General features: G+C 56.9%; 2 protein-coding genes across 4 annotated transcripts; both read left to right on the plus strand.

Moving 5' to 3' along the window:
• The first annotated feature begins 4,144 nt into the window (after window positions 1–4,144).
• Window positions 4,145–26,513, plus strand: HMGXB4 (HMG-box containing 4). Its single transcript, XM_056137517.1, is given in 11 exon segments — window positions 4,145–4,242; window positions 4,895–5,043; window positions 5,689–5,770; window positions 6,488–7,415; window positions 7,417–7,525; window positions 17,732–17,813; window positions 18,962–19,026; window positions 20,033–20,138; window positions 20,949–21,118; window positions 25,653–25,775; window positions 26,422–26,513. Coding segments are annotated over 11 exon segments (1,890 nt in total). The 5' UTR covers window positions 4,145–4,211; the 3' UTR covers window positions 26,467–26,513.
• A 7,494-nt stretch (window positions 26,514–34,007) lies between these two features.
• On the plus strand, window positions 34,008–58,500 carry TOM1 (target of myb1 membrane trafficking protein). Of its 3 annotated transcripts, XM_056137482.1 has the most exons (15): window positions 34,008–34,144; window positions 44,129–44,213; window positions 45,322–45,400; window positions 45,772–45,921; window positions 46,843–46,977; window positions 47,104–47,241; window positions 49,652–49,768; window positions 51,785–51,918; window positions 53,018–53,051; window positions 53,271–53,364; window positions 54,463–54,583; window positions 56,381–56,456; window positions 57,050–57,109; window positions 57,756–57,795; window positions 57,944–58,498. In XM_056137482.1, the coding sequence occupies exons 1-15, from the start codon at window positions 34,093–34,095 to the stop codon at window positions 58,096–58,098; spliced, it is 1,470 nt and encodes a 489-aa protein (XP_055993457.1). In that variant the 5' UTR covers window positions 34,008–34,092; the 3' UTR covers window positions 58,099–58,498. The 3 variants fall into 3 exon arrangements, with proteins under 3 accessions (XP_055993457.1, XP_055993458.1, XP_055993459.1); XM_056137483.1 differs by lacking the exon at window positions 47,104–47,241; XM_056137484.1 differs by lacking the exons at window positions 46,843–46,977; window positions 47,104–47,241 and having other exon boundaries at window positions 57,944–58,500.
• The last annotated feature ends 10,840 nt before the right edge of the window (window positions 58,501–69,340 follow it).

The raw sequence follows: 69,340 nt of genomic DNA on the forward strand, positions 1-69,340 counted from the left end.
GCAAGTGGAAGAGCCTGACTTTTTTTTTTTAATATCCTCAAGAAAAAGTCTAAAAGAACCGTTTAGCGATTCACACGCTCCCTGAGTGCTCTCCCACAGTTGACAGTTCCTCCCCGGGAACACTGTTCAGCCATGCCCTCTTCGTTCAGTCATCTTTTCTTGGTACACCACGCTGAGCCCCTTGGGGTCAAATTCCTACCTCTTGAAACTGACAACACTGAATTCCATCTCCCCCCCCCAAAAAAAATCGCAGGCCTCAGAATGGATTGTAGCACCTGCTTTTCATTGCCCAACACTCAGTGCAGTCACGGCCCCTCTTTCCTACTGTGCAGATCAAACCTATTTTCATCCTCGTTATCCTTGAACTTTGCTGCCTGCCTCGGATTCTGTGTTTATCGAGAGTGATAGTCAAGACCTGGAAGGAAGGGATATCCAGGGCCTTGTGTGGGGGAGGCTCATCTGATCTTTGCTCTCCCATGTTGCGCTGCCTTCTGCTTTTCTTCTGCACTTTGCTGGAGATTTCTTTATCCGGTTTAATCTCTTCTACTCAAACCAGCAACCACAACTAACCCCGAGCTCCGGTAGTAGCCTGATTTGAAAAGTCCCAAGAATTCTGGGTTTGCCCAAGCAAGAGTGATGTCTTCCATTGTATTTCATTTTGATTTGGGGGGAGAGGGTCACACCCAGTGGTACTTGGGGAACTGGGCAGCATTGAGATGGAACCCAGATCACTTGCATACCCATTGATCTGGGCTGGAGTGCTAGCACAGCGGGTTGGGCATTTGCCTTGCACGCGGCCAGGTTAGCTGACCCGGGTTCAATTCCTTCACCCCTCTCGGAGAGGCCGGGAAGCTACCAAGGGTATCTCACCCGCATGGCAAACCTTGGCAAGCTATCCGTGACGTGTTCGATATGCCAAACACGGTAACAGCAAGCTCACAATGGAGATGTTACTGGGCCCGCTTGAGCAAATCGATGAACAATGGGAGGACAGTGACAGTGACCTATTGAGCTATCTCTTTGGCTCCTGATTTTAGGGGTTTTTTTTGGGGGGGGGGGCATACATGGCTGTGCTCAGGACTTACTCCTGGCTCTGCACTCAGGGACCACTCCTAGCAAGCTCAGAGGACCAAATGGGGTACCAGAGATAAAAATTGGGTCTGCCATGTGCAAGGTAGTACCATGGTCTACCCATGGTACTTACCTCTCTGGCCCCTGGTTTTAGTTTTATAACCTCTTAACTATCTTAATTTCCTGAGTGATTTGGATTCATCCTTTAAATCCTGTTGTTGGTTTTTTATTTCTTTAACTAGAGATTATTTAATTCTTTAAAAATGAATGAAAAAATAAAATAGAAAAAAATTTTTTAAATGAATCACTAAACATTGGAGGCCTAATTTTTGCCTTGCATGCAGCCGACATGGTCAACCCGAGTTCGATTCCTCCGCCCGATTCCTCCGCCCCTCTCGGAGAGCCCGGCAAGCTACCGAGAGTATCTCGCCTGCATGGCAAAGCCTGGCAAGCTACCCATGATGTATTCGATATGCCTAACACAGTAACAACAAAGTCTCCAATGGAGACGTTACTGGGCCCGCTCGAGCAAATCGATGAACAACGGGAGGACAGTGACAGTGACAATGCTAATACAAGCACATGTTTTCTGTGTTGGCTTGTTTAATTTTCTTTTCCTTTTCATAACCTGTAATTCTCTGGTGAATTGTTTTGGGAAGTCATATCATTGTTGTATTATCTTTAAAGAGGGTATTTCTTTGGGAACTGGAGAGATAGTACAACAGGTAGGGCACTTGCCTTATACACAGCCGACCTGGGTTCAATGCCTGGCACCCCATACGATTGATTCCCTGAGCCCCACCACGAATGATTCATGAATGCAGAGCCAGGGGTAAGCCCTGAGCAACGCCGGGTGTGGCCCCAAAACAAAACAAAAAAAACTTTAAAAATTTTTTAATTTGAGGGGGTGTCACATCCAGTTGTGCTCAGGGCTTCCTCCTTCCTAATGGGTCCCTGGGGCCCATCTGGGGTGCTGAGAATCGAACCCAGGTTGGCCCCTCCCCACTATACTATCTCTCCAGCCTCAAGGAGAGAATATTCTGTTTTCAAGTGACCAAATGTAGTTCCCTCTGCCTCTCCTGTTCTTATCTCTTTTGAAGTCAATGCATGTGGGTGGAAGGGGAAAGACAGTAATTTCCATCTGAGGCTGAACTTGCCTCTTCATAGTTCTCTGTGAGACCAAAAGGCTCTTTGAGCAAGCAGTTCTGTTTAGCTTTTAAGTAATCCAGTCCATGGGCTGGAGGGAGAGTATAGTAGGTAAGGCATTATTTACCTTGCATGCAACTCACCCAGGTTCAATCTCCAGCATTTTACATATGGTCCCATGAGCATCGCACCAGGAGTGCTTTTAAAGGAGTGATCCCTGAGTGTAACCCCAGGCATCACCACGTGTGGCCCAGAAACCAAAGAAAACTAAAAAATTAATAACCCAGTCAATTTCTTTTCCTTCATTCTGCTGCTTTTCCTTGTTCTCAACTTGGTGTATCTGGGCGTTGTATTTTATCTATGCAATTAAGTCTCCCGCCCCCCCCCCCCCCCGCTTTAAAATGTAATTTATGACTGTTCCTCTTGTTAATCAAATTCACTTTTTCTGAAAGTGATATGTCTATGTAAAAGGGTTGGCAGTATCTTATTGAAGAAGTAGCTTTTTAAAATTCCATTATAGTAGTAAAGGGAAAACAACACTTAAATAACTAGCCAAACATATCTGACTTTATGAATTTCAGTAGCTGGTGGAGGCACTTTTAATATCATTAGTTTGTAATTTCTACATTCCTTGGCGAGACTTTTCTGTACAGTGGTTGACAGTTCCTGGTCTCAGTATTTGCAGAGCTTGACCTGACTGTGCATCCTCAAAGTTTTCTTTTTCTAATGGACATATAAATTGATGCTAACAGACGAATAGTAACAAAGTCAAAACAAGAATTAGACCGTGTAAATTGGAGTAATTCTTCAGTTTAGTGAAAAATCTTAACTGTTTCAAAGATTTCAACACCAGCAGGCAAAGAATAATTTTTCCCTCATTTTGCCTAGCCTTTAATACCTTCTGTTTTGGAACACACCCCTAGATGCTCAGGCCATCCTCCTGACTTTGTGCTTGGGGATCGGTCCGGGCAGTGCTCAGAGGACGGACCCTCTGGAATGACAGGGATTGGACCCGGTTTGACTGTACACGGCCAGCACCCTGCCTGCTCCTCTCTTCAGCCCTTGCCAGGCTTGAAAATGGACTTAACCGTACACATGGCCATCCAATAAAAAGAACCGTGGGTCTGCACCCTCCTGTAATTCTGAGCAGACCCACAGCCAAACACATACCAGGACTCAGGCACTAATCTTTGTAGCCAATAACTTCATCATTCTGCTGAAATCTCAGTATTCTGGATTTCACTTGGTGTTCAGTTCAGGTGGTAGGATTGTGTAGTCTCAAATGTGAGGTATGACCTGCCCCTCTTTGCAACCTGCTCGCGCTCTCTCTCTCTCTCTCTCTCTCTCTCTCTCTCTCTGTCGGCAACCTTGGTTAAATGTATTCCTCTGATGCTGTGTCTATTTTTGGTTTTTTGGTGTTTGGGGTTTTTTTGTTCTTCTTGTTGTTTTTTGCTTTTGGGTTTACACCCGGTGATGCACAGGGGTCACTCCTGGCTCTGCGCTCAGGAATCACTCCTGGCGGTGCTAGGGGGACCAAGTGGGATGCTGAGGATCGAACCCAGGTCGACTGAGTGCAAGGCAAACACGCTGCCCGCTGTGCTATCGTTCCAGCCCCAGTTGTCTGTTTTCACCCTGTCTTGGTGTCAGTTCTATTGGCACTTCAGAAATACTCATTAATTTTGAACTGGCTCTTTTTTTTTTTTTTTTAGGGTGGGGGGGAGGAGATATTTCTGTTCTCCAAACACCAACTTGGATTCCTGAATCCATTCACATCAAACCTAAGTGCAGTTCCTACAGGTTTGAGATCCCTGCAGGGTCTTTCAAGACAGAGTAGAGAGCTAGCAAGAACGCTCCTTTTTATTCTTTATGGCACTTCCTGGACGGTATGATTTCACGTGACAGGAAGGTTTTTCCTTCTTTGTTTCTCAGACCCGGGCCCGTGGACGGGAGGAGCCGGCGTGCAGTGACCCTCTCCAAGGCCCTGCAGGACCGCCATGGCTTATGATGACTCCGTGAAGAAAGAAGGTATGGCCCCTGAGCCCAAAAAGCCTTCCCCAGAGGGTGTCCTCTGCGGCCCTTGGTGGCCTGTGGAGATTCGAGCCCAGGACTGGCCGCCCCGGCCTGCACTCCCAGACGATGACGGTCCAGAGTGTCCCCCTGACATTCAGCCTCCACCCCGCCCCCCCCACCCCCCCCACCCCCCCACCCCCGCACCAGGCCTGTGGACACCTAGACCAGAACAGGGTCCCGACCGACACGAGAGTCCTCAGTTTAAGTCTGTAGCGTCTGGGGGCGATTCCCCCACACACACACACACACCGCAGAGCAGCCCAGCGCGCCCACCCTTATTCTTTGCAGCCCTCCCTCTGCGAGCCTGTGCCCTCCACCCGCCAAATCACAGCTAAGAAACCAAGTCCGAGGACGCACCCGGGGCCTTTGCATAGCCTGGAAGCATTGCAGGTTCCAGGTTTGAGCCTTCTCTTTGCAGCTACATCTTGCAGAAAATGCCCCTGTCCCCTCGGACCTATGTAGCCTGTATTGCAATGGACTCTGAGTGAAACCAGCGCTTTAAATTCGGAAGTGGAGGGGGCTGCCGCTTGGCCGGGGGTGGGTGCTGGACCTCTCGGCTTATGGGGCTCTCTCCTTCCCTTTCCCCTCGGCACCTCACGCCACCCAGACTGCTTCGATGGGGATCACAGCCTCGAGGACATAGGGCTTGCGGCCGGCCGGAGCCAGCGCGAGAAGAAGCGCTCTTACAAAGATTTCCTCAGGGAAGAGGAAGAAATCGCTGCTCAGGTCAGGAACTCTTCCAAGAAGAAGTTAAAGGTAAATTCTGAACATTCGAGTAGGGAAAGTTAATTTTTTTTTGCTTTTTGGGTCACACCCTGCGATGCACAAGGGTCATTCCTGTCTCTGCCCTCAGGAATGATTCCTGCCGGTGCTCGGGTGACCCAGTGGGATGCTGGGAATCGAACCCGGGTCGGCCCTGTGCAAGGCAAACGCCCTCCCCACTGTGCTATCGCTCCAGCCCCCAATTTCTAATATTTGAAGAAAGTTGGTTTTTTTTTTCCTTTTTTTGGCTTTTTGGGTCACTCCAGTGATGCACAGTGGTTACTCCTGGCTCATGCACTCAGGAATTACCCCTGGCAGTGCTCAGGGGACCATATGGGATGCTGGGAATCAAACCTGGGTCGGCCCCATGCAAGGCAAACGCCCTCCCCGCTGTGCTATCGCTCCAGCCCCCAATTTTTAATATTTGAAGAAAGTTTTTCTTTTTTTTCAAATAGTATGTTAAGAAAAACATTCCTTTGTTTGTGTCTTTTTTTTATTATTATTATTATTATCTCCTGTGTTTTTGCCCCATTTTTCCCCCGAGTCAGAAAAGAAAAAGAAAAGCGTTAAGATGGGTTTCCAGGCTGCCTCTGTCCCGGCGCCCCGCTCACGGCCCTTGTCCTCTGTCCTTGGTTCCAGGAGAGCGAGCTCTACTTCCTGGGGACGGACGCGTACAAGAAGAAGCGAAAGCACTGCTCGGACGACGACTACTACTATGGAGGTACGGGCGGGGCGGACGCAGCTCGGCCCCGGTTCTTGGAGTCGGGTAGGGGAAAGGGATGCAGATGTTGCTGACGCAGTGGCCTATTTAACAGGACAGTGGTTCTGGTTCTGAGTGCCGGTAAACCAGAGTGGAGGAGGAGAGAGGTGGAGGGCTGGTAATTTGGAGGATTCAGCATACGAGCACAGTCTTCATTTGTGATACACCAGGTACCAGGTTCCTTCTCCCCCTCCGATCATCCACTTATCTCGCTGCCCGTTGTTATCTAGCTCCCCCCCTTCTGCCGTGTGTGGGCTTGGGCCCGGTGGCCCCCACCCCCCCGGGGGTCACTCCTCGGGAGAGCAGGTTAAGCCGTGACCGGAGAGGCGGACCCCCGCCGCCCCGCGCAGAGAACCGGGTCTGCCCTGCGCTGCTCCACCTGCACTGTGGTCGGGACCCGCCGCAGTCCGTGCTGCCGGGTTGGTTGGTTCTCTCGGGTCGCCTGTGAAGACGCGGCGAAGAGGACACGGCTGCAGTGGCCGGACGGCTCTTCGGAGGCAGAGGGACAGGGCCTGGCCTCCCCCCGGCCTCCCCTCAGATCATTCCTCCGAGGCTCTTCCTCACGTTAGTTGGGTGCTTTCGGTGAGAGAGAGAGAGAGAAAGAGAAAGAGAGAGAAAGCGGGTTGGCCGGAAGTGGCCTTCTGTCACATGGACGTCACCTCTTCCGGTTGTCTCTAGATCTTTCGCCTTTGGAATCATCACAGAAGAAAAAGAAAAGGTCCAGCCCACCCTCCTCCTCCTCCTCCTCCTCTGCTGCCACCGCCGCCACCGACACGGCCATGGACCTGTTGAAAGCCATCACGTCCCCGCTGGCCCCAGGCGCCAAGCCGCTGGCCAGGAAGGTGGGGGAGAAGCCCCCCAGCACCCCCGGCCACTCGGACAGTCGGCGGGAGCACCACCGGAAGAAGAGCAGCGGCGGGGAGCCGCCCCCCGACGACGGGGCTGCCCACCGGTCCAAGAAGATGAAGCCCCTCTACGTGAACACCGAGACCCTGACGCTGCGGGAGCCCGACGGGCTCAAGATGAAGCTGATCCTTTCGCCACAGGAGAAGGGCGGCGGCCCCGGGGACGAGGACCCTTTTCCCTACCCGACGGCGCCCCAGGCCGCCGCTGCCACCGCCGCCAAGAAGCCCCCCAAGAAGGCAGCCCGGGACGAGCCCGGGGGGCCGCTGCTCCTGGCACCGGAGCTGTCCAGCTTCCTGAAGGCGGCCCGCAGGAAGCACCGCTCGCCCTCGGACCCACACGCCTCGCCCGGCCCCGACGGCGGCGGCGGCTCCTCCTCGGCCTCCGATGCCCCGCCGTTCCCCGATGCCCACCGGGCCGACCTGGACCTCCCGGGGCTCGACCCCGGCCTGGCTGAGTCGGCGTCCTCCTCGGGCGCCGAGCTGGAGGCCGGCGAGCTGGTCATCGACGACTCGTACCGGGAGATCAAGAAGAAGAAGAAGTCCAAGAAGAGCAAAAAGAAAAAGGACAAGGACAAGGACAGGCACCGCGAGAGGCGGCACGCCAAGGCCAAGAGGAGCTTGGGACTTGCGACAGCAGGCGCCGCCGTACCCGCCCCTGTCAGCGAGGCCGCGCTGACCCCCGGGCCCCCTCCCAGCGCCCCGCCGCCACCCCCCGCCGCCACCCCCGCCCCCTGGCCTCCACACAGATGGACACAGCGAGAAGAAAAAGAAGAAGGAGGACAGAGATCGAGACCGGGAGAGAGGAGAAAAGGTAAAAGGGTGTGCGTTTGTTGCTTTGTTTTTTGGTGAAGCAGCTTTTTAAAAAATAATAATAAGAGGAGCCAGAGCAATAATCCAGCGGGGAGAGCATTTGCCTTGCACGCAGCCAACCCAGGTTCGATTCCCAGCATCCCATAGGGTCCCCCGAGCACCGCCAGGAGTAATTCCTGAGTACAGAGCCAGGAGGAACCCCTGAGCATCGCTGGGTGTGAACCAAGAAAGCACGTAGCACTGTAGCACTGTCCTGTAGCCACTGTCCTCCCTCCGATGAAGATGTTGTTCATCGATTTGCTCAAGCGGGCACCAGTAACATCTCACAACAAATTGTGAAACTTGTTGTTACTGTTTTTTGGCATATTGAAGACGTCTCGGGGAGCTTGCCAGGCTCTGCCGTGCGGGCGAGATACTCTCGGTAGCTTGCCAGGCTCTCCGAGAGGGGCAAAGGAATCGAACCCAGGTCGGCCGCATGCAAGGCAAACGCCCTACCCGCTGTGCTATCGCTCCAGCCCAAGAAAGCAAGTAATAATAATAATACAGGGGGGTCAGGGCTGAAGCAGGTTTTGCCTTGACAGTAGTGCCCTGAGTTTTTGAGCCATAGAAACGCGCCCTTGAGAACCAAAGCCGGGTGAGAGGGACGTGTGGGAGGGATTTCAGCTATTCCATGTTGCCAGGGGCCGAGTCTAATGGACACAGGCACGATCTTCGTTATTTAGGCGTTCCCTTCATAGAACTGTGCTCTGCTTGTGCCAGGGGGAGGGGTGGGGTGCCAGGAGTTTGTTTTCACTGGGGCCTTGAATTCCTAGAAGGATCCATGCCCACTTCCTTCCACTCAGCAGCCGTTTCTTCCCTGGGCAGTTCTGAGGCACCAAGGAAGGTTTGGGAGAGGGCAGACCTTTCAAATTAGGAGGCTGAGCTCAGCGAACGGCTCAAGCTGCTGGCCGCTTTCTGGGACGTTTTTCACGTCCTTCGCCTGGTCCTTCATCATTCCGGTGCTCCCGTCGATGCTCAGGGCCGCCAGGCATCATTCCAGATCTTCGGGGGCTCCCCACTCCCGGGGGGGAAGGTGGGAATGAGACATCAGCTGCCTTGGTTTGATTTGTTTGCGAATCGTCTGGGGCAGCTGTTGCTTTCTGCGGTGGTGACTGTGTCCGTTCCGACAGAAACGTCTCCCCTGCTGTCGAAGTGACTTAACTGTTTTTGGAAATTCAGAAGGGTAGGAAGGGGTTGGGGGAGGAGAAATCATAACTTGGTCACCTAGGCTCAGCTGTTCTGAACTGGGATTATAGTTCTAGGAAATGAGGTGACACTCTCCAAAAGAAAACGCTTCCAGAGAGTCCAGTGGGTAGAGTGCTTCTTTCACATGTAGCCGACCCGGGTTTGATTCCCAGTGGTCCCCTGAGCAACACAAGTAGTGACCCCTGAGCACAGAGCCAGGAGTGACCCCTGCGCATTTCCGGTTGTGTCCCAGAACCTCCCCCTCGTGCCCCGCACAAAGAAAACCTCCCAAAGAAAGAGAACATCCACTGTATTTAGAATTGGGGAATGACAGTTTTGTCTAATTGAGGTACAAATTATATTTCCCCTAATAGGGAGCCTTTCAAGAGAATATTTGTATATAAATATCTAAACACAAACTTTTAGATCACCTGAGAAAAAAGGTCTGAATCTACCTGCTGAGTTCAAGAACTCTGTGAACATAAAGAACTGGATGGGGGCCGGAGAGATCGTTCAGGGGTTAAAGTTCTTCCTTTGCACAAAGCCGACCTGGGTTTAATCCCCGGTCCCTCCTGTGGTCCGTCCCTGAGCCCCTCCAGGAGTGGTCTCTGAGCAAAACAAAACAGAAAAGAACTGGATAGGCATAAACTAAGTTTGGGGGCTTTGGTTTGTTTAATTTCTTTCCTTGAAAATTGCTAGGGCCCGAGTGATAGTACAGCAGGTAGGGCGCATGCCTAACATGTGGCCGACCTGGGTTCGATTCCCGGCACCCCGTGTGATTCCCCCCACCCCCACCCCAGCAGTAGTGATCCCTGAGCACAGAGCCAGGAGGAAGCCCTGCACACCGCCAGGTGTTGTGAACAGGGAATGCTACGTACCCTCAGATCCTGCTTGTCCTAGCACGTCCACTCTAGGAATCCATGGTCAGTGGGGCGGGCAGCCTCATCAGCGAGAGCCTGAGGGAAGGTTCCAGTGAAACCCGCCGACTCTGAGGGGCTCCGATGCACCACTTGCTGTTCCGGTGTGGTGCAGAGTTGACCAGCTTGACGGAGCCTCCTCCCGTGGGAAGCTCCTGGCACCATCCCCCAGGACCCCCTTCTGCCCTTCCTGGCCAGTGCCCGCCCCTGGGGCCAGCAGCTCTGGTTTCTTTCTGGCCCTCTCCCTCCCCCTTCCCTGCTTACGTCCAGCTCTGCTCCCTGCACCAGGGAGCCTTTGAACCTTCTGTGCTTCCTCCTCAGGAGCTCAGGCGCCTGTGCCCACCTCTGCCCCCACGGCCGTCTGGGGCCGCATCACTTCCTGTGCGCCCTGCTTCTTCCCTGCAGTTCCTCTTTCTCCGTCTGGTAGAGTGACTTTTTTCTTCTTTTTTTTTCCTTTTTTTTTTTTTTTTTTTGGTTTTTGGTTTTTGGGTCTCACCTGGCAGGGGTTCCTCCTGGCTTTGCACTCAGGAATTACTCCTGGTGGTGTTCAGGGGACCCTATGGGATGCTGGGAATCGAACCCAGGTAGGCCGCGTGCAGGGCAAACACCCTCCCTGCTGTACTATCGCTGCAGCCCCTGGTAGAATGACCTTAACTGAAGTCAGGACAGTCCTTTGTAGTTCTCATCGGTAGAGGGGGCTCCCTGCGCTAGCCTCGACCCACGTGCGACGAGGACAGCAGGGCGCCCCCCCCCCCACGTCCGGGTTCCCTCCCCAACCCCACCCTGAAACTGCCAGGAGTGATCCTGAGTCTCACCATGTGTGGCCCCCCAGAATTCAACAAGCCCAAGAGGCGGCATGCTGGTGTTGAGAGCAGGTCCTGCGGACACACATGTTCAGGTCCTGTAAGTCCTGGGCCCCAACCGGATAGGGACGTTGCAGGGGGCAGCGGTCTCCCTGCAGGGCTATGGAGCATCAGCCGAGGCGACCACCCACATTTGGGGTCCCCGTGAGTGGAGTATTTACCTCTGCCTGCCTTGAGCACGTGTGCTGACATTGTGGGGAGACCCGACTCCATGCGTGTCCGCGGCGCCTCAGGAAGTCAGCCTGGAGCGCATCAGACCGAGACCCACGCCCTGTGGCAGATCCAGGGCCACCTGGAGACTCCAGTCGCGCCCACGGACCCAGGACACCTGGGAACTGGGGCTTTGCAGGCTGCTTGGCTGAGCATGCAGTTCCATTTCCGTTTCTGTGATCACTCAGGGATGCCTCAGGGAGCGTGGAAAAAGCCACACCAAGAATTCAGTAGCACAGTTGAAATGGGGCCTAGGCACTGAGTGTGTGCGTTAATCAGATGAGTGTGTGAGAGGGAGCAGGAACCCAGAACAGAACTGGCGAACATTCGCCCTCGGCTGCTGCAAAAGGAACCACGAACATAGGGGGACAGACAGATTTTTTTTTTAAGTATGGTTTTGGGTTTGGGGGCCACACCCAGCGGTGCTCAGAGCTTGCACCTGGCTCTGAACTCAGAGGTCACTCCTATTGGCACTTGGGGGAACGCTATGGGCTCGTGGGGATAAAACCCAGGTGGGTCACGTGCAAGGCAAACACCCTCCTGACAGTTTAAAGCTGAGGTGGGTCACACGCTTGAGAGACCAACAGCCCCACATGTAAAACATAGGTGCCGACAATTCCTTAACCCTTATTTTTTAATACGTTCTAAGCTCTGCACTGTTTTTCCCATGAAATACATGGTGAATTTTCACAAGCGTCCATGAGGAATATTTCTCATCAGTGTGTCCCATGAAGATGTTCAGGGAAGGGAGAAGAAGACTTCTCCCCGGACGCAGAGGCGTGTGAAGTGACTGACAGATGTTGGAACGCTGGCTTTTCTGATTCTAGAATACCTGCTCTTAGAACATTATCGAAAGCGGAGCTGGAGCGGTAGCACAGCAGGGAGGGCGTTCGCCTTGCACGCGGCCGACCCGGGTTCGATTCCCAGCATCCCATAGGGACCCCTGAGCACCGCCAGGAGTAATTCCTGAGTGCAGAGCCAGGAGTAAGCCCTGTGCTCTGCCAGGTGTGACCCAAAAAGGAAAAAAAAAAAGAACATTATCAAAAGCGTTTCAACCCTAGTCGCCACTGTTTCAAGAGAAAGCAAAGCATAAGGAACGTTTTAGAGAGATTTCCGAGTAAGGTTCTAAAGCGAGATAGAACGTCAGGTATGTGATCCCAGCCCCATGATCCCTGAGCACAGGGCCAGGAGTAAACGCCGAGTACAGCCCAGCCGCAGTGAAAAGATTTCCGCTTCGAATTATTAAAATTTGAAAGCTTTGGGGCCAGAGCCATAGTAGACCAGGAGGGCGCTTGCCTTGCACGGGACCAACCCAGGTTCAACCTCCGGCACCCCGGGTGGTTCCCCCGAGCATCTCCAGGAGTGATCTCGGAACACAGAACCAGGAGTGAACCTATACCGCCGCAGGTGGGGCCCAAAACGCCAAGGAAATAAAACAAGGTCTTGGGTCCGAGTCACAGGGAGAGGGGAAGCTCACCTCCTGCGGATTCTCGGGGGGGGGGGAGGGGGGGGGGCCTCGAGAGAAGTTCAAGCACTCTGGGTGTGGCTGATCCTGATCCTGCAGCTTTAAGGGGAAGGCAGGGGCCCTAAAGCAACATGTTACATTGTAACTGGCAGCTCCTTCACTTGTTGCAAATTGTTGAAAGAGTAGCTTTTTGTGAAGAGTTCGATTGTTACCGGTGAGATTGACTTGTAATACTGTTTTCTTTTTCCTTCTTTTTTTTTGGAGGAGGGGGAGGGGTGTCTGCTCCCAGTGCCGCTAGGGGACCATATGACACTGGGGGCCCATTCTGGGTCAGCTGTGCCAGGCAGACACCCCTGTGCTATCTCTCCCGTGCATAAGTACTTTCCTCTCTCTTTTCCTCACCACTTTGCCTGTTCACTTCTTGCTCCCCTCCACCCCCGCAGCGGCTCTGAATGTCAACCACCTGTGACCATAAAGCCATAGGTAATAAGGATGTAAAAGGGGTTTTGAGATACGGGGGTCTTGGGACTGGAGATATGGTACAGCGGGTAGGATACTTGCCTTGCTTGCATGCAGATGATCCGTGCTCTATTCCCAGCACCAGATAGGGTCTCCTGAGCACTGTGAGGAGTGAGCCCTGAGTGCCGTCAGATTGTAAAAAAAAGAAAGAAAGAAAAGGAAGAGAGGGGCTGGAGTGATAGTACAGCAACTAGGATGCTTGCCATGAACCCGGTTGATCTGGCTTCAATTTTTGCCACCCGCACATGGTCCCCTGAGCCCTGCCAGGAGTGATCCCTGAGCAGAGCCAGGAGTAAGCCCTGAGCACCAGTGGGTGTAACCTTTTGGAAAATAAAAAAAGAAGGGGATGGAGCGATAGCACAGCGGGTAGGGCATTTGCCTTGCATGCAGCCGACCCGGGTTTGATTCCCAGCATCCCATATCGTCCCCCGAGCACCTCCAGGAGTAACTCCTGAGTGAAGAGCCAGGAGTAACCCCGGTGCATCACTGGGTGTGACCCAAAAAGCAAAAAAAAAAAAAAGAAGAAGAAGAAGAAGAAGATACTTAGTTAAAAACACTAGAGCATTTGGTGCCTGAAGTTGCTACTAAGTTACTAAAAAGACTGTCCAGCACTGGGCACTCACTTTTGTGATGTGTCTGAAAGCGGCCTCCTACAAGCAGGACCTACTTCTGTGGGCAGCTGCGATCCAGGGCCTGGATCAGCATTAGAGCAGAAGATCTCCTCTTACCCTTCACCAAAAGTCTCTGTTTTTGGAAAACTCACCTTGGCTTTTAACAGGTGCTACGTCTGTCTTGCCAAGTACAGAGTGAGTAGGAAAGAGCTCCTAGTGTTCTCACAGTGGCGTGATAGCTGCCCTCGAAGCAGTGGCCACTCCTCCCCTGTGGCCCCGTAGCCCGGAAACCCCCTAAGGGTGCCCCACAGATCCTCCGTTCTGTGGCTCACCAGACCCAGCCGTGGGGTCTGCCCGGCTTTGAACCTGAGGGTTAAGGTCTTCCAGCCAGTTACTGGAAACTCATTTGAGCTCTGAGCCTGTTCGTTCCTCGAAAGTTGTCAATGGGACTGGAGCTATAATCCAGCAGGGAGGGCGTTTGCCTTGCACACCGCCAGCCCAGGTTCGATCCCCAGCATCCCATAGGGTCCCCTGAGCACCGCCAGGAGTAACTCCTGAGTGCAGAGCCAGGAGGAACCCCTGTGCATTGCCGGGTGTGACCCAAAAAGAAAGAAAAAAGTTGTCAAACTCATTGCAGCTTGTTTTTATCCAAATTCAGCAGCATGACAGAGTTGGCCTGTTGTTGCCTCATGTCCCTCTTAAGGACTTAGCTGTAAGGTCCGGTCTGCTCAGGATAATCTCCCCTTTGGGGGCCTGAGGCGTGGGGTGGGGACCACACCCAGCAATGCTCGGGGCTTACTCATATCTCTGCTCTCAGGAATCACTCCCGGAAATGCTCAGAACCAATGTCGTCAGTATTAAGAGGGCGTTGGAAGGAGTGTGTGTCGAGAGCTTTCACAGTTCACCAGCCACACCCTAAACCTGCAAGGAGTTGCAGTGTTTTCCTCAAGCTTGCCCTTCAGTACTGCAAAAGGTTACGGATCTCCATCCCACAAGGCTCTCGATAGCTTGAACTCAAAATCCAAACTGCCTTTACACCATAACCAGAAGGCCCTTCCATTTATTCATCACACAAAATTTATTAAAAAATAAAATTTTTCTTTAGGATAGATGAGAGAGAAAGTGGAAAGCCCACAGCCAAAGGAGTCACACAGCCCAATCCGACACGGAACGTCTAATTACAACCTTGTCAAACGGTCAAATATTCAACCCAAACCCGCCTGCTGACCCCTCTCAACTACTCTCACCAAGGACTTGAATTACTAGGGAATAATAAGTCCCTAATTATAAAGATGTACTGCACGTGGGATCATCTATTTACTGGGTAACAGTGCAGCTCTAGATACATAATGAAGAGAATGACATCCAGCGCCTTTTTTTTTTTTTTTTGCCAAGGCTATGTGTGTGTATATTTATTCCTGTTTCAGTTTCCCACTAAGTAAAATGTGGATTAGTGTTTCACTCAGTGGTGGACACTGGTCATCGGTGGTGGAGAGAATTGCAGAATGGCGCCCACTCCCCACCTCACACTCCACAAGTCCATGTCCACACTCCAGCATTAGGCTGCCACGGCCACTCTCACGGAACGTGACAAAGCAAAGTGACTTCACAGGGGTAATCAAGGTCCGAGGTATGGGGAATCTGAATTAAAAGGGGAGATTAGGGGCCAGAGTGATAGTACAGTGGGTAGGACACTCACCTTGCACGTGGACGGCCTGGGTTCAATCCCCATCATCCCATATGGTCCCCAGAGCACTGCCAGGAGTGATTCCTGAGTGCAGAGCCGAGAGCAGTCCCTGAGTGTTGTCAAGTATGACAACCAAAAGAAGAGTCAAACACACCAAAGAAGAGTCTAAAATTTCTGAAGGCGTGTTCATTCTCATTCATAGTTGTTCCGTTTGAAAGGTATTCCAAAAGTATTTTCATTCCTCACCGTGACATTTCCTTTGTAAATTGAACTCGGGTCCTACCACACGGGTGTTTTTATCATCATCACTCTTGGCAGGTCTTTGGCTTTTGAGGGTCGTTAATTCATGAAAGCAACAGTGCAGACCGCGTTGGCTGAATAAAGTGTTTGAGGGCACTTAGGCAAATGCAAACCATGGTGCCACTCGGAATCCCCCAGGCAGGACTCTGTTGGTTCATTTTTGGCCCAAAACGCCCACTTTTTAAAAAGGCCAGCAGATATTCCCAGTAGATTTTCAACACTAATTGTTCGTGTCGTTACAGTAACTGCAGGACCAGAGGGAACGCAGTTCGGTGGAGATGGAGAACTGATTCTTATACTTGGATATTTTCAGATGAAGTTGTTTTGATTTTTTTTCTTTTTTTTCTTTTTTTTTTTTGGTTTTGGACCACACCCAACATTACTTAGGGAATACTTTCCTCTGTGCTCAGGGATCACTCCTGGCAGTGCTCGGGGGACCATCTGGGGTGCCGGGGATTGAACCTGGACCTGGGTCAGCTGCATGCAAGGCAAGCACCCTCCCTGATGTACATATCACCCCAGCTCCTCAAATGAAGTTTTCAGGAAGCCTTACTGAAAACATCTCAGTTCATTAGATAAAGGTTTGTTCTGGGGTGGGTTGGTTGATTGGATAGTTCTTAGGCCACACCTGGCAACGTTTAGGGTTTCTCCTGGCTCTGCCTAACTCCTGACAGTGCTCAGGGACCCTGTGGGATGCCAGGCATCAAACCCAGGTCAGGCACGTACAAGACAAATGCCCTACCCGCGGTACCATCCCTCCAGCTGTAGATAGATATTTTACGAGGATTGTTTTCCTTTTCCTATAGTAATTCTCTCTAGAAGGAAGCAGTATTTTTTTCCTCCTCTCTCTGGCCCATGAGCCCTGGAAGTCAGGCTGTCTATTCCGGTCTCTGTGGTTACTGTGGTTATTCTGATGTTCTGCATAGCTTAGTTGTTGGACAAAAGTCATCTGCAGTTTTTCAGAGTTCCTGCCTTCTCAAACAGAGATACTTAACAGATGATGCTTTCTCACGTGAGTTTTGTTATAAAGCCTGTGGCAAATTTGGCTCTAAGAGAGCCCTTTGTTTTATATGTTCTTCACTGAACTCCCCTTCACATGCAAGTCTGTCCTGTGGTCGCTGAAAATCACGTCTCGTTTTGTAGTTGATGTTTTACAGTGAAGCATCACCATGCTTCAAGGGGTGCAGAGCCCGGTGTCAATGTGAAAGAGATTTCACTCACATCAGCTCTCAGAGAACTGTCTTCAGTTATGTGTTTGCTTACCACATAGAACCAAAAGACTGAGTAGCAAGATAACAACGAACTCTAAGTAATAGTGAATGCCGGATCCGGAAAATGTCCACATTAGAAAGCAAAAAAAAAAAGAAAAGAAAAGAAAAGAAATGAGCAGAACAAACAGAATGTAGATTTGGCCTCTCGCCCCAAGGTTTCAGAGGAAATTATGCGGTTCCTGTTTAATTGTTATTGTTTGGTGGGGGGGGGGGCCACCAGTGGTGCTCAGGGCTTACCCCTGACTCTGCGCTCAGGGATCACCCCTGGTGGTGCTCGGAGGATTTTATGGGATGCCAGGAATTGAATCCAGATAGGATGCAAGGCAAGGCCCTACCTGCTGGACGATTGCTCCAGCCCAACGTTCTTAATTTTAAAGCATTTAAATGGGCATTCGCACCCTCGCCCTGCCCCCCAAAGTCCAGCCCTAGGAGAGAGAAACGGTATGTAACTTGCTCGAGGTAAAGGTAAAGGCCCTCCCGTTGATCGTCGATTTGCTCGAGCGGGCCCAGTAACGTCTCCATTGGAGACTTTGTTGTTACTGTGTCTGGCATATCGAATACTCTCGGTAGCTTGCCGGGCTCTCCGAGAGGGGCGGAGGAATCCAACTCGGGTCGGCCATGTTGGCCGCTTGTAAGGCGAACGCCCTACCCGCTGTGCTATCGCTCCAACCTATGTAACTTAGACCTATCTAAAACCTAAAAGACTGATCTACACTTAGGGATTGTGTGTAGGAAGGAAGCGCTTTACAAATCACTGTCATGTAGCTGCACTTTTGCTTTCGGGGTGGGAGTGATGGGTCAGTGGGTGTCCACGAGCTCGTCTGTGGGAGCTGAGGTTAAATCCTCCACATGACATGTTCCCCAGAGCATTGGGGCTGCCCCCCCCCACACACACACACCCCCCATCACTGCCAGATATGGCCCAGAGCCTGGCCCACCTAGGACTAGGGATGTTCCTCAGTGGTAGAGCCATGGCCCTTCCATTCCCAGCACTGCAGAGAGTGATCTTGTGTCAGAATTCTGGCGGCTGCCTTGGGAGAAAGTCGCTCTCTGCCCTCTCGACCACCAGCTCGGGGTGCCCCAGCCGGTGCGCGGTGCGCGTGGACCCTTACCCTGTTCTTCTTTCTCCTGTGCGACCAGCCCAAAAAGAAGAACATGTCCGCCTACCAGGTGTTCTGCAAGGAGTACCGCGTGAGCATCGTGGCCGACCACCCGGGCATCGGTAAGAGCACACACGTGTCCACCCAGCTCCTCCTCCTCCCACTTCGTTCCTGCCCGCAGCACTGCAGGGCCCGTTCCCTTCCCCACCCCCAGTGCCACTGGCTGTCAGGGAGGAAACAGGCTTTCCCAGCCCTGTCTCTCAGCCCTGAGGAGTTGGGAAACTGAGTCCAACATGGTCAAACAGCACCAGGTAGTCCGGCTGCCCTCAGGGATGGTGTCACAGCGAGAGCGCTGTCACAGGCCAGTTTGTCCCTCCCAGGGAGCAGGTGGGAGGAACGAGCCCGTCTCTGTTGTGACTCTCGGCGGTCAGCCTTCCGGGCCGGGCCCCCTCCTGACCTCCCCACCAGGGCTGTTGAAGGCCCCTGGCAGGCACCAAAAAGACCAGAGCGTACCCTGGGGAGCCTGACCCTGCTGAATAAATGCAGGTTCTGCATCATGGCACCTGGAGGGTGGTTTCTGGGGTGCTCTGGGCAAAGCCTTTGGTTCTGAGCCCCACAAAGTTCCACAGTGGTCACAGATCTATTTTTTTTTCTTTTTGGGTCACACCCAGCGAGGCTCAGGGGTTCCTCCTGACTCTGCACTCAGGAATCTCTCCTGGCGGTGCTTGGGAAACCAAATGCGATAGTGGGGATCAAACCCGGGTCAGCCGTGTGCAAGGCAAACACTCTCCCTGCTCTGCTATCACTCCGGCCCCCGGTCGCAGATCTTTTGTCAGCGTTATTCCTGACATGCTTTCTGGAACCCACATTGATACACTCTATTGAAGGGTCCCCTCTCCCCATAGGAAAGAACAACAGTGAGAGGCTCCAGTTCAGTTTTCTAATAAATAGCATTTTGTGCTTTTATTTATTGGGGGATGCGGAGGTCGGGGGGGCACTCCTGTCGACGCTCAGAGCTTACTCCTGGCCCTGCACTCAGGGATCACTGCTGGCAGTGCTTGGGGGGCTATGGGATGCCATATGGAATGCCGGGGATCGAACCCAGGTCGACTGAATGCAAGGCAAGCGGTCTCCTCCAGCCCCATGATTCTGTGCTTTTAAAATCCAGTCTGCAGAACCCTTTCCCCGGTTTCATTCTCCTGGAGCTCCTGTTTCGTTCATGGTTTCAGTTTTTCCTGAATTGACTTTTTTTTTTTTTTTTAACTCTCAGATTTTGGGGAGCTGAGTAAAAAATTGGCTGAGGTGTGGAAGCAGCTACCAGAAAAGGACAAACTGGTAAGTACACCTTCGAAAACAAACACTTTTTATTTTATGGCTGTGTGCCTTTCCAGTTATGGTCTCCTACAGACTCCCAGCCAAACCACACTGCACAGTGGGGCCCTGGGGAGTGGCTTAGCCGGGCACGGAAGGCACTGGCCGGTGCCAGCCTCCACCCTCGGGGAAGATCTGGCTACAGAGGAGCTTGGCTTTCCTCTCCCTGTTCTTTCCCCCACTAATATTACCGTGGAGCCAAAAGACTTGGGCTGCGGTCAGAATCTTTTCCTGGGGACTCCTTGGTCAGCCTCTTCCTAGTTACTGCAGGTGCTGACCAGGGCGGGCAGGTGGCCGTCCTCAGCCGTCGCTGCCAAGCTTGTCACACGGTGCGGCCGCCCTCGTGTCAGTGGTCACTGGCAGTGGCAGATCTCCACATCGTCCATCTCACTCGACGGCAGGAAGGGAGATGGCCTTGCGATCGCAGTGACCGTCTTTCCTAGGGGGGTCTCCTCACCCAGATAAAGCAGTTCCAGTAATTTTTTTTTTTTTTTGCCCCAGTCTTGAGTCTCTGGTCAATCGCCCTCTGACCCTACTAGCCAGTGATGAGAAAAACACTCTTGAAACCACACAGACATTTATTTCGTCGGTCCAGTTTTTCAGAACACTCTAAACTAATCAATTCCACTGTCTTTTTTCTGCCCGGGGGTCCCTTCTGACCTGACCTGGTTTTCTTCCTGTACCCTTCACCTCCCCCACCCCCCCAACTCTTGAGCCCTCTGGTCTCGGTTTTCACCTAACACACAACGCCCCCCCGCCCTTGGAATATTCTGGGAGCCAGCAGGCCAGGAGCCCTGAGGACTGTCCTGTGTCCTAGGCTGAGCCGCTGCTGTGATCACAGCAGGCCCCGATCCAGTTCGCCCTCTGCCTGCCCCTCCCCCCCCATGCTCTTCTTACCTGTCTTTCCTCTTGACAGTTCCGTCCTTTTCAAGTTTCTTTTCCTTCCCTCCCACCTGGCCTGATACCGCAGATCTGGAAGCAGAAAGCTCAGTATCTCCAGCACAAGCAGAACAAAGCCGAAGCCACCACTGTGAAGAGGAAAGCGTCCGGCTCCGAGGGCGCGCTGCGCGGGAAAGGTAATGGCCCCATCCCTGCCCCTCCTCTCCCCCTGTCCCTTGAGCTCTCGACTGGCCTCCTTCCCCGGATTCCCAGAGAGCAGCCCCAGGTAGAAGCAGATCTTCTGCTCAGGTCTTGTTCTCTGACTATTAGAGGAATTTTAAAAGTGGACGGCAGGGGCTGGAGCGATAGCATAATGGGGAGGGCGTTTGCCTCGCACGCGGCCGACCCGGGTTCGATTCCCAGCATCCCATAGGGTCACCCGAGCACCGCCAGGGGTCATTCCTGAGTGCAGAGCCAGAAGTCATTCTTGCGCATCACCAGGTGTGACCCAAAAAGAAAAAAAAAAGAATAAAAATAAAAATGGAAGGCAGAAGTCAGTCGGCATTCTCTGTAAAGAGCTTGTGAAGGGCCAGAGTCATGGGACAATGGGGGTGGGGGGTTTGCCTTTATACGCAACCGACTCGAGTTCAGTCCCTGGCGTCCCAAGGGTTCCCCAAGCACCACCAGGTGTAATTTCCTGAGTGCAGAGCCAGGACTAAGCCCTGAGCATTGCCAGGTGTGAACAAAAAAACAAAAACTGATAAAAAAAAAAAAGAAAGAAAGAAAAGCTAGTGAGTGTTTCAGGCCTGTCCTATATTCTGTGTCGTTTCTACCACCTTTTTACAAATGTTAAAAATAGGTCATGGGCCAGTTGCGGCCCTCAGGCCATCATCGTGCTAGCGCCTGAGACAGTTCACGGGAAGGGAGAATGCGGAAAGATGTCGTTTGAGTGCTCCGAGCTATAGACCAGTTCGATTTCGCTCCCTTTCCCCCTCTCCTGGTCGCAGCCTCTTCCGCAGGAGTGCTCTCGCCCCAGAAGAAATCCCCGCCCACCACCATGCTGTTACCTGCCTCACCCGCCAAAGCCCCTGAGACTGAGCCCATTGATGTCGCTGCTCACCTCCAGCTGTTGGGAGAATCTCTGAGCCTCATTGGCCACCGCCTGCAGGAAACGGAGGTGAGTACCAACCGGCTGCGGTTTCGGCTTCTGATAGGCTGTGAGTTCTGTCACTCACTCTGTAGGCCATCCTCCCGCAGAGAGTTGGTGCTGGTGTATTCCGGCTTCTGATAGGCTACAAGTCCTGTCACTCACTCTGCAGGCCATCCTCCCGCAGAGAGTTGGTGCTGGAGTACTCTGGCTTCTCATGGACTGCGAGTCCTGTCACTCTATAGGCCATCCTCCCACAGAGTGTCAATGCTGGACTACTCTAGACGCAGTGTTAGAGAGGATTCCTGCTAGTTGAAGTATCTAGAGGCTTCGAATCCATCTGCTGGCTTTCAGGGTTTATACTGATTCCATCTGGTTGAAAGAGTAGCTCATAAAGAGTTGAAAACGACTTCGACTCTTTTTTTCGGAGGAAGGGGCCATGCCCATCAACGTTGGCTCAGGGCTTATTCCTGGATCTGTACTCAGGGATCGCTCCTGACGGGGCTCAGGAGAACATCGGGGGTACAAGAGATCGAACTCGGGTCGGTTCCATGCCAGGCAAGTGCTCTACCCACTGCACTAGCTCTCTGGCCCCTCCAAGTTTTATTAGAACATAATTGACATGGAACCCTAGACTGTCTTTCCCGAAGTGCAAGAGGAAAGATAAGTGAAGACCCCGTGAAAGTTTTGATAGTTTTTTCCTTAGAAGAGTTTGGCGTCTCGGACCTGTGCATTTCTAATCAGGTCTTAAATAGGCAGGTTCAGTTGTAGAGGGGATTAAGAGTTCTCAGCTTGAAAAATAAGTCGCAAATAGGGAGATCACGCTTCATTATTCTGCACTTGAATCTTACGTTGCCGGGTGCCCGAGGGAGAGCGTTGTTCTTTCAAGCTTCAGTTTCAGAACCTCTGAATCTCCAGAGGCGTCGTGTTCCATTTCAGATTTAGTTTCCCTCCTTGGCTAACTCCGTGTTGTAGTGTTTCCATATTTCACTGGATCTTAAGAGTATTTCATTTCAGCAGAGAAATCATACTACGCTACCAAAGTGTTTTTGGTTTGTTTTGCTTTGGTTTGTCTTTTAAGCCCAAAACTGGGAACTCTTCACTTCTCTTTGGGAGTTAGAGGGGGTAGGACCTGGGCCACATTTGGCAGCCCTAGGGTACTATTACGAGCTCTGTGCTCAGGGGTTTCAGGGAGACTCGTAGAAGCAGCTCGAGGGACCATGTGACGAGGGACCTCACCAGAATTGGCTGCTTGCAAAGCGGGTGCCTTCACCCCTGTCCTGTCATTCTGGCCCTGGAAGCTGCCTTATTATTCAACAAATAAAATGTCACAGACCACGGAAGATGACGCTCTGTGTAAATTCTCAGACCAGCATCCAAATAAGTTGGGCAGCTTCTAAATAAATAATATACTTTCGCGTGCACCCAAATACGTGAATGGACTTAGAAATTTCCCAGAACATATTTATGGGATTCTTGGTTGTCATGTTCACAGTCTTATACTTCCTAAAAAGGTAAAAGTAAAAATTTGTGTTTTGTTTTGTTTTGTTTTCTTTCACCTTCCTTGTTCTAGATTTTCCCTGATAGATTATTCCGCCCGGTTGATTTGTTGAGTCCCTAGGCACCGTGCCAAGAACTTGAGTAGGAACTCGGAATAGTTTCCCCCTGGCTTCCTGTCATTGCGATCTTAGCATTTTACTGGAAAGATAGAATGTCTCCATGATTAGGGACTTAAACAAGCCAGTTCCTGTAAGTTGGAACCGCGAGTTACATGGACCCAGGGACCAGAAAAAAGGGGACCAAGTTTCAAGATTCTTGGTTTACTTTAACATTCTTGCTAAGATGAAATGTACATAGCATAGCATGAAACGTACATACCTTTTTTAAATATAGCATTTAGTATATGTGTTAGTATATTCAGTAACGAGAGCGATAGCACAGCGGGTAGGGCGTTTGCTTTGCACGCAGCCAACCCAGGTTTGATTCCTCCATCCCTCTCGGAGAGCCTGGCAAGCTACCGAGAGTATCTCGCCCGCACGGCAGAGCCTGACAAGCTCCCCGTGGCATATTTGATATGCCAAACACAGTAACAACAAGTCTCACAATGGAGACGTTACTGGTGCCCGCTCGAGCAAATCGATGAACAACGGGAGGACGGCGCTACAGTGCAGTATATTCACACAGTTGTGAACCAGGCACTGCTATGGAATTTCGGAACATTTTCACCAACCCCAAAGAAACCGCGTGCCCACTAGTAATGCTCCATCCGCCCTTTTGGCCACTCTCCCCCTAGACTGAATCATTTGCAAGTATTCCCGCATTTTTGCCATTTCTGTGAAGCACTTACGCTGTCATTTGCCTTCTCTTTGTACTTAAATGGGTCCTTCTCTTCACCCTGGTGTCCTTGGTATATCATGAGCACAGGCTTCGTTTTTAGAATGCCCATCAGAATGGGTCCGTGCCTAGGCAATTGCCGTTTACCTGTAGCCTGCTTGCCACCTGGGTTGGGTCGCTACTTGAAGGAACTTGGACTGACGTCATTTGCCCATCTCCAGCTTGGGTACCTGAAGCCGAAAGGGACTAAATGGCTGTTACCACTTTGCCCATCCGCTTGTGACCAGCCCAAGTGGCCTCCCTTCTGCTTTTTGGGTCACACCCAGCGATGCACAGGGGGGCACAGAGCCGGAGGCAGAAAGGACGTTAGGTGTCACGATAGCCGTCAGGCTCACGTGTGCCAGGCGGCATCTCGAGTCCTATATTTCTGTCCTGGGGCTGCACCCCGCAGTGCCCAGGAGACCTGCCTCGCGGTGTTTGGAGGACCGTGCGTGGTACCGGACCAGCAGCCGAAGCAGAGTCCGGTCGTGACCTGGCGTGACTTAACCTTCGTACTACCTCGCCGGCGCCCCCCGCACCGCGTGTTTCTTTCTTTTGGTTTGGGGGCCGCAGCTGGCAGTGCTCGGGGACTCCTCCTGGCTCCGTGCCCCAGGCAATGCCGGGGATTGAACCGGGTCCTCCTGCGTGCAGCACCCTGGCCCTGCTCCAGTCTGGAGCCTGGCACGCTGTCTCCCCAGCCCCTTCTGCCTCTTCCTGCGCCTGATCGCCACTGGTGGCAGCTGCCGTTAGTGCGGGCTTCAGGGACCCAGCGTGGCCAGCCGCCCGTCCGTCCACCTGCCCGCCGCGGCAGCCCAAGCACAGCAGCCCAGAGCTCCTTCTCTCCGGCGCTCTGCTTCGTGCCGGCGCTCGGTTGGGGCACGATCCTTGGGGGGGCTGGCGGCAGGCTGGCGACAGGCGCTGGGAGTCACCAAGACACGCACACGCAATCTGAACGGGATCCAAGGTGGGGATTTTGAGCTGAACCAAATGCACGTCTCTCCCAGAGACTGCTGGCGTCTTCTCTAGGCAGCCGCCCCTGTGGAGGGGTGTGTGCTACACGGGAAGGCTGGCATGCGGGTTACTGACCCTGGTGGTGAGTGCGAGGGAGCTGTCCTTGCAGGAATGAAAAGAAAACAACTAGGGGACATGGCTTTGTAGTCGAGGGCCGGCCTTGTCTGTGTGAGGCGCTGGGTTCAATCTCTGGCACTCCAAAAGGAACCCAAAAAAAGGCAAGAAAATTACTTCTGGGGGCTGGAGTGATAGCACAGCGGGGAGGGCGTTTGCTTTACACGCAGCCGACCCGAGTTTAATTCCCACCATCATCCCATAGGGTCCCCTGAGTACCTCCAGGAGTAATTCCTGAGTGCAGAGCCAGAAATAACCCCTGTGCATCGCCGGGTGTGACCAAAAAGCAAAAAGAAAAAAATTACTTCTGGTGCCAGAGAGACAGTCCAGCAGGTCAGGCACTTGCCTTTCACACGGCCAACTCTGGTTCGGTCCCCAGCATCCCCTCCAGTTCCCTCCCCTGAGCACCACCAGGCTGGTCTCTGAGTCTCTGAGTGCAAAGAAAGCAGAAAATGACTTCTTCTACATACTTGATCTCCACATGTCTTCCCCAAAGCCCTCGAGGGCTGGAGTTGCTGTTAAGTGACTGCTCCCAGGTCTCTGAGAGGGGACGATGGGTTGGGAGCCTCTCCTGCACTGCGGGCCTTCTTTCTTAAGCAACTTAGGAGAGTTGTGGGAGCAACTGTCCCAGGTGGTGGAAGTGGCTTCGTGCTAGAACGGTCACCCTGTTAGGCATGAGAAACCTCATATTCAGTCGTGGCACCACACACACGCGCACGCACACACACACACATGAACATACTCGAGCACTCACCCTAGTAGATGTGAGAAAGCTCTCATTCACTTGTACCACACGCACACAACACATAAACACACATCACACTCAACACCATACACAGACACACATGAACATGCTCAAGCGCTCAAGTAGGTATGAGAACGCTCGAGTCTAGTTGTGGCACACACACACACACACACACACACACACACAGTCGGCAGATCCCTTCTGTTCCTGCTGAGTTCTCACAGGGTCGCCCAGGTTTACAGAGCAGCGTGAGCGACCCCGGCCCGGGGGAGCCTGGGGCAGGGGTGGGTCGTCCCCTTGCTCAGCTGCCCCCCTCCGCAGGGCATGGTCGCCGTGTCTGGCAGCCTGTCTGTGCTGCTGGACTCCATCATCTGTGCCCTCGGCCCCCTGGCGTGTCTCACCACTCAACTACCTGAATTGAACGGCTGCCCCAAGCAGGTCTTGGTGAGTTTTCCTGTGTCTTTCTTTTATAAAAGAGAGAGAGAGAGAGACAGAGAGAGAGACAGAGAGAGAGAGTGTGTGTGTGTGTGAGAGAGAGAGAGCATGTATGTGAGTGCGTGTATGTGCACATGCGTGTGAGTTGAGTGTGTGTATGTGTAAACATGTGTGAGTGTATGTGTGTGTGCATGTGAGTGCATGGGTGTGAGCATGTGTGAGTGTGTGCGTGTGTGTGCGCGTGTTTGTGTGTGTGTGTGTACGCATGAGCGTGTTTGTGTTATGGGGTGGGGGGAGGGTGGTTGTTGGCCAGGCCCTGACGCGTGTAGCTTCCTGGCACCCGGCTCCCGCTTCGTGCGTTGCTCCCTGGGACCTGAGCCCACCACGGTGTTGAGTGCTCGCCAGCGCCCAGTGGAGCTGGAACACATGCCGCGCCCAGACGGTTCCTTGGAGGGAGGCACAGAGCCCTCTGCAGCAGCAGCAGTGCTGCCGCTCGCGTTTCCCACCCCCTCTTGCAAGCGAGGCCCGCCTGAGCGGTGCCAGCACCCTGCGTCTCGCCCTCCGCCTTCTCGGCTGGTCCTGTGCGCAGAACCGCCGCTCGGGGAGCTCAGGTAGAAGTGTGTTCCGACGGACCCCCCTCTGCCTTGTCTTGCAGTCCAACACGCTCGACAACATCGCGTACATCATGCCGGGACTGTGACGGGAGCCCGCCCCACCCAGTGCTGGTTTGTGTATGTGACTGTTCCAGACCCCTTCGCTGGCCTCTGGGGCTTGGTTTTAAATTTTTATATGTAGATACACACACACACATATAATGTGTAATATATACATAGGACTGTAACTACTACTTTGCTTTTAATAATTGTATGAAATGGCAAAAGATTTAGCCAAGAGAAAACCTTGGCCTGAATAGGGTTGTCAGATTCTTTTTTTTTTTCTTCTGTGGTGGATATTTCTGCCTTAAAAATCAGTGTAACTTGGGGGCCGTGGGGGGGCGGAGCTTGTTCCGGGTGCCACGAGCAACTCCTGACGGACGGGCTAGAATGTGATTTTTTTTTTTTCCCCTGAGACTCGGTGGTACCTCCAGACCCATCACTGACCATTTGCCTTACCTGTCTCACAGTCCTCAGTGTGATAGGAAAGATCATGGGAAGGTGCCAATGAGCTGCAGGTACCGAGGACAGCGCTTTGCCATTCAGAGTGACCCCAGGAGGCCGGGGGGCTGAGCTGGGGCGGAGGGGCTCGTCCTGATTCCTGCCACACGAGTGTCCGTGTCGTAAACCCGGTCGGGATCCTTGGTACCGAGGCAGCCCCCGCAGAAGCCATGGCATCACCCAGTTTGCCCGGTCCACATCGAACACCCGGGAGGTTAAAGCTGCTGGCGCCTGGAAGGGGCCTCTGGAAACTTAGCAGAAATCCCGCGCCCGGGATCGCCCCTCCGCCACGGAGGCCTCCCGGCTTCACCGTTGGGCTACTTTGTGTTGGTGATGGAAGATGAACTTTCCGCAGCGTGACTTTTGAACTTTTGAGCTCATCCTACAGGCTGCCCCGCCGTGGGCAGGCCCACAGTGGTCCTGCCCTCCTCCACACGCAAGTCAGCTGCAAAAAAAAAAAAAGAAAACAGAAAACAAAAAAACAAAAAAAAGAGTACCTGATTCTTGTCTAGATTTATTTATGTGTGCGTGTGAATGTATGTTTTAATTATGTGTATTTAACTCTTCCGGATCTTAGATTTTAATTTATCCTGTAAATTTCTGTACATATAATTTAATAACAAAAGCCCCCACCAGCAGCGGCGCCCAGCAGATCCAGATTTGTCTCTTGCTCCTCCCCCCACCCCACCCCTCCCCATCCCTGCCCCCTGCCCCTCTGGTCTCCGCTGAGCAGTTCCGGTCATCATCGGCTTCCAGATGAAGGTTTCGCGCCTCACCCAGACAATAACAACAACAACAGCCGCAATCATTCTGTTCAGATTCTCGTTCTTGGTCGGGAATGTCACCGCCTTCAGGAACAGCAGGAAGTGAGATACAAAGGGACGGTTCCATTCGCAGCTGCCTCCATGTCCAAAGACCCTTGCGTGTCCCGCACGGCTGACACCTCCTTGCCCAGGAGGTGGGAGCATCCTGCCTCTCGGCTCTGCCTACCCCCTGCCCGAGCAGGACCCCTGAGGCATCAGTAGATCCTGGGATGGGCCACGGCCCATTCCACAGGGCAAAGACTCCCGACGGCATTCAGCATGCCCTTTTTCAGCTCAGCAGAGTTGGGGGCATTTAATTGAGGAAACAGAAGGAAACCGGAACGCCCGAGACCCAGGAATCAACCAGAGCAGAAATCTGGGCTCGACGTCTGAGCCAGGACCCAGTTCCCCAAGAGTGACCTGGGCCGCGGAGGGTTGGTCAAGACCCGGATCGGGGCACAGAGGGGCCAGCCCCACTCCCGTGGCCATTTGTACACACTCATGAATGTCCCCGGCCCACCTCCAGGCCGACTTTCCATCTGTCCGCATCCCTCGGAACCTCCCCCACGCTGTTGTCTTTGTATTTAAAATTTGTACACATTTGTATAGTGTTCTGTACCTGGCAGCATTTGGTACTAGCAGAGGAGAAACTTTGGATCCAGACCTTCTTGCAGTTTTTTATATCATTGTTTTATTTCATTTTTTTAAAATAAATTCTAGCGGTTTGATCCAAACCCCATGACAATTGTATAAAGAAATAAAATTTTGTACTTATATTATTAAAAAAAGATCACATTTTTTAATATTTGTCGTCCAGTCTCGGGCATCTTTTTCCCTGCTGCTACATGAAGTCAGGAGGAAGTGAGGAGATCACATTCTACTGTGATTTTCTTAGGAAAGAAAATGAAGGCGGGTGGAGGGGTAGCCTGGGGTAAAGTTGCTTGGCTAACCCTGGGTTTATCCTTGGCACCACACATGGCTCTGAGTACTGCCAGGAGACCAGGAATGTTCCCCACCTTCTCCCCCCCACCAAAAAAAAAAATAGGGGTTTGGAGCAATAGCACAACGGGTAGGGTGTTTGCCTTGCATGTTGCCGACCCGGCTTCGATTCCCAGCATCCCATAGGGTCCCCCCGAGCATTGCCAGGAATAATTCCTGAGTAACCCCTGAGCATCACCGGGTGTAATCCAAAAAGGAAAAAGAAAAAAAAAAGTTCCCCCGTAAGATAGTGTCAGTGTGTGTCTTCAGGCTTGTAGCCAGCCAGCATGATACACTCAGTAATATTGTAAATAGGATATACGGAAACTGGAACTTACAAAGTAAAGATTCCAGTGTAGGGGCCAGTACAGTGGGTAAGGCACTTACCTTGCACATGGCCGACCCGGGTTCTGCCCCCCACACCAGTATGGTCCCCCTGAGTCCCTCCAGGAGTTATCCAGGAAAGCAGAGTCAGGAGTAAACCCTGAGCACTGCTGGGCATGACCCCGAAACACCAAGATTCTACTGTAAACACACTAGTAAGAACTATAAAATGTGAGAGGAATGAAGAAATGGTTTAGGGCCGGAGCGATAGCACAGCAGGTAGGGCGTTTGCCTTGCACGCAGCCAACCCGGGTTCAATTCCCAGCATCCCATAGGGTCCCCCGAACACCACCAGGAGTAATTCCTGAGGTCAGAGCCAGGAGTAATCTGTGAGCATCGCTGGGTGAGACCCAAAAAGTAAAGGGGAAAAAAAAAGATGGTTTAGTGGCGAGGGTGCTTGCCTTGGACCCAGCAGAGTTCAATCCCCAGCATCCCAGGTGGTCCCCTGAGCCCCACCAGGAGTGATCCCTGAGTGTAGAGCCAGGAGCCAGCCCTGAGCATCACCAACTGTTTACCCACCCACCCGCCAAAAGGAAAAAGGATCAAACATAATGTTCTATTTAATGGGTGTTGTACTGTGTTTAAGGTTTGCCATTTACCTTCCCATCATGTTGACGGTCTCCACACAGCTCCATTTCTGATTGACTAGCTCTTGTATAGATGGAGGTCCTGTGATTCTGCTTCCTGCCAAGGCTGTTTGGGACTAGAGAGCTGGGTCCCAGACCTCTGGAGCAAATAGCTTGCTTCAGGGGAAACCCCCAGACCCCACACCTCAACACCTCCAGACGGGCCACTGAGACTTCTGGGTAGTAAGACTTAAGGGTGGACTGGAGCAATAGTACAGCAGGTAGGGCGTTTGCTTTGCACGTGGCCAGCCCGGATTCGATTCCCAGCATCCCATAGGGTCCCCCAAGCACTGCCAGGAGTGTGGAGCCAGGAGGAACCCCTGTGCATCACCGGGTGTGACCTAAAATGATCACGATCATGATCATCCTGTTGTTCGTCGATTGCCTCGAGGAGGCCCCAGTAACGTCTCCTTCGCCCTGGCCCTGAGATTTTAAAAAGTGCCATATTCAAGGATCTTTCAGGGTTAGGAGAATGAGACCCATCATTGTTACTGGTATTTGGCATATTGGGTACGCCACGGGGAGTTTGCCAGACTCTGCCGTGTGGGCAGGTTACATTCGGTAGCCTGCCAGGTTGTCCAAAGTAAGAATGAGATAATAAGATATTGCGCAGCCGCGAAAAAAAAAGAAAAGATACTTAAGGGTAATAATAATAAGGCTACCGAAAGTATCCTGCCCGCACGGCAGAGTCTGGCAAACTCCCCGTGGCGTATTCAATATGCCAAAAACCAGTAACAATGGTGGGTCTCATTCTCCTGACCCTGAAGGAGCCTCGAATCTGGTGGCACTTTCTGAAATCTCAGGGCATGGACGAAAGAGACGTTACTGGTGCCTGCTGGAGGAAATCCATGAACAACAGGATGACAGTGACAGTGAAGGGTAATAATCCCTTTAAACCAGAGTGGTGGGGGATGCAAGATCTTGTAAATCAGCCACCCAAGTGTTTAGGGCAGGTCTTGGAAGAATCCAAAGAAGAATCCAAAGGGAGTCCACACTAGGAAGATTCAGGAGGCACCTGACACAAAGGTTATCCTGCACACCCTGCTTCCACCCTGCTCTACCTGATCCTCCAAACACCACTGGCATGTAGGGTGGCTTCCATTTCCCAGGTAGTCATTCATTGTGCTGAGACAGCAGTGGTGAGCTGGAGAGACAGAATCCCAGCCTTCAAAGGGCAGTAAAACCAGCCACGGGGCATTTGATAAGAGCTTTATTTCTGCCCAGCCAGGATGGAATCTAGGGCCTCACACTGGCACGGCAAGCTCTGCACAGAGCCTCTGATGACCAGACACTTCCAAGTCGAGATGTGTCACTTCCAATAAAGTGTTTATGTCATACAATAAAGATGCCCGGCCTCACAGCTGCTCAAACAAGTTCTTAACACAGGAGTGATTAAGACCTAATTGAGGTTTGCCGCTGTCCTAAATGAATGTGAGCTGAGTCAACTCAGCCTTGCAGATTTTAAAAATCGCAATCGCTCCGTTCTTGTGCAGAGTGTTCATTTCCAACTATTATTGTCATACTGGACCCTTCTCTATCTTAACTACCCTCCACCCCCACACACACACTCGTAGTAATTTCCAACCATTGACCTGAAAAGTCCCCCTAGTCCTCATTTCATGATAGCACTGTAGCACTGTCCTCCCATTGTTCATCAATTTGCTCGAGCGGGCCCAGTAACGTCTCTATTGTGAGACTTCTTGTTACTGTGTTTGGCATATCGGATACGTCACGGGGAGCTTTCCAGGCTTTGCCGTGTGGGCGAGATACTCGGTAGCTTGCCGGGCTGATAACCTATCAGTATTTGTATCACAAAACACAATACCCAAAATAGAGAGAAGAGGTGCCAGCTATAGAAGCAGTCCGAGATGGGGTCAGTTGAGGGTGGGTGGAAGCGAAACTGGGGTCATTGGTGCTGGTAAAGTACACTGGCTGAGGGATGGATGTTGGAACATTATATGACGGAAAGCCAATCATAAACAACTTTGTAATGCTCTGCCTCACAGGGATTCAATTTTTTCAAAAATATATCACAATCACAACTAAAACATGACTTGGGGAAGATAGAAGCATGCCTTGTTGCAATAGTTGGGATAGGAAAGCGAGCCGAATGCTCAGTGGCATGAATGGATCAAGAAGTTCTGGTCTGTGTACTCAGTGGAATAGTATGCAGCTGTAAAAAAAAATAAAATCTTGCAGTTTGCTGCATCATGAATGGAACTTAAGAGTGTCATGTTAAATAAAATAAACCAGAGGGAAAAGGACAAATACTGGATGATCTGACTCAACTATGGCTTATAGAGAAACAAAACACAGGACTAGACAGTATAAGGCCATGATAAACCCCTTTGAGTACAAAACTCAGATTAACCTGCGGGGGAGGGAGAAGGGACTAGAGGACTGGTGATCTTGGGTACGTTGGTGATAAACATGCATCAAAACACTTTGTTTTTGTTTGTTTTCGGGTCACATTGGGTGATGCTCAGAGGTTACTCCCGGCTGGGAATTACTTCCTGAGGGGCTCTGGGGACCCTATGGGATTCCAGGGATGGAACCCTGGTCGGCCGTGTGCAAGGCAAGCACCCTACCTGCTGTACTATTGCTCTGGCCCCAATATCAAAACAGTATTATAACTATGTTACCTAAATATGGTTACCAAAAAAAAGTGGGGTTTTTTTTTACAGCCACAATCATCAATAAATACTAAAATACCCACAATCATCAATAAATACTAAAATACCTGCGGTAGCCCCAACTATCATACCAGTGGTCATGTTTTGTTTTTGTGATTTGGGGGCCACACCCGGCAATGCTCAGGGCTTACCCCTGGCCCAGGGGTCAGTACTGGCAGGCTCAGAAGACCACATGGGGCATTGGGGATTGAACCCTAGTCAGTCATGTACAAGGAGCAAGCCCCTTACCTGTTGTGCTATTACTCCAAAGGTCTTGCTTTTTAGAAGATAAAAAATGTAGAGATTTCAGGCTAGAGCAATAGTACAGTGGGCAGGGCTCTTGCCTTACATGCAGCCCACCTGGGTTCACTCCCCTGCACCCCATATGGTCCCCAGGCCTACCCACCAGCAGTGACCCCTGAGTGCAGAGCCAGGAGGATACCCTGAACACTGCTGGGTGTGCCTTCATCACCATCACCATCACACCACACCCCGGGAGGGGGAAAAAAAAATTTTTTTTCTGGTGTGTGGACAACATCCAAAACAGGAAGTTTGAAGGAGATATTAAAAGTAGAAAAGTGGGAAAACCTGGGATTAACCTGGCGGTCCCTGCTGTGCTTTGAGATTCCCAGAAACTCCCTGGGATTAAATTAGATCCCTGCCACTTTCCTTCAGAAAAGTTTGTGGCTTCCTTCAAATTCTCCAAGAAATGAGACCATTATAAACAACAACAACAATGGGGCCTGAGTAATAGTACAGTGGGAAGAGCCTTTGCCTAACAGCTGGCACAAAGGTCGACCAAGGTTCAATCCCCAGCATCCCATAGGGTCCCTGGAGCCCTCTAAAAGTAATTCCTGAGTGCAAAGCCAGGAGTAACCCCTGAGCACTGCTGGGTGTGACCCAAAAAGCAAAGCAATAAACAAATAAATAATAAGGTCTAGAGAGATAGCACGGTGCGGTAGGGCGCTCGCCTTGCGCGCAGCTGACCCGGGTTCAATCCCCGGCATCCCATAGGGTCCCCTGTGCAACCGCCAGGAGTAATTACTGAGTGCAGAGCCAGGATTGACCCCTGAGCATCGTTGAGTGTGGCCAAAACAACAATAATTGCATAACACTTTTTTGGTTGGGGAGCCACACCTGGGCATTCTCATGAGTCACTCCTGGGCGGCGCTCGAGGCACCCGACGGGACGCCGAGGATCGAACCCACGCCCGCCACGACGTTCAAGCCTGCGCTGTCCCGGCGGCCCTACCCAAGTCACTCCCAGGCAATTTCGCGGCAGGCCACGCCCCGCTCGGCGCTTGACGGGCGTCTGGGCCCGAAGGCCACGCCCCCAGACCGTGTGGCTTCTTTCCGCTCTTGGGGGCGTGGCCCGCCTCCCGGAGCCACGCCCCCTCGGCGCCTGACCGGTGAGTGAGCCCGGAAGCCACGCCCCCAGGCCGGGTGGCATCATTCCCGCCCTCGAGGGCGGGGCCCGCCTCCCAGAGCCACGCCCCCGCAGCGCCAGACCGGTGAGTGGGCCCGGAGGCCACGCCCCCAGGCCTTGTGGCGTCATTCCCGCCCCTTGGAGGCGGGGCCCGCCTCCCGGGGCCACGCCCTCCCCGGCACCTCCTCGCGGGCCGGCCGGCGCGTCACGTGACGGCGGCTCGGCGGCGCCGGCGGTTTGCTGTCAGCTGATTCCCCGGGTCGGTGGCAGCGGCAGCGGTGGCCATGGACTTTCTCCTGGGGAACCCGTTCAGCTCCCCGGTGGGACAGCGCATCGGTGAGTCCCCGGAGTCGCAGGCTGCCTCTGCGCTGGGCTCCGCGTCGGGCTGCGCCGCCCCCCAGGGGCGCCCCGGGTCCCCGGCGGCCGCGGCCGAGGCGGCGGGGAGGTGGACAAGGTTGGCGTGTCTCTCCCCGCACCTGGCCCCGCCCCCCTCTGATTGACACGGGCCGCCGCCCAGTAGGAGGCCGCGGCTGGTGACGGATGCTCACGGCCGCCAATGGGGGCCGCGGGGGGGCGGGCCCGCGGCTCCGCACGGGTCCAGCTTGCTGGGGTCGCGAATCCTGGGAGAAACTTTTCCGGGGGGGTTAAAGGGACAGTGTGATTGATTCCCTTGGACCCTCCCCGCTTCGACTGTTTCCCTCTTGCCTTCCTCGGCCCTGCTCCGCCCACCCACCCCACCCCCCGCCTGGACTCACTCCTGCCTATTCCTTCCGGCCTTCCCGGACCTTCGGGACACGGGTACCACCCCGAGGAGGGTCCCCGTTCTCCGGGTTGGGGGGCAGCCAGCCTCTGGGGCTGCAGTCCGCGCGAGCCACGTGCGGGCAGCCCCGGCCTGCACCGGGCTCCTGTCCTGGGGCCTCGCGGAGCTGCCAGGGGTCTTAGCGACCACCTGTCGTGGTCTCCCGCGCATTTCCCAGTCGCTGGGAGGGGATGGTTGGCCCCAGGCGCGCCGGCCTATTCCGTGCCCCGACCCCCGACCCCCTAACCCCCCCCCACTGGCGGGAGGCCAGGTCGTCTCGCCTGTAATCACGGGGGTATAATGGGCCCTCCCAGCGCCTTAGTATTGCGGTGAGGATTAAGGGCGTTGATAGGTGCACTGGGAAGAGTGGACAGCCACTGGCCGGCAGCATTGAGTTTCTAGAATGAAGTGCTGATGTGCGGTGGGGGGTTCTGAGAAGTTTCCCGGACAGTGCGGCGCTCAGGGACCCGCCCCACAGCCCTGGGAGGCAGCCTGGGTGTGCCCCATCCTGCTGGGAGAAGTCACCGCAGGACTGTGTTGGTTTGCGTTCTGGATGGTTTTGAGGGTCTCAGTGCAGACATTGCAAACACTGGAGCGTTTTGATTGGTGTGGGTCGGGTGAGGGGCTTGGGGGCTCCTCCCAGCTGGGGGGGGGGGGGGGGTACCATTCAGTGCCGCAGGTAGATCACTGTTAGTCCTCCCCCATGCAAAGCATGCGCTCAGCCCCTTTGCTCAGCCAAACGTTGGATCTGTAAAACTAGATATGCTTTCGATGCCTTCGGTCTCAGAAGCCAAAAGCTCACTAAGGTCCGTCTCCTTTGCCAGGGTCTCTGTGACGCGCTGGCTCTGTGGCTTTTGTGCCGAGGGGGTCTGTGCGGGAAGGGATGGAGCTGGTGGATTTTTGCTCTGAGACTGTCCTCTCCGGACTGAATTGTATACACACACAGACGTGCACATACACACCCCAGTGTGAGTCATTGTTTTGGAGCTGAAAAGAAAAAGCAGCTCTCAGCTTCGTTTCTCCAAGCGGCAAGATACCACCGCTTTTATCCCGAGCCAAGTTTGAGACTTCCTTTTTTTGAGAAAACAGAAAAGGAAACGGGCCCTTTCGAAGGCAGACTCCCGGCTCCGAGGCTTTCTCGAAAAAAAACTCACCTGGACTCAGGGCTCCGGCTGGCCAGAGAAAAGTTAGTTTCTTTTCTCACCGCAAATGTCTGCTCCGGATCGAGGAGCATTTTGTCCAGAGAGAATGCTACTGGGCTGGAATTCCTTAGAACAGGGGGGGTCTTCAGCTGCCTGATCCCAGCCCCTTCCACCCCCTACACGGCCTGCAGGTGGGTGAAGGCTGGAAACCGGCGTCTGCCCGCTCAGAGCTCTAACCAGATTTCCCTGCTGGGAGCTTCTTGTTCCGTGGGTGCTCTGCAGACTCCCCCTGCATGCCTTGTTAAGGCCTGTAAGACTGAGCCATGCCCCCCACTTTCCTGATTCTGGAGGGCTGGAGGAATGGTGTGAGGGAAATCCAAAAATTTGTGTTTCTTTCTTTGTGGCTTTTTGGGTCACACCGAGTGATGCCTAGAGGTTCCTCCTGGCTCTGCGCTCAGTAGTCAGTGGTGGTGCTCAGGGAATCATAAGAGATGCCAGGGATCGAACCCCGGGTCGACCGCGTGCAAGGCTAACAACGCCCTCCCCTTGTCGTGCAAGGCTAACTATTGCTCCAGCCCCGAATTGGTGTTTCTGACCACCTCCCTGGGAGAGACCAGAACCCCTACACCGGCAGCCACAGATGGAGAACCTCTGGCGTCTCTCTGACTTCACACGGGTGGGGACTGACTCACTCAGGACCCCGGCGAATTGATGCTGAAGGGGAGAGAACTCCCAGAGCCTTGGCCTCTGGACGCACTAATGGCCAATTAGTGAGGCCGGGCTGCATTAGTGACCGCCCTGCTTATTCGAAGTCTAAGATAGAGTCCCCGCTGGGATATTCTGGTGGCCAGTGCGGGCGACTGCTGGCCCCACTTTGCATCGGTGAAAGAATCTCTAGGCCAAGTCCAGGGGCCAGAGCAATACGGGAAGGGCACTCGCCTTGCACACAGCCTGCCTGAGTTTGATTCTGGCACCCCAAACGATCCCCTGAGCCCTGCCAGGAGTGATCCCTGAAGACAAAGCCAGGAATCAGCCCTGAGCCCTGCCGGGGGGTGGGGGGGGGGGGGGGGGTGGCCCAGACATCAAAAAGGGGAGGAAAGACCGGCTCCATCCTTAGACTGAGAGAAGAGCCTCGTGATCGGCAGCACTGAGCGGGAAGGCCTAAGTGGGGGTCGTGTGGGGGCGCCCCTCAACGTGCAAGGTCCCCCTTAGCGCACACACGGCTTTGTGCTAGCTGGCCGTTCCCTGCCTCCATCCTGCAGAGTAGCCTTCAGAGCCCTGAGCACCACCAGCCACCTCCTCTCTGAGGCCTTCCTGGAGCTTTCCTCCACCCTCCTTAACCTTTGGACCCTGAGCTGGGGAGAGTGCAAAGCACCAGGCCATCTGGAGCTTAGGGACCAGACTGTCCCTCCTGCAGCCAGGTGGGAAGGAAGGAAGGGAGGCAGGGAGGGAGGGAGGGAGGGAGGAAGGGAGGGAGGGGAGACCCTGAGCAGATGCCACACTGGGATGCTGGGTACCACCTGCAAGCCTGAAGGGCAGGCCTCAGGGCAGAGGGCCGGAGCCCGGGCTGGGATCTCTGGGGGACACAAGTCACAGCTCCCTCCCGACTAGGTCCTGCCAGGGTCTGGAAGAGTAGCCAGTGAGGACGGGGACCCCAGGACCCAGGGCTGTGCTTGCAGCCTCTTCCTGCAGGGATGACCAGGCCGGCTCCTGCCCGCTCAGAGCCCAGGAATTCCACTCTCCAAATGGCAACCCCATCACACACACACACACACACACACACACACACACACACACACACTCACACTCACACACACACACACCCGGAACTGGGTAACCCCTGAAGCCCCGCCCCCAAAGTCAGGGTGTGAAGGATGAAGAGCTCAGGGCCACAGATGAGTCTGGGTGGGGAGATTGGCCTGGTGGCCATGGGCAGGGGTCAAAGGGGGATCTTTGTATGAGTAGTGAGGGACCCTTCTTGAGGATACTATTCCAGGAGAAGGTCAGCACCGGCCTGGATGCCCGGCACCTTCCAAAGATGGGCCTTGGAGTTGGAGCCAGAGCACAGTGGGGAGGATGTTTGCCTTGCACGCGGCCGACCCGGGTTCGATCCCCAGCATCCCACAGGGTCCCTCCAGCACTGCCAGGAAATTCCTGAGTGCAGAGCCAGGAGTAACCCCTGAGCATCGCAAGGTATGGCCCCAAAACCAAAAAAAAAAAAATTTTTTTTTAAATAAAAAAACAAAAATATACATCAAAGAGGGGCCTTGTGGGGCCCAGAGCCATAGCACAGCAGGGAGGGCGCTCGCCCTCCGTGTGACCCTCCCAGGTTCGATCCCCACCACCACCTATGGTCCCCTGAGCCCCACTCAAAGTGATCCCTGAGCACAGGGCTAGGAGTAGGCTCTGAGCATCCCCAGGTGTGGCTTTGTGGGAAAGAGCTGGGGGTGAGGGAGGGGCAGAAGAGGAGTCGGGGCTCCTGCAGGGGCCGGCGACCGGACTAGGCCAGAATCCTCAGGACTTGAGTCCGGGGAGGACACGAAGTTCCGCGTGTGTCTCGTTCCGAGCTTGCAGGCCCCGGGGCGTGGGCTGTTCTGGGCACGGGCTGTCCTGGGCACAGGGCGTCTCTCAGGCCGTCAGGTACCTGGGCAGGGCGGCTCTGTCCGCGGACACTGAGAGGAGGACGAGCTGGGCTCTCCACGGCTCGGGAAACGGTCTCAGGCCTCCGAGTACGTTTCTGACCCGTAAAGGCCTGGGCCAGGGGCAGACACGTGCTCGGCCGAGGGAACCAGCCGGTGGCTCCCAGGTCTCCCTGCCCAGTCAGAGGCGGTGTGAGGGAAGGTGGGGGGCATCTGTGTTCTCCAGGGCGGGGTCCCCTGCATCAGAGACACCGCAGGCTGCCCCTCGCCTGGGCCCTGGCTCCCACCCATGCCGGAGCCAGTGTCAGCCCCAACCCCTGAGGCCAGCAGGTCGTGTTCAGCCCTGAGCAGGGCTGAGAGCGGGGCGGGCATCGTTGAGATGGGCCACCCCGCCCCGTTCCGCCGCCCCGCTGTGTTACCCGGGAAAAGTGCTCAGCCTCTCTGTGCTTGGGTGCCCTGGCTCTAAGGTGAGGGCCGCATCCCTGATTGTATGCTGCCCGCCGTGGTGGTGCTTGGGGCCAGGGCTGGTCCGGCAGGTGGCAGCGCCAGGCACCTCCCCAACCTCTGAGCTGGCCAGGTGCGAGCCGGTCACGCGGCCAGATCGGGTTGCTGGGCCAGGGATGGACGTGAGGAGTAGGTTTTGTTCCCTCCGAGGGCTCAGAGAAACAGGAGGAAAGCCCTGGACGTCTGCCCTCCTGGTTTGGAGAAAAGGGGGGGGAAATACACCCCACAACAAAAACCCTCAGTGTCCTCTCGGGGCACGGGGCAGGGGCTGGGCTGGGTGTGCACCCTCGTGGCCTTGTCTAGCTGTCACCCGCCCCGGGCCACCTGGAGAGTGGCTTTTCGGTTCTCTTTTCTTTTCTCCTTTTTTTTTTTTTTGGCTTTTTGGGTCCCACCCAGCGATGCACAGGGGTTCCTCCTGGCTCTGCACTCAGGAATCACTCTTGGCGGTGCTCAGGGAACCCTATGGAGATGCTGGGAATCGAACCCGGGTCGGCCACATGCAAGGCAAACGCCCTCCCCTCCTCCCCCCGCTGTGCTCTTGCTCCAGCCCCCATCCTTTTTTATTTTAGTTCTTTTCTTTTTCCATCCTCGCTCATCCTGTGTCATTGTCTACAATAAATCGTGAGTTTAAGGAGCCAGTTCCTGGTCTTTTTTTAAATGGTGGTTTGTTGTGTTGTTTTTTTTTTTTCCCACTGTTGGGACTTTAAAGGAAATGCCTGACGCCCACAGCCTGTCTGCTTGGCCCCGAGCCCCCCCACCACCACCACGATCCCGGGGTTCGGGGTCTGAGTAACTCTTGCACTTGGATCTGGCCTCAGAGGTTGAGGGCCCAGTTGTCTGCTGTGCCCCGTCCCCCGTCTAACCTTGGGGCCCTGGGAAACTTGGCCCGACCCAAGGACAGGAACTGGACTGTGAGGAGAAGGTGCTGGAAGGCCGGAAGTGGCGGGCCTGGGGGGCAGAGGAGCCGGCCAGGCCATGGGAAGCCATGTGGGGCCGTGTGACCTGCAGCCATGTGAACCCGGGCGTGGCGCTCTCTCTCTCTCTCTCTCTCTCTCTCTCTCTCTCTCTCTCTCTCTCTCTCTCTTTCTCTCTCTCTCTCTCTCTCTCTCTGTGTGCCTCCTTGGCCAGACCACACCCAGAAATGTTACTCCAGGGACCAGAGCCATGCCTGACGCGGGTTCGATCCCTGGAACCCCCTAGGGTTTCCTGAGCACCACCAGGCGTGATCGCCGAGTGCAGAGCCAAGAGTGAGCTCTGAGCACCCCCCGGGTGTGGCCTAAACACCAAAAAAAAAAAAAGGGAAAAAAGTTATTCTTGATGTTTCTAGGCAATGGAACATTCCAGGGGTGACTCTGAGTGAAGCAGAGACACTCCGCAGTGGGATGGGCCTAATCCAGGCAGTCGGGGGGCCTCCAGAGAAGGCAGGCCGGACCCCCCCTCCCTCCCTATCCCCATAAATCGCCTTTACCTGCAGCTGGGAGCCAGGCCAGTGGCCATGTCCAGCCTGCTGACTGGCCACACGGAGTTCCACCAGCTTGTCAATATAAGAACCCTACAAGATAAGAATCAGTCCCTTGGGGCTGGAGCGATAGCACAGTGGGTAGGGCATTCGCCTTGCATGCGGCCCACCCGGGTTCGATTCCCAGCATCCCATATGGTCCCCTGAGCACCGCCAGGGGTAACTCCTGAGTGCAGAGCCAGGAGGAACCCCTGTGCATCGCTAGGTGTGACCCAAAAAAGGGAAAAAAAAAAGAATCAGTCCCTTACAGTAAGATCTTTCTTAGGAGGTAGAATGGTGGGCATGGGGGTCAGGGAAGAAATAGGCGTTAGACGTGGCAGTTAGTCACAAGGAGACCGGAAAGGGAAAAAAAAAAAAGGAGTGTGATCGGTCCTTCCAGACCCTTCCAGGCCATTCCAGACCCTTCCAGACCATTCCAGATCCTTCTGGACCATTCCAGACCCTTCCAGCCGGCTGCCCCCACCTGCCCCCTGGTTCCTGGATAGTTTTTAAAAGCGCTTCTTCCGCTGAGCCAGGCCTCCACTTGGCGCCCTGCTTGGTTCCTGCAGCTTTAAGCCGCATCCTCTGCGAGGTACTTGGAGAGTTCCTCTGTGGCCTGCGGTTACGACACGGCCAGGGGGACGAGCCGCCCGGGCTTTGAGGAAAGACTGCCTAGCAACCTCGGAAACGGCTGGAACTTTCCACGCCAGGGCTGGAAAGAGCCGTGCGTTTGGAAAGCGGCTCCAAGACCCGTTGGCTGGCTCGGAAGGAAAGTCCGCAGCCGCGTGCGTGCGTGACTCGCCTGTGATTTTGTGAGCGGCTCAGTCGTTGTTCAGCAGCGGTGCCATTTGGGGATCAAAGGTCCAGGAACTCACGGGAGGGGGGGGTCACACACTCCTCCCCTCCCCAGCTCGTCCCTTCCCCTGAGGGTGCGCTGGCGTGCCCGGTGTCCTTTGGAGAGAAGATGGGGTTGACATCCATCACGGTCTGTGCCCCCGCCTCACCTGTTACTGGGCGGTTGTACCCCACATGTCCCCAGCAGCTCCGCCCCTGGCGGGGGGGTGGCCAGGCCAGCAGGTGCCCTCTTCCAGCTGGTGGGTTGGAACTGGACCGCCACTGCTGGGGGACCTGGTGGCGAGGGTCTTTCCCGAGAAGAGCCAGCAGGTGAGCAAGGGCCCTGAGTCAGCTGCCTGCTGGCCTGTCCCGCTGACCAGCCCGTCACAGATGCCGCAGGACAGCAGGACAGATACGGAAGGCACAGGACACTTTTCCTTTTAGCTTTTGGACCACAGCCAGTGTTGCTCAGGGGTTATTCCTGGCTCTGTGCTCAGGAATTACTCCTGGTGGGCTCGGGGGGGAGGGGGGAACCCTATGGGATACCGGGATTGAACCCGGGTCAGCCACATGCAAGGCAAAACGCCCTCCCTGCTGTGCTATTGCTCTGTTCCTACCCCCTTGCAAGAAGCTTTTTTATGTTAACTTTTTTTGACTTTTTGGGTCACACCCGGTGATGCTCAGGGCTGCCTTCTGGCTCTGCACTCAGGAATTTCCCCCTGGTGGTGTTCGAGGGACCCTATGGGATGCCGGGGATCGAACCCGGGTCAGCCGAGTACACTGCCAACGCCCTCCCTGCTTGGATTGTCCCTCCAGCCCCACAAGAAACTTAAATTGGTTTTTCAAAGCATCAGTTTTTACAAAGCAGGGGAGGGCGTTTGTCTTGCACGCGGCCGACCCGGGTTCAATCCCCCGTATCCCATAGGGTCCCCCCGGGCACCGCCAGAAATAATTCCTGAGTGCAGAGCCAGGAGTCAGCCCTGAGCATGGCCGGGTGTGACTCAGAAAGCAATAAATAAATAAATAAATAAATAAATAAATACCGAGCCCCTCCCCCTCCCCCTCCAGGCTGAGGAGCGATGCCCTTTTGAAGCAGAATCTCTAACTATCCTGCACCCAGGGCCCCCTTCCTGCCTCCCTCCGCCCCCCACTCAGCTCCCTGAGGCGCCTTGTCCTGTTGCCTGAAGCTGCCACCCTCAGGCGTTGTCGCTGTCCCCACCCAGTGTCCCCACCACCCCAGAGGGCTGCCAAGTGGTGGCTGGCAGCTCCAGAGTGCAGACAGGGCGGCCCCGGGGCTTGTGGGTGGACCCTGAGCCAGGCCCGGGGTGGGAGGGGGCGGGGGGGGGGACAGTTCCTTGTGGGGGTTCAGGGGGCTGGACCCTCCTAAGCCACAGGCTCCCACCGGCCACTCCGCTGTGGCTCCTGCTGGTCCCTGAGCTGCTGTGCTGAACCCCCACGCCCCACCTCACCCCAGGAACGCTGCCCCCACTCAGAGACAGGTCCGGGGGCAGGGGTGAGCTGAATCGTGGGGACCAGAAGCCTCCTTCAGTCCTCAGGATGGAGGTCCGACAGTCCCACCAGGACCAAGCCCCTTACCTGCCCAGCCGGCAGAGGCTGGCGGGGCCCAGCCTGTCCCGTGGGTGCCGGGATGGGGGCAGGCATCAGGGAGGGCCAGCACTCTGCCCTTCCAAAACCTTCCTTTTTTTTTTTTCTTTTTGTGTCGCACCCAGCTGATGCTCAGGGGTTATTCCTGGCTCTGCACTCAGGAATCAGTCCTGGCGGTGCTCGGGGGACCATATGGGGTGCTGGGAATCGAACCCAGGTCGGCCGCAGGCAAGGCAAACGCCCTACCCGCTGTGCTATTGCTCCAGCCCCCAGAACCTTCCTGAGTGCTGGCACACAGGTCTCCCCGACTCCTGCCCACGCTCGCCACCCGGGACTCGAGGTGCCTGGTGCCCACAGCGGAGAGCCCACCCCTCCCTGGGGGGTAGCAGCCCCTGCAGGCGCCCATGGCTAGGGACACGCTGGAGGCCACCAAGCCGCCCACCTCAGTGGCCCCTTCCACAGCCCACCGCCTGGCCTCGGCTTAGAGGAACCGCCACCCACCCCCACGGGCAGGGCCTGGGGGGTGTCCCTGCGGTCGGCAAGGCCAGGGCACATCTGCCAAGCTCACCAGGACGGAAGGTGTCCGGCTGGCCAGTGCCTCGTCCTGAGCTGTCCCGCACCCCTGCCCAAGAGAAAGTGAAGCAAGGCAAACGCCCTTCCCGCTGTGGTATCACTCCAGCCTTGACTCTTTCACTTTCTCTCTCTCCTTCCCCTTCCTAAAAACCTCCTCATGAAATGTTTTAAATATATATATATATATGGGAGCCAGAGCAATAGCACAGCAGGGGGAGGGCGTTTGCCTTGCACGCGGCCAACCCGGGTTCGATTCCCAGCATCCCATAGGGTCCCCCAAGCACTGCCAGGGGTCATTCCTGAGTGCAGAGCCGGGATAACCTCTGAGCATCGCTAGGTGTGATTCAAAAAGCAAAATATATACATATATGTATATGTATATATGTGTATGTGTGCACATGCGCGCGCGCGCGCGTGTGTGTGTGTGTGTGTGTAATAGAGCCAAGATGAGTTTTCTTGTATCCGGAGCAATAGTGCAGTGGGCAGGCGCCTTGCCTTGTACGCAACCGACCCGTGTTCGATCCCCGGCATCCCATAAGATCCCCTGAGCCCACCAGGAATAATTCCTGAGCCAGGAGGAAATCCTGAGCACCGTTAGGTGTGGCCCTGCCCCCCCACACACACACATGCACACACACACAAAAAAAGAAGAATCTTAGCTGAGCTGGGGGTGATTGGGGCTAAGACCCCACCCGGGCAGCCCACCCATCCTGGCTTCCTCCCCAGAGAGAGCGACCGACGGCTCCCTGCAGAGCGAGGACTGGGCCCTCAACATGGAGATCTGCGACATCATCAACGAGACGGAAGAAGGGTAAGGGCCGGACTGCTGACCCCGGACTCCCCGGGTCTGGCCCACGGGAACCTTCCAGAAGGTCAGGAAGGCTGGGAGGGCCCCAGGTGGATGCCAGGTCGTGACCTCCCACGCCCATTTCCCCTCATTTCCTGGGTCTCCCCGGATGCTGCCTCTCCCATGGGTGCTGAGTGCTCCTTGTTTCCTGGAGCCAGGACCTCCCCCCCACCCCCCACCCCCGGGCAGGCTTCTGCTGTTTTCTTCCTGGTCAGGTCCTGACCCCAGCTGTGGAATTGGGGGTTGTTTTTTTTTCCCTTGGGTATTGGGGCTAGAACCCAGGACCTCTCCCGAACTCCCCCGCCGAGCCCCAGCCCTGATCCCAGGGTGCAGCTTATTTTGAATGTTTCCTTTTGGTTTTTGTCTTGGAGCTCAGGGCTTCCTGAGCTCAGGGCTTCCTCCTGCCTCTGCACTCCGGGATCACTCCTGGCGGGGCTCAGGGGCCCACATGGGGTGCCAGAGATGAGCCCAGGTCGCCCATGCACAAGCGAGTACCCTCCCCGCAGGTCTATCGCGCCAGCCCCTGGGTCCTGCTGTCTTTGGGTGCTCTTCTCTTTGCTTTGGGATCACACCCAGTAGTGCTCCGGCCTACTCCCAGCTCTGTGCTCAGGCGCTGGCTCTCTGGGAACGCTCAGGGGACCCCGTGGTGCCAGCATCGAACTCAGGCCTCCCACATACTTGGCTCAGGGAACCGTCTGCCTCCAGCCCATGTCTGCGGTTACGGCTGCCCAGTGGCCACGCCTGAGGGCCTGCGCCCATGGGTGTGGCAGCAGGTGCCTGAGGGGACTCAGCCAAGGAGCCCGCCAGCTCTGTTGGAGACACAGGCCCAGCCCGCCCGCCCGCCCTCCCTCCCTCCTTTCCTTCTTTTCCTCCCTCCCTCCTTTCCTTCCTTTCCTCCCTCCTTTCCTTCCTTTCCTCCCTCCCTCCCTCTCTCCTTCTTTCCTTCCTCCCTCCCTCCTTCTTTTCTTCCTCTCTCCTTCCTTCTTTCCTCCTTCCCTCCCTCCCTTCTTCCTTCCCTCCCTTCCTTCCTCCTATCCTGTCCTTCCATCCATCCATCCATCTGTTCCCACAGCCCCAAAGATGCCTTCCGGGCGGTCAAGAAGAGGATCTCAGGGAACAGGAACTTCCACGAGGTGATGCTGGCGCTCACGGTGAGTGCTCCCGGTCCCGCCCTGTGTCTCTGCCCCCAGGAGTGGCCCCTCCCCCCTCCCCGCCCCGACACGCAACACCCACATCCTCCCAGAAGCCACCCTGCCTGGGCCCCTGGGGAGGACGGGAGTGGACAGGCCCAACTGTGACTGGTGGCATTTGGACATCCCCGACGCGCGGGTGCCCACAGTCCGGGGCCCAGTTGTCACGTGCACGGATCCCCAGCGTGGCTGTGGGAAGGGACAGACACTCCTGTCCAGCCCCCCCCAGGACAGCCCGTGTGGCCAGGAACAGACAGGGCTGGAGTGCGGCCACCCCCGGGCCCCCCAGACCCAGCCCTCCTGTCTCACATCTGGGGGTTCGCGGCCCCCAGGTCTTGGAAACCTGCGTCAAGAACTGTGGCCATCGCTTCCACGTGCTGGTGGCCAGCCAGGACTTCGTGGAGGGCGTCCTGGTGCGGACCATCCTGCCCAAGAACAACCCCCCCACCGTGGTGCACGACAAGGTGCTCAGCCTCATCCAGGTGAGCTGGGGCCCACGGGGCATCCCCTGTATCCTGTATGTGTGTGTGCACGTGTGTGTGTTTGGGGAAGGTGTGAGAATGTGTGTGACTGTGAGAATGTGTGGATGTGTGTGACTAAGTGTATGTGTGTGTGTATGAGGGCATGAGTGTGTGAGAATGTGTGTGTGAGTGTGAGTGTGAGAGTCTGTGACTAAGTGTATGTGTGAGGTTGTGAGTGTGTGAGTATGTCTGTGACTATAAGTGTGTGTGTGAGGGTGTGAGGATTGTGAGTGTGTCTGATTATAAGCGTATGTGAGGATGTGTGTGAGTGTGGGTGTGTCTCTGTGACTGAGTGTATGTGTGAGGGTGTGAGTGTGTGTCTGTGACTAAGTGTATGTGTGAGGGTGTGAGTGTGTCTGTGACTAAGTGTGAGGGTGTAAGGATGTGTGTGAGTGTGTGAGGGTGTGTCACTGTAAGTGTATGTGTGAGGGTGTGAGTGTATGTGACTGTAAGTATATGTTTGAGTGTGTGTCTGTGACTGTAAGTGTGAGGATGTGTGTGACGGTGTGTGACTGTGACTGTAAGTATATGTGTGAGTGTGTGTCTGTGACTGTAAGTACATGTGTGAGGGTGTGAGGATGTGTGTGAATGTGGGTGTGTCTGTGACTAATTGTATGTGAGAGTGTTACTGTGACTGTAAGTGTATGTGTGAGGATGTGAGGATTGTGTGTGTGAGTGTGTGTATGACTAAGTGTATGTGTGAGGGTGTGAGGGTGTGTGAATGTGTGTCTGACTGTAAGTGTGTGTGTGAGTGTGAGTGTGTGTCTGTGACTGTGACTGTAAGTACATGTGTGAGGGTGTGTGAGTGTGAGTCTGTGAGCCCGGCCAGGGAAGGGGCTCGTGTGTGCCGTGGTTACCGCCCTGTCCCCTGTCCCCTCTCAGTCCTGGGCGGACGCCTTCCGCAGCTCGCCTGACCTGACGGGCGTCGTGGCCGTGTACGAGGACCTGCGCCGGAAGGGCCTGGAGTTCCCCATGACCGACCTGGACATGCTGTCGCCCATCCACACGCCGCAGAGGGTGAGCAGGACGGGCCGTGGGGACCCCGAGGGACACCCCCCCGGCTGGGCGGGGGGGCACCCGATCTCCTTCCGGTCAGCCCGGGTGCCGGGCCCTGCCCAGCCTCGCCGTCTGCTTGTGCCTCAGACCGTGTTCAGCTCCGAGGCGCCGTCGGGACAGAACTCCGTGGGCTCGGACCCCGCTCACCGGGCCGAGCAGCCCGCCCCGCCCCCCGCCCCCGTCGTGCCGCTGGGAGATGCCACCTTGACGCCCACCCCTGAGCAGGTGAGCCGCGGGACAGGGCTGTGTGTGTCTGTGTGTTTGAGTGTGAGAGTGTGTGTGAGTATGTGAGAATGTATGAGAGTGTGAGTGTGACTGTGTCTGTGTGACGGTGTGTGAGAACGTGTGAGTGTGTGTCTGCGTGTTTGTGTGAGAATGTGTGAGACTGAGTGTGACTGTGTAGGTATGACTCTGTGTATGTGTGAGGGTGTGTAAGACTATGTGAGTGTGTGTGAAAAATTGTGAAAGTGGGGGTGAGTGTGTGCGGGTAGACTATAAGTGTATGTGTGAGAGTGAGTGTGAGAGTGTGTATGACTGTAAGTGTATATGTGTGTGTGAGAATGTGTGTGTATCTGTAAGTGTGTGTGTGTGTGTGAGAGAGAGGGAGTGCATGTGTGTGGGTATGACTGTATATGTATGAGTGTGTGTGTGTGTGTGTGTGTGTGTGTGTGAGAGAGAGAGAGAGAGAGACGGTGTGTGAGAGTGCGAGTGCCCCAGACTCGGCCACAGACTGGGTTGTGGGTGCAAGGCTGTGCCCTAGGGTGTGTGGCTTCACCTTTGAGGCGATGCCCAGCCTCCTCCGTCCAGCCAGACACGCTGGAAAGAAAGTGCTCCTGGGGCCGGAGCAATAGTCCAGCGGTTGGGGGACTGGCCTTGCACGTGGCCAACCCGGGTGTGATCCCCGGCACCCCATCTGGTCCCCCGAGCACCTCCAGGAGTGAGCCCCAAGCAACGCCCGGTGTGACCCAGAGAGGACAAGACGGTGGGCAGCAGCGGCCGCCCATCAGCCTGCGGGGGGAGAAGTTCCGGGCTGCAGTCCCTCCGAGCGGGCGATGAAGTCAGCCCTCCCGAGCGGCAGGCGTCACCAGGGACGTTCTGCTAACGAGCTGGGCAATTAGAGGTCCGCTCGGGCTCCTCGCCCTGGGCTCGGGGCCAGCCTGCTGCACTCTGGCCTCCGACTGGAAGGACCGTAGTGCTCAGCGGTGGACCCGGTCGTCTCCTGGGGGCACAGACACAGGGCTGCCGCTTCCAGGCTCCTAATTAGGTCCCGTCAGACCCGAGGCTGGCAGCGCTGGTCCCGGCTGTTGGTTCTGTCTTTTCTTGTTTAGTTTTTGTTGCGTGAGGTCACAGCCAGCAGCGCTGAAGGGCCCTGCGGGTGCCAGGAGTTGAATCCGCTACAGGGCCTTCTGCGTGCGGGGCCTGTGCTCTGCCCTGGACCCCTGGCCCGGCCCTGCACACAGGCATCTGCCCACACACTGGTACCGAGAGCATTCACGGACTGTGTCCACGGCCCCAGTGACCCGTACAGCTGCCCGGGGTGATGGCCGGAATGTCTGGGGCACCGACGTTACCTGGGTCAGGGTGGCAGCCGTCCCCGTGGATCATGTCTTGCCATGAGACCTGCCAGTCTCGTGCACAGAGATGTGGGGAGACACAACCCCCAGCGCCCCACACCCACAGCATGAGAGCCTGTGCGTCTTAACAGCTGCCCTCCAGCCAGGCCCCTGGGGGCACACGCCCCCCCCCAGAAAACCCAGCATTGTCTGCATCAGGCTTGGGTCTGCGGCCCAGGACCACGTGGCCACCAAGAAATGGCCACCGTGGCTGCTGGGTATAGCCCTGGTGGCCCCCGCAGCACTGAGGGGGACCCACCCCCAAATAAGCAAGAATAAATCTGTCTATGTGGGAGGGCATTGATTTGGTTTGGGGCCACACCACACCCAGCCATGTGCAGGGGCTGCTCCCAGCACAGTGCTCCAGGGAGCAGGTGGTACCAGGGATTGAACCCCGAGGCTCCTGATGCAGAGTCGGACTCTCCATCATTACCTGCCCATGGGATAATCTACTCTTTGCCTTTTTTGGGTCATACCCAGGCACACCCAGGGATGCTCAGGGGTTCCTCCTGGCTCTGCACTCAGGAACTACTCCTGGGGGTGCTCGAGGGACCCTATGGGGTGGCGGGGATGGAACCGGGTCGGCCATGTGCAGGGCAGACACCCTCCCCGCGGGACTATCACCGCTCCAGCCCCATGCTCTGCATTTTAAGTGGCGGTGGGGGTGTCTCTGGGACTCATCCCGACCAGGGACACCTCCGCCAAGCAGGAGGCTGTCCCCGCAGAAGGGGAGGGTGGGTCCTGCCCTATCGGCGGAGGGGGCCGGCTCCTCCCGCCTCCGGAACCGCTCCCGGGGGCCCTTGTTAGCTGCCCCGGGAGAGGCTGGCGCTGCGCCTCAGTCGCCCTGGGCTGTGTTGCTGGCGGCCGGTCCCTGCACCGGCTCCCCCGGTTGGAGATGGTGACGGTCGGTATCGCCGCAGTGAGGGGGTCTCTGAGGGGTGGGGGCCGGCCCCTGGCCGGGGGGGCTCTGGCTGCATCCCCGGGCCAGCCCCTGCCTCTCAGCGGCGCCCTCCCGGTTTCAGATCGGGAAGCTGCGCAGCGAGCTGGAGATGGTGAACGGCAACGTCCGGGTGATGTCGGAGATGCTCACCGAGCTGGTGCCCACCCAGGCCGAGCCCGCCGACCTGGAGCTGCTGCAGGTGAGCTGAGGCCCCCGCGCAGACACACGCGCACAGATACACACGCAGACACACACATCAGACACACACGTGCAGACACACATGCTCAGGCACACGCACAGACACTCAGATGCAAACACACAGGCACACAGACACACACCACAGACACACAGACACCGACACACACACACAGAGACAGACACACACAGATTCCAGACACACACAGATACACACTGACACACACAGGCACACAGGTACAAACACAGACACAAATACAGACACACACAGGCACACAGATTCACACACAGACACACACACAGACACGTATAGACAGACACGTACAGACACACATTCTCAGACACAGATATAGACACAGACACAAATACAGACACACACACAGGCACACAGATACACACCGTAGAGACACAGGCACACACACTCACACAGAGACAGACACACACAGATACAAACAGACACAAGTACACACACAGGCACACAGCTACACACCATAGACACACAGACACAGGCACACACACAGAGACAGACACACACAGATACCAAACACACCCAGATACACACAGTCACACAGTGAGATACATACAGACGCGCACAGACACACACACACACACAGACATGCAGACAAATCAGTTGAAATCAGTGAGAACAGTACAGCAGGGAGGGTGCTTATCTTGTACACGGCCGACCTGGGTTTAGACTCTGACATCCCATATGGTCCCAGAGCTTTACCAAGAGTGATCACTGAGCACAGACCAGGAGTAAGGCCTGAGCATCCCCGGATTTGCCCCACACCCTCATCCCTCCAAAAAAAGTCAGGGACCTAGAGGCTGAGGTGGAGGGGGAGTCCTGCTTCCCGCATGGGTGTGCATAGCCGCGTCACAGGCAGTAGTGAGGGAAGGGGAGGGTCCCAGTGCCTGATGTGGGAGCCACGAATGATTTGGCTGCAGTCAAAAAGGTTCTGCATGCACAGCGATGAAGATTCTGTATCAACCTTGGTATGAACATGATGGGATTCTGGCCGTGCTGCCCGTGGCGCGTGTGTGAGCTGGACTGGGCCCCGGTGGACAGCGTTGCCCGGGGGGGTTCTCAGTGTCACCAGGGTCCCCGCCTGCCCCACGGCTGAGGCCTCCCCGAAGAGTAGCCGAGGGGAGGCTCAGGGGACTTCGCCGTACCACCGACTCTACTGTCCACGGCTACTCTGCCATCTTGGCTATTTTCTGTGACTCTAAATTCATTCCAAACTGGGGCCAGAGCAGTTTGGGCATTGGCTTTGCACATGGCCGACCCAGGTTCAATCTCCAGTACCCCAGGAGTGATTCCTGAGCACAGAGCCAAGAGTCAGCCCTGAGCATTGCCGGGTGTGGGCGAAAAGCAAATGTGCAGACACTGCCTGCCAAACGGGGCTGTGAGAAGGGCCCGGGGTAGCTCGTGTGTGTTCTGTGATTTGTCGTATTCTGTGACTTGTCGTGTTCTGGGATCTTTTCTCTGGCTCCCCCACCCCCACCCCCCAGGCCTAGAGGACTGAGTCTGGTTGGCCGGGCCCCTGGCTTCCGCCTTCATCTCTTTGGCCCTCCCACTTCCGCTGACCCTCACCGTGGCCATGCCCAGGGTGCTCACGGAGGTGGGCAGGCTTGTGGCCCCAGTGCTCACGCAGGGTGCCAGCGGGTCACCCCCATTCCGTGGCACTTACACATCCCTGGGTGTGGTGGGGCCCAACATCACAGACGGCAGAGGCAGCCCGGGCCCCGCTGGGCACATGTGGGGCACCAGGGACTTGAACTCGCGGCCTGGGGCCCACAAGACCGGGCTCCAGCCCTGCAGCAGGGAGGCAGGGTGAGGGTCACCTACACGGTGGCCGGACGTGGACACCCAGGGTAGGGTAGCGCAGACTGCGGAGCCCGTTGGTGTCTCCAGTGTGAGAATCTCGCCAAGGATCCCATGGTAGGAAAGTGCCACGGGGGGCGAGAGCAGGCCGCGGCGCGGGCCCCCATCACTGTCCCACGCCCCCTCCCTCGCCAGGAGCTCAACCGGACGTGCCGGGCCATGCAGCAGCGGGTGCTGGAGCTCATCCCCCAGATCGGCAACGAGCAGCTGACGGAGGAGCTGCTCATCGTCAACGACAACCTCAACAACGTCTTCCTGCGCCACGAACGGTACCCGCGCCCCCTCCCGCCTCCTGGGGAACACGCTCTCCTAGGAGGCCACCAAGTTCTTCCCCCCGGCAACACCCCCCGCCCCAACATCCCCCCCCCGCCCCGCAACCTTAGCCCCTGTCCAGGAGAGGCGGGGTTTTTTGTTATTTTTTTTTCCCTTTCTGGATCACGCCCAGCGTTACTCGGGTTCCTCCTGGCTCCTCCTGGCAGTGCACGGGGGACCCTATGGGATCGAACCCGGGTCAGACACGTGCAAGGCAAACGCCCTCCCCACCGTGCCATGGCTCCAGCCCCAGGAGAGGCTTTTTTTTGTTTGGCTGGTTTGGAGTTTTGGCGTTGCTCAGGGCTGACTCCTGGCTTTGTGCTCAGGGATCACTCCTGGCAGGGCTCAGGGGATCCTCGGAGGTGCTGGGGATTGAACCCGGCTTGGCCGCGTTTGAGGCGAGCACCCTTCCTGCTGTTCTCTCTCTCTCCGGCCCCGGGAAGAGCCCTTTTCGGGAGAACTTGCAGAACTTGGGGCAAGAGGGGTGTGGGGAACGGATCCGGGGTGGCTCAGGGCTCTGGGCACAGAAGCTCATGTGTCCCCCCCCACCCCACCCCTCACCCCTGCCTATTCCATATGGGTGAACTCAGCAGGAAGGGGTGGTCAGGCTGCCTGCCCTGGACCATCCTCCCGCCTCCCAGATACCCCAGCTGAGCCCAGGGGGTAGGAGGGGGGCCCCCAGCATCACCAGAAGTAGGGTCAGAGCAGCTCCCAGTCCTGTTAAGGTGGAAGGAGGGGTGCCAGGCTGCCATCCTGCTTGTTCCCCACACCACATGCCGTGCGGGTTAGGGGGCAGCCCTTTTGGGGGTGCTTAGGCCAGGACACCCTGCCTGTCACACGCGTCTGAGCAGGGGCCACTCTGTTCAGAGACAGGCCCGGCCCGACACACACCCTCAGGGGCGCGGTGGGCGGTAGGGGGGGACAAGCATCTTCCCGGCCCCTGCCCCACTGCCTTCCTCACGGGGACCCTGGGAGGCGGCAGTGACCGTTCCCTGCCTAGGACTCCGCACCGTGCTAAGTCGCAGTCACCTTCACCTGGGCTTCTCTCTCCCACAGGTTTGAGCGTTTTCGGACAGGCCAGAGCGCCAAGGTAGGCGTCTCCCCGGGGCCGGGACCAGGCAGGACCCTCCTCACACAACTGTCCCTGTCCCCGCTGAGGCCCACGGGTCTCCCAGCCTCCCCCGGGGGGCAAAGAGGGCCCGGTGACCCAGGGGGAAGCGTCCTCCACTCCCGGCCAGCCCCAGGCACTGAGAGGGGACCCAGGCTGAGAGGGCAGTGGGAAGGCTGATGCCGGCCACTCCCCGACCAGGCCCCCAGCGAGGCCGAGGCTGCCGCTGACCTCATCGACATGGGCCCTGAACCCGCAGCCGGCGGCGCCCTCTCATCCCAGCTGGCTGGAATGAGTAAGTATGCGGGGCCCTGGTCCAGGAGTGCTCCCTGTGGGTCCCCCTCCTCCGGCAGGTGTGGGGTGAGGGGGGCTGTCCAGCCAGAAGGGCCAGCTCCCAGGTCCCGGGCTGAGCCCCCAGGGGCTTCTGGTCACCCATACCCCACTCCTGAGCCCCTGGGGACCTCAGAGACCACCGCCCTGACAGCTCCCTCCCCAGCCCCCCCCCCCCCCCAGGTAGTCAGAACTCGAACAGGTTTCCTGTGCCCTGTGCCCCTCTGTGCAGGACCACCCAGGTCCTCAGTGGCGTCCACAGGGTGGGACCGGCCGAGACCCGGGTCAGATCGTTGGAGTTGGGACCATCCCTGCCTGCTCCCTCCTGGGACCCCTTCAGCTGCAGGAGTCCCATAGTTGCTTCCCGCAGGTGGGACTAGGATGACTAGGATAGGGGCCACTTAAGCAGCCCCATGGGCAGGGCAACCCCAGGATGGAGGGGGTGGGGCTGAGATGCGGCCTGAGAGCGGAGGTGTGGCTCGCCCCAGCCCCGCCCCTGTAGGGCTCCACCCTCTCCCAAGCCCCACCCCTCTCTACCTGGCTCCGCCCTGCCACACCCACTATCCCAGCCCCGCCCCCACCTAACCCTCTTCCCAACTCCGCCCCCTTTCCGGGCTCCACCCTCTCCCCAGCTTGCCCCGCCCCTCCCACAGAGGCTCTGCCCAGGACCCGCCCCCTGTCCCAGCTCTGGCCCCGCCCCTGTCTGGCCTCCATCCTCTCCCCAGCCCTGCCTAGCCCTCGCCCCGGCCCCACCCCCTGCTTGGGCTCCACCCTCTCCCCAGCCCCACCCCATCTTGCCCTGCCCCTTCCACACCCTGACTCCGCCCTGGCCCCGCCCCTGTTCCAGCTCCTCCCCTGCCCCACCCCCTGTCCGGCTCCACCCTCCCCAGCTCGCCCCGCCCCTTCCACACTCTGGCCCCACCCACCATCCAGGCTCCACCCCACCGGGCTCTCGCCCCCCCCCCCCCCCGCCCCTCCCCGCAGAATTTCTGGCCTTGGTCCTGGCCGCTCTGCGTGCAGGGCGGCGGCTTCCGCGCCGCTCATCTCTCCTCTCCGCCCGCAGACCTGGGCTCCAGCAGCGTGAGGGCAGGCCTGCAGTCCCTGGAGGCCTCCGGCCGCCTAGAAGACGAGTTTGACATGTTTGCACTGACCCGGGGCAGCTCGCTGGCTGAGCAGCGGAAAGGGTGAGTGATGGGGGGGGCACCGGGGAGCCTCCTTGACCCCAGCCCCGGCTTGTGGATGGGAAGGGGCGCCCCACCCAGCACCCAGCCCCTGTCCTCTCACTCCCAGAGACCCGACCGCCCCAGTGCTCCGGGGCTGGAGCTGTCCACCCTGGGTCCAGTGAGGACCCCCCGGGGCACAGCACCATGGTGGCTTGCCCTGTGCAGGGCTGCCCGGTGCCTACTGGGCGGATCAGCCTCGTGGCCCCTGGCATCCCGGGCCCTGCAAGTCTCATCTCTGCTCAAGCTGGGCTGCCCCCATCCCAGGTGCTGTCCATGGCAAGGCATGCAACCCAGACCCTGTCCTTGCACCCGACCCTTAGCCGCTTGCTTGGGGTTGTGGCCTGGGGCATGCAGCTGGCGTGGCCCTGGAACATTCTGGATGACCCGCAGCCCATGGGAACTGTCTCTCGGAGCTTCCTGAGGCCCTGTGCCCTCGGTTGCTGTGGAGTTAGGTATCCCCAGAGCTGCGGAGGGTGGGATAGTGAGGCACAGGAATTGCAGCCCAAGGGCCCCCAGCAGGAGCTCCTGACCCCCACACCGTCAGCTGGGGGGGCAGTGAAGACGGCGGCCGGCAGCAGAGGGGTCAGCACGGGTGCCGCATCATGTGCCGTGCCTGGACACTGGGACATGTGGCTCCACAGAGGTGGGGGGCGGTCAGTGCTGGGCAGCCTGGGGGTCAGTATGGGTCAGCGAGGGATGATCAGTGCTAGATGCTAGGTGTGATTAGTGCTGGACAGTGGGGTGGTTAGTGCTCACCCTTGTCCTGAGCTGTGCAGTCCCAGGGTGGGCAGTCAAAGCTCTGTCCTGCGCGGAGCCCAGATCAGGCCTGGCGACACCCTCCTCACCGCTGGTCGGTGGAGCCCATGTCCCCCTGGCCAGTGTCCTCGCCACAGGCGCCGCCTCCCGCCCTCCCTCAGCCTCTGCTGTTTCCCAGCACACGTTCCCCCTCAGGGCCTCGCTGGTTGGCGCCTGAGCTCCCCGGGCCTCCTCCTGGGGTGCCCATGGGGGCCTATTCCTGCTCCGTCAGCCCCTCGCCGTGTCCTCGCACTCGCCTACCCATGGCCAGAGACGCGGCCCTGCGTGGCTCCAGGGCCCAGATAGCCGTGCCAGGACCACACGGGCACCAAGAGGCTCACACAGCCTCCCCCGTGCGGGCACTTCTGCTGCTCACACAACACCTCAACCTGCAGTGTCCCCCCACCCAGAGCTTCAGTGTTCCCCCAGAGCTTCAATGTCCCCCCCAGAACTGCAGTATCCCCCAGAGTTGCAGTATCCCCCAGAGCTGCAATATCCCCCAGAACTGCAGTATCCCCCAGAGTTGCAGTATCCCCCAGAGCTGCAGTATCCCCCAGAGCTGCAATACCCCCAGAGATGCAGTGTCCCCCCAGCCCCAGGCCCTCCCTCCCACGAGCTTAGCAGCCAGCCTCTCCCAGAGGCGATCGGGTCACCCACCCTTCAGCCAAGACAGGCAGCCAGGGTCGGGATAACTTGCCTTCTCGCGGCCACACCCTCCAGGCCCCTAGAACAGGGGTGGGGGTGGGGAAGCGGGCGATGCGCCGTGATGGGATGGTGCCTGGGATGGTGCCGGCACAGTGAGCCCTTGGGGGGGGTTCTTTGGGGGTGAAGGTGCCGCACCTCCTCACCCCTCCCACAGCCTCACGGGCGTCCACCCCCAGTTCCCAGAGGACCTCCCTGCCTGTCCCACTGCCCCGGGTCCTGGGCAGCATCTGAGGGTCACGGCCGCCTCTCGTGTTTCAGGGTCAAGTACGAAGCCCCTCAAGCCTCGGACGGCCTGGCCGGAGCCCTGGACGCGCGTCAGCAGAGCGGCGGGGCGGTAAGCCGGCGACTCGCCTTCTCCCCCGTCGGGACAGTGTGGGTGACGGTCACTCGGGGGCCGTGGCCCCAGGAGACTGACCAGGCCGGGCAGGGACTGCAGGGAGGGACACGGTGGCAGCTGGACAGTAAGAGGCCTGGGCACTTGACACGGGGCCGACTCTTATCCAGCGTCCACATTATCGGCCCCTGTGGACATGACCCCAGGACCTCCAGGGGCCCGGCCCTTCCCAGGGGGCAGGACAAGCCCCAAGGGGAGCCCTGAGCGGGCTTGGGGCAGCAGGCAGCAAGGGCCTGGGGCAGTGACTGCCCGGCCCTGCCCCCCACCCCACCCCGTGAACGCCCCCAGCCCCAGGCAGGGCACCTGTGGGTCAGGCCCGGACTCTGCTGTCCACCCCGAGGGTCAGACCCGGGAGCGGGCAGCTTCTCAAGTCCCCCAGAGCCAGCCCAGGACGCCCGAGAGGTTCAGGCCACAGAAGACCCCAAGAGCCCCCTGCTCTAGTCAGACCCCCACTGCAGCCCCTGACCTCAGGGTGGTCCGACTCCCCAAGGCGGCCCCAGGCCCCTCACCCTGCCACCGCCCTTCTCTTCCAGATCCCCGTTCCCCAGGCCGGCGTCATGGAGGACATCGAGCAGTGGCTGGCGACTGACGTGGTGAGTCGACCTGTCCCCTGCCTGCAGGGTCACACCTCTCAGCGGTGACCGTTCACGGGGACACTCCTAGGGGTGACCATTGTCAGGGGCACCCCTCAAGGGTGACCGTTCACAGGGATACTCTCGGGTGACCATTCACAGGGACACTCTCAGTGGTGACCATTCACAGGGACACTCAGTGGTGACCATTCACAGGGACACTCAGGGGTGACCATTCACGGGGACACTCTCAGTGGTGACCATTCATGGGGACACTCTCGGGTGACCGTTCACAGGGTCACTCTCAAGGGTGACCATTCACAGGGCCTGTCTCAGAGGGAAGCCCACAGCCCGGGGGGGAGCCGGGCCCTGATAGCGCCGAACCCCCCATCCCTCGAGCCCTGCAGCCCCTCTGGGGGCCGCGCCGGCAGCGTCCGGGCAGTATGGGGCAGGGCGTTGGCCTGGCACCCCCTCTGCTCCCTCCCCAGGGCCTGGCCCGGTCCCCGTCCCTGCTGGGGCCACACAACATCAGGGTGGGGGGACCTTGTGACCCTTGTGACCCTCCCTGACACCTGGGGGGCTGAGGAGTCAGGACCCCACTGGGGGGACAGTGGCTGAGGCCTCGACCTGGCCCCCTTGGTGAGCTCAAGACCTCCTGCTTACCCAGGGCGCCGACGCGGACGAAGCCAAGGGCGTCACCAGCGAAGGTGGGAGTACCCGTCCCCGTCCCTGCCCCAGATGCTGTCCCTGTCCCCACCCCTCACCCCTGTCCTCATGCCCATCCCATCCCTCCCCCAGCCCCCGTCCCCATCCTTGTCCCGTCCCCGCGCCCAGAGCCCGCGCTCCTTCCCACAGAGTTCGACAGGTTCCTGGAGGAGCGGGCCAAGGCCGCTGACCGCCTGCCCAGCCTCTCCAGTCCCTCGGCCGACGCCCCCCAAGGGCCCCCCGCGGGCACCACGTCGCGCAAGAAGACGCAGGACAAAGACGATGACATGCTGTTTGCCTTATGAACGGGGAAGGGGCCGGGTCCCCACGGCCTCACCGGGCCCCTCCTCCCCCCCCCCCCGTGTTAAGGCTGCTTTGGGGGGCGCCTCGGTGCCCACCTTCTCTCTTCCTCGCGGATGGGGCTGGCCCGCACCTGGGGGGAGCAGGACAGCTGTGCTTCGGGGGTCCCCTCCCGAGGAGCGCCCCCGCACCCACACTGCCAGGCTGGGGCCCGCACAGCTCAGCCACCTCCTCCCTCCCGTGGCTCCCGGCCCCACTCGGGGCCCGCTGCGGGCAGGCCATGGGCCTGACCAGGTACGACACGCGGGGCCGCAGCAGGAGACCTCACTGCCTTCGTCCACCCGGCTCTCCGGGCAGTGCCCTGGGCCCGGGATCCTGCGGTCCATCTCATCCGGGAGTGGTCGTGCCTTTGCATCTCAATTAAAGGTAGAAAGTCTGCAAGGCCCGGGGAGTCTTGGCCTCATTGGGGGGCAGCCGGTGGCAGGGGGGTGCGTCACGTGTCCGTCTGCGCTGCTCACCTAGCATACCCGTCTGCTGGGGGCGGGACTTCCTCCCCACAGCCCCCGGCCCGGGGCAGGTCACTCCATCTTTCCTGTGTCCAGGTGCCAAGAAGAGGGGGAATCAGGAGTTAGGGGCCAGGGGATGAGGATCCTTGGCTGTGAAGTGGAGGCCCAGGGGTCCAGAGCCATAGGACAGCAGGAGGGAGCTCACCTTGCATGCGGCCCACCCAGGTTGGAACCCCCAGCACCCTGGAAGCTCCCCCAGGAGGGATCCCTGCATGCAGAGCCAGGAGTTAGCCCTGAGGACCGCGGGGGGGGGGGGGGGGGGCGGTGCTGCAAAAAAAAAAGAAAAAAAAGAAATGGAACAGTAGCTGGTGCTGGGAGCCCGGCCGGGAGAGGGAGCCCAGCAGGAAGGGGAAGGGGTCTTGGGTCCCCGGGGTCGGCTCTGTGCACCCTCTTCCCCAGAGATCAAGGGGCAGGCTCTCCGGGCCAGGAGGCATTTGCTGGCGGTGCCGGATCCCAGGTCCCCAGGCAGGGCAGGAGATGGCCAGCCCCACCCCAGGGAGCCGCAGCCCGGCAGGTGAGCCAGGCCCCCGGGTGGGAGGCGCAGGGGTGGGTGGGCCCAGCCGCGGGTCAGCTGCGCACCCCGTTTCCTCCCACTCCACGCCAAGGGTCCGGGATCCGGCTCTGCGCGCTGCCTCCGAGACCACCCGGGAGCCTCCGCACCTTCCCCGGGTCTGGTCTGTTGCCTCCCGTGTGTAGGGGTCCGCTCTACTGAGGTTGCGCGCGGCGGCGCGTCCGAGCGCGGCCACCAGGTGGCAGCAGCGCCGCTTGTGCGGGGCCTCGCTGGGTGGACAGGGCGGGTCCTCCACCTGGAGCGTTGACCCTGGCCCCCTCGGGGCCCCACCGGAGCCCTTCGCCGGGGCGGGGGGATATGCAAGTGACCCAGACGTAGGATTTACCTCGAAGTCAAACTAGCATCCTTGGAGGTTCAGTGGCCAGAGGGAGTGGGATCCCAGCTGAGCCCTCGGCCCTGCACCCACGGCACCAGGACACAGTCCAGATGGTCCCTCCAAATCCCCCCGGGGATGCGGGGCTCAGTGACCGCCCGGTAACTCCGTCACACCCGAGCCCAGAGAGGAAGTGCAGCCCCAGGGTGCTTGCCTTGCCTTGCACGTGGCCAGCCCGGGCTCTGTCCCCGGGTCCCTGTGATCCCTTGGCAGCATCGTGCAAAAGATCCAGCCCCAGAGCCCGAGGGAGGACACAGCGGGGAGGGCGCTCGCCGTGCACGGGACCAGCCCGGGTTCAATCCCCAGCACCCCATGCGGTCCCCCAAGCACAGAGCCAGGAGTCAGACCCAAAACTAAACTCCCAGCTCTAGACTCCTCCAAGTGTCCCCTTCCAGGATCTGGGTGTCCGGTTTGGTTTTGGGGGGTGGAACCTGACCCCTGCACTAGCTCCGCCCCCCCTTCCCAGAGCTGAAGCCCCCTGCCCACCAGTGCCCCCCCCCCCCCGCGGCTTAGACACACTAGCCTTGATGGACACCCCACCCCCACTCCAAGGGCATGTGCCCCCGCCCTGGTCTGTAGGGCACCCACTGAGCACCACGGAGCCCTGGGGAGGTGACAGCTGCAGCCCCTCTGATGCGGGCACGCCCTTTCCGCACCCCAGGCCTCAGTTTCCTCCCTGGTAACTGGAGAGTGAGCAAGGGGATCTGAGCTCTCTGCTGCTCACCCACCGCCCTACAAGTCCACAGACCGGGGAAGAAACGCGAGGCAAGAAACGCCGATGACAGGGATGGGAACTTGGCCCCAAGCCCCCAGCCCAGGCCCCAGGAGCCCAGGGCAAAGGTCCGGGTACTGATGGGCCGGGTAAAGACTGCCAGCCCCCAAGTCAGGCGCCCTCCCCGCTGGCTGCTGGCAAGGGTGGGGAAGTGAAACCCCGGGAACAGCATGTCCTGTGCCCCGGCCCCTGCTGGGAAAGGGGAAGCAGGGGCCAGCGGCACAGGGGACCCCTCCCTGCCCCACATCTGCTGGCAGAGACTGTGACGCTGGGGCTGGTGGTTCTAATGGGTCCGGGGGATCAGGGGCATCCTGATCCAGGGGGTCAGGCCGAGGACTTTGTTCCTGCTGGGCTGTTATCAAAGCTGCCTGAGTGTGAGGAAAGGCACTGTGTGTGTGCCTACACATGTGTGCTTGCATGTGTGTGCATGCGTGTTTGTGCATGCATGTGTGTATGCATGTGTGTGCATGTATTTGTGTGCAGACATGTGTACGTGTGTGCAAGCGTGTGCCCAGTGTGTGCACTCGCGAATGTCTAACTCAGTGCGTGCGTGTGTGCCTATATGCGCGTGCACATGGACCCGTGTTGTGCTTGTCCACACATGTGCATGTAACCCAATGCATGCGTGTCCATGCATGTGCATGCATGCATACCCCACACGTGTGCATGGGTGAACCCTCATCCCTGGTGAGCTGGAGGGACCCTCCCCACTCTCCTGGAAGGAGTAGGCTGGTGGGGGGTGCAGGGGGCCTCCTGGGGGCCCAGGTGACGGTGGGTACTGTAGTGGCAGCAGCAGTGGGGCCCACGGGGCCTTAACAGGCGATCTGGGGACCCTGGGCAGGGGTGGGAGAAGAGCATGTCACACCTCTCAAGGCAAGGCGGATGGGCCTGGGCCGGCTCCCAGCCGCCCTCCAGACACGGCACTTTCACTAGGCATGAACGAGAGCGTGAGCACCTGCTCTGGGCCCCAGCACAGCCGGGAGAAGGGTCGAGAGTTTCCTCTGGCTGGTGTCTGGCTCCACACACACCCTAAACCCTTGGCTCGCTTTTTGGGACCTGAGCGATAGCACAGCAGGGAGAGCATTTGCCCTGCACGCAGCCGACCTGGGTTCGATCCCCGGCATCCCATAGGGCCCCCTGAGCACCGCCAGGAGTAATTTCTGAGTGCAGAGTCAGGAGGAACCCCTGAGCATCACCGGGTGTGACCCGAAAAGCAAAACATAAAAAACCCTTGGCTTGTTCTTAGGGCAAAGTCCCACCTCCTGATGTGGCCTCCCCAGGCCTCAGGATCTGGGTGCCCCCCACCCTCTCCAAGACCCCCAGGGCCCCTTGAGCTGCCCCACCCCCATCCACCCCGGCTGACTCACACCCCCTCCACTGCTCCTCAGTGATGCCCTGGCCAGGAGGAAAGGAAGTTGCCAGACAGCCCCAGGCCAGGCCTCCGGTTCATCCTGGTTCATGCCTGGCACCGGCCTCCAAGTAGGTCTCAGTACCCCAAATAGATGGCAGGGTGGGATGGGAGGTGATATCTGGAGATCAGGGACTGCGAGAGGGCAGCCTGCAGCCCCCATGTCCAGCCAGGAGGACCCCCGGACATTGATGAATGGGGCTGACTTAAAGCGGGACAAGAATCAGTTTGCCAGGAGAGTGTGTGTGTGTGTGGTGGGGGTGCGGTGAACCCACACTGGCCTGACAAGATTAGGGGTTGTGCAAGGTGCCTCGACACCTCACACGGACAGCTGGCTGGAATCCAGGTCACCTGCAAGCCAGCACATGTCCTCTGGGTCACCCGACAAACCCCCAGCCTCGAGGAGCCGGGACAGGCGCCCCCGGCCCCACAGCCCAGGAGATAATGCAGAGACACCAGGTATCAGAGTCACGTGCAGCAGCCCTGGCCCCCGTTGACACTGGTCTCCTCCCAGGAGGCCATCAACGGGCACTGCTGAAGTCCTCCAGTGGAGAAACAGGTAGGACGACCTCACAGCTGACACCTTTACGTGCTGATTGTTTAGAACAAAAACTGGGCCGGAGGGGCTGGAGCGATAGCACAGCAGGAAGGGCATTTGCCTGGCATGTGGCCAACCCAGGTTTAATTCCCAACATCCCATAGGGTCCCCTGAGCACCGCCAGAAGTAATTAATTCTTGAGTGCATGAGCCAGGAGGAACCCCTGAGCATCACTGGGTGTGACCCAAAAAGCAAAAAATATAATAATAATAATAATAATAATGGGCCGCAGTCATTGCACAGTGGGGTAGATAGGGTGGGCGCTTGCCCCTCACACGGCCAGCCCAGGTTCGATCCCCGGCTCCCCATCGGGTACCCCGAGACTGCCGAGGTTGACCCCTGAGCACAGAGCCAGGAGTCAGCCAAACAAAACCACAACAGACACTGTGTCCACGCCTTCCGGCCGACACGTTGAGCGGCTCTGAGCAATTTTTCATCAACTTCCATTTGCTTGTTTGGGGGCGCTTCCAGCAGTCTTGGGGGCCACCAGGGCTGTCCCTGCCCTTTCCCAGAGGCCTTGTGGGGCCAGAGAGAGCCCTGAAGGCCCCAAGCATGCGCCAGTCCTGAGTCACCACCAGGGGCCCCTGAGTCATCTCTTCTTGTTTATTGCTTTTTCTGTTTGTTGGTTTGGGGTGTTGGGCCACGCCTGGGGGCGCTCAAGGGGCACTTCCTGCTCTGTGCTGGGGGGCACCGTCACTCAGAGAACCTGCAAAGGGCACAGCCCCCCCCCCCCACTTAGAGTATCTCCTCCCCCTTAAGTCACCTGCTCTAGGGTGGTTTCTGTTTTGCCATATTTGGAGCCCACCCTGCAGTGCTCCAGGGTCCTCCTGGCTCCGGGGTCCTCGTTGCTGGGGTTACTCCAAGCAGTGCTCAGGGGACCACATGGTGCTGGGTGGGGGGTGGTCTCTGGGCTCACCCCTCTAACCTCTCTCTGTTCCTTAAGTCACCTTGTCACCTCTGGCAGCGGTGGGTGAGTCGGGTCACAGCTAGCAGTGCTCAGGGGTCACTCCTGGCCCTGCACTCAGGAATTATTCCTAGAAGTGTACCGGGGACCCTATGGGATGCTGGGGATTGAACCCGGGTCCGCCATGTGCAAGGCTAATGCAATCCCTGCTGTACTATCTCTCTGGGCCACTTTTATTTTTCTTTTTGGGTCACACCTGGTGATGCACAGGGGTTACTCCTGGCAGTGCTCGGGGGACCCTATGGGATGCTGGGAATCGAACCCAGCTCGGCCACATGCAAGGCAAACACCCTACCCACTGTGCTCCAGCCCCTCTGGGCCAATTCTTTAAAAAAATTTTTTTTAAATAACTTTTAAATTTTTTCTTTCCTTTTTTTTTTTTTGTTTTTGAACCACATCCGGCCATGTTCAGGGCTTACTCCTGACTCTGTGTTCAGGGCTCAGAGGACCATATGGGGTGCTGGGGAACTAACCCAGATCTGCCACATGCAAGGCAAATGCCCTACCCACTGTACTCGGGCCCCCATAACTTTGTATTTTTTAATGGGTGGGGATGTTGGTTTGGGCCACACCAGACCTGTGCTCAGGAGGTACCGGGGAACCTGGTATGCAGTGCCAGCGCCATCCAACCCTGTGCTCACTCAGGTCCCTGAGCACCTTGCCAAGGTTCCTTTCAAAGTAGTGTCAAAGTGTGTGTCTGGGCTGGAGCGATAGCACAGCGGGTAGGGCGTTTGCCTTACACGCAGCCAACATGGCCGACCCTGGTTCGATTCCCAACATCCCATCTGGTCCCCCGAGCACCGCCAGTTGTAATTCCTGAGTGCATGAGCCAGGAGGAACCCCTGTGCATCGCCGGGTGTGACCCAAAAAGCAAAAAAAAAAAAAAAAACGGAGGGAGGGAGAGACACAACACGGTTCTGTGCCCTGCATGTGTCCAGCCCAGGCTGTGACTGCAGCACGGGTGAGGCTCCCAGTTCGGTCCCCAGGACCACACGCACCCTCAGGCACCTGCTGGCCCCCAAGATGCGCCCCTGCAGGCCTAGGAGGACACAGGGTCCGTGTGGGTGAGCCCTTCCAGGAAGGAGGGTGACACAGGGCAGCACGGAGGTGACGAACCCGGCTCTGACGCTCCCCGTCACGCGGCCTCTCCCCAACTCTCACAGGGGAGGACAGCAGACTAAATCCGGCTCTCATCTCACCGGGGGCTTTCCGGGACTGTTCTTATTGGGGAGCTGGGCCAGCCCCGGTGGTGCTCAGGGCTCAGTCCCTGGGCCCTATGAGGTGATGGGGATCAAGGCGGGCTCAGCGGCAGGCAAGGCAAGAGCCTACATTGGCTGTTCTGTAGCTCTGGCCCAGAAAATGATTATTTTATTTTATTTTATTTTTGGATCACACCAGCGATGCTCAGGGGTTCCTCCTGGCTCTGCACTCAGGAATCACCCCTGGCGTTGCTCGGGGAACCATATAGGATTCTGGGGATCAAACCAGGTTGACCGTGTGCAAGGCAAATGCCCTCCCCGCTGTGCTATCACTCCAGCCCCAAGTGATTCCTTTCAAACTGGGCCAAAGAGATGGTTCCCCAGGCTGAGTGTGTTCTGCGCACGCCCAGAATTCTGGATATTCAAGCACAGAATTGGGAGCACCCAGTGTGACCCCAAAACCAAAAATAAGGGAATTAATTTGTTCACATTGCTTGCAAAAAGGAAATACGTATTTCTTGGTACGTGCTTGCTTTCTTTTCTTTTCTTTCTTTCTCTTTCTTTTTTATTTTTTTAAATTTTATTTATTTATTTTGTTTTTTGGGTCAGACCCGGCGATGCACAGGGGTTACTCCTAGCTCTGCACTCAGGAATCACTCCTGGCGGTGCTCAGGGGACCCTATGGGATGCTGGGTATCAACCTGGGTCAACCGCGTACAAGGTCAGCCCTACTCACTGTACCATCATCCCAGCCCCTCTCTTTCTTTTTTAAATGGGGAGTATGGGACCAAAACGATAGTACAGTGCGGAGAGCATTTGCCTCGCACGCAGCTGACCCAGGTTCAATCTCTGCCACCCCATGGGGTCCCCTGAGCCCACCAGGAATGACCCCTGAGCACACTCAGGAGTAAGCCCTGAGAACCATGAGTGTATCCCCCTCCCAAAGAGCAAAGAGAGAGGGAGGGAGAGAGAGGAAGAGAGAGAAAAAGAGAGGGAGGGAGACAGAGAGGGAGGAAGAGAGTCCAGCAGTTAAGATGCTTGTGCATGTGGCAATCCTGGCCTCATATCCCCATCACCTGACAATTCCCCAAGTGCCACCAGCAAGAGCCACTAGGAGCCAGAGAGACAGGACCGGGGAGAGATGGCGCAGGGGAGAACAGCACAGTGGGCTGGGGTGCTTGCTCACCAACCCGGGTTCGATTCCCGGCATCCCATATGGTCCCCGGAGCCCTGCCAGGAGTAATTCCTGAGTGCAGAGCCAGGAGTAAGCCCTGAGCGTCGCTGGGTGTGTCCCCAAAAGCAAAAGAAAATAAAATACCAACCAACACCCCAGTCCCCTGCTTCCCAGCCCACAGGAAACTGGGCTGTGTCTGTGGTCCCTGACAGGCCAATACCAGTTCCCCTACCACCACCACCACCAAAAAAAGATCAGAAGCCCAGTGTGTGTTTTCAGAAGGTCCAGCGGCGTTCTGTCTCTCCCCCTGCCTGAGTTCGGTAGTCTCAGGCCACTTCCCCCACCCTGGGGAGGTCGATGGCGATGGGCAGGCGAAGGAAGGAACGAGGGCCAGGCTGGTCGGTATCAATTGTAGTTTATCCCAATCTTCACTCTCACCTCTGACTCTGCCCTCTGGAGCCCAAGCCCGAGTTTGAGCCTGAGCCTCAACCTCCTCCTCAGCCTGAGCCTTCTCCCTCTGCTCTCTCGAGCCCCCGCCCGGCAGAGCCCAGCCCCCTCCGAGCTTACAGTCTTAGTTTATATAGCAATCACGTAGGGTGGTGACACAAAGGTGGGTTGAACATTAACAAAGCAGCAAAGAGAGGTAAGACCACTCCTGGAGGGGATTAACTCAAGGATAAAATCTCATCTAAAGAGATTATTCCAGATTACTAGGAGATCTGCTCAAGGGTGGGTCCCAACAAGGGTGTGTTCGTTCATTCTGTATGAGCCAGTAAGAGATATGAACTTAAGGTTTGGTTCTTCCTGAGGACATCTCATTATATATTCCACAGTCCTCAGGCCAGGTGAGTCTTCCTAGCCCCAGCAGGGTCCTAGTCTCGTCGTTACTTACTTTTGGATCATGACAGCATTTGTCCATGATCATGCCCTCAATTTATAGTTGAGTATCGTGGCGCTTTGGTCTGGCCCATTTCAATGCCAGGGTAGCTCACAGTTTGCCCTGGGCCCATTCAGTCCCTCACTGGGACCCTGCTTTTGGGGTGCTAGGAACTAAGGGCAACTGAGTCAAGAAAGCAGATGCCCAGGAGTAAATATTATTCGGAATCAATCAACTTCCACATTACAAAGCATAATATGAACTTTCTTCCTGTGTCCATACAGAAAGGACATTGCTTTAAGGTAAACTATGCAAAAGATAATTTACAATACAACTTCAGTGTCCTTAGAAGGATCTGATCTTACAAGCTAACAGACTGATTAGGAAGAAAAGGTCCCTGACAGGCCAATACCAGCCCCCCCCCCCACCAAAAAAGATCAGAAGCCCAGGGAGAGGGCAAGCTTGCTTGGGGGAAGGGCAAGGGGCACAGTTCTGACCTTGGGGTACACTGTACTGCCCTCGGGATGGAGAGAGGCGGCTGCCTGGACGGGGGCTGACGGAGCCTGTGTCCGGCCCACGGGACGCCCCACTTCTATTCCTGACACGGGGGGCCCCAGCCCCATGACTCTGGGCTGACTCTCTCTCTGGGAGTGACCCCTGAGCACTGTGAGGCCCCCCAAAACCAGAATGCCAAGAAAGATAGGGGAGGCCGGAGCGAGAGCACAGCGGGGCGGGCGTTTGCCTTGCATAAGGCTGACCTGGGTTCGATCCCCGGCATCCCATAGGGTCCCCCGAGCACCGCCAGGAGTAATTCCTGAGTAACCCCTGAGCATCACCCGGTGTGACCCCCACCCTTGGAAATAATGGCAAGAAAGCAAGGGAGGGGGCAAGGCAGAGGGGCCCGGCAGAGTGACCCACCCTGTGAGCTTCGCCCAAGATCAGGGCCCCACGCCAGGGACCATCCCTCCCACTCAGGGACAGAGTCGGCACCGGGGGCCACTCTCCGTGGCATGCAGGCAGCCCTTTTGGGGTGTGCTCACGGATCCCTGCGGGGCGTCAGTCTGCATCTCTCTGGGTGCCCCTTTTCTTCTGAGAACCCAGCTCAGACGGGTCAAGCCTGAGTGGTCTCAACCTTCCTCCTTCCTTCCTTCCCTCCTTCCCTTCCTTCCTTCCTTCCTTCCTTCCTTCCTTCCTTCCTTCCTTCCTTCCTTCCCTCCTTCCCTTCCTTCCTTCCTTCCTTCCTTCCTTTTTCCCTCCTTCCTTCTTTCCTACCATCCTTCCTTCCCTCCCTCCCTCTATCCCTCCCTCCTTCCTTCTGTCCTTCCTTCCTTCCTTCCTTCCTTCCTTCCTTCCTTCCTTCCTTCCTTTTTCCCTCCTTCCTTCTTTCTTTCCTACCATCCTTCCTTCCCTCCCTCCCTCTATCCCTCCCTCCTTCCTTCTGTCCTTCCTTCCTTCCTTCCTTCCTTTTTCCCTCCTTCCTTCTTTCTTTCCTACCATCCTTCCTTCCCTCCCTCCCTCTATCCCTCCCTCCTTCCTTCTGTCCTTCCTTCCTTCCTTCCATCAATTTCTCCCTTCCCTCCTTCCCTCCTTTATTCCTTTCTCCCTCCCTCCCTCCTTCCCTTCCTTCCTTCCTCCCTCCCTCCCTTCCATCCTTCCTTCCTTCCTCCCTCCCTCCCTCCCTCCCTCCCTTACTTCCTTCATTCTTTCCTTCCTTCCTTCCTCCCTTCCTTCCTTTCTTCCTCCTTCCCTCCTTTCTTTTCTCCCACCTTCCCTCCTTCCCTCCCTCCCTTCCTCTCTCCAAACCTGGCAGTGCTGGGGGCTATATGTCACTATCACTGTCCTCCCATTGTTCATCGATTTGCTCGAGCAGGCACCAGTAATGTCTCCATTATGAGACTTGTTGTTACTGTGTTTGGCATATCGAATATGCCACAGGAGCTTGCCAGGCTCTGCTGTGCGGGCGGGATACTCTCAGTAGCTTGCCGGGCTCTCCGAGAGGGCCAGAGGAATCGAACCTGGGTCGGCTGCGTGCAAGGCAAACACCCTACCCACTAGGCTATATGTAGACTTTTTTTTTCCTTAAATTTTTATTAGTGAAACACCATGAGGTACAGTTGTAGACTTACACAGTTTTGTGCTTGGGTTTCAGTTATACAATGATCGAATACCCATCCCTCCACCAGTGCCCATTTCCCACCACCATGGATCCCAGTATCCCTCCCACCCCCCTTCCCTCCCATCCCACCCTGCCTCTGTGGCAGGGCATTCCCTTTTGTTCTCTCTCTCCTTTTGGGTGCTGTGGTTTGCAAAAGAGGCACTGAGTGGCAATCATGTTTGGTCTAGAGTCTACTCTCATCACGCTACTCCCATCCTGAGAGGAGGCCGCAGCTGGTGGTGCTCAGGGCTTACTTCTAACTGCACTCCAGGCTCACTCCTGGCAGTGCTCGAACCTGGTCAGCAGTGGTCAAGACAAACTCCCCGGGGACTGGAGAGACAGTACAGTGAGAGGTGTTCTATGAGCTGTTCTATGGCTCGGTGCCCCCCTATCAGGCCTCTTCCTGGAGGGCCCCATGTTTGTTCTCTCCCCACCCCTCCTCACTTCCTTCATTCCAGCTAGCTAGGAGGGGTAGAGGGTGCCCCCCCCCCCCAATCCAGGCCAGATGTCCGCAAACAAAAACGAACCAACCACCCAGCCCCTGCCTCAAGTCCAGCTGCCTGGGGAACATACAGGCATGGTTACAGTTT

Source organism: Sorex fumeus, unplaced genomic scaffold (assembly GCF_029834395.1).
Source record: "Sorex fumeus unplaced genomic scaffold, SorFum_2.1 ptg000125l, whole genome shotgun sequence".
Lineage (NCBI taxonomy): Eukaryota > Metazoa > Chordata > Mammalia > Eulipotyphla > Soricidae > Sorex > Sorex fumeus.

What these genes read in the sequence shown, in the direction of transcription:
- TOM1 (XM_056137482.1), top strand. Translation starts at nt 34,093, where the DNA reads ATGGACTTTCTCCTGGGGAACCCGTTCAGCTCCCCGGTGGGACAGCGC. An exon ending in CTGGCTGAGCAGCGGAAAGG is followed by an intron (nt 54,584 to 56,380) that starts GTGAGTGATGGG and finishes CTCGTGTTTCAG; the next exon opens with GGTCAAGTACGAAGCCCCTC. An exon ending in GTCAGCAGAGCGGCGGGGCG is followed by an intron (nt 56,457 to 57,049) that starts GTAAGCCGGCGA and finishes CTTCTCTTCCAG; the next exon opens with ATCCCCGTTCCCCAGGCCGG.